The 71,874-nt window shown below is 42.6% G+C and overlaps 4 protein-coding genes and 1 pseudogene across 4 annotated transcripts; 3 read left to right on the top strand and 2 right to left on the bottom strand.

The window, feature by feature from the left end:
- The first annotated feature begins 4,020 nt into the window (after positions 1-4,020).
- On the top strand, positions 4,021-7,080 carry LOC139390692 (large ribosomal subunit protein uL24). Its single transcript, XM_071137995.1, has 4 exons — positions 4,021-4,075; positions 4,965-5,140; positions 5,342-5,482; positions 6,914-7,080. The coding sequence occupies exons 2-4, from the start codon at positions 4,973-4,975 to the stop codon at positions 7,040-7,042; spliced, it is 438 nt and encodes a 145-aa protein (XP_070994096.1). The 5' UTR covers positions 4,021-4,075; positions 4,965-4,972; the 3' UTR covers positions 7,043-7,080.
- Positions 7,081-13,674: 6,594 nt separating this feature from the next.
- LOC139390578 (V-type proton ATPase subunit e 1-like) lies at positions 13,675-17,636 on the top strand. Its single transcript, XM_071137785.1, has 4 exons — positions 13,675-13,901; positions 14,505-14,552; positions 15,631-15,756; positions 16,597-17,636. The coding sequence occupies exons 1-3, from the start codon at positions 13,798-13,800 to the stop codon at positions 15,722-15,724; spliced, it is 246 nt and encodes an 81-aa protein (XP_070993886.1). The 5' UTR covers positions 13,675-13,797; the 3' UTR covers positions 15,725-15,756; positions 16,597-17,636.
- Positions 17,525-26,296, top strand: LOC139390445 (vesicle transport protein SEC20-like; annotated as a pseudogene).
- A 5,388-nt stretch (positions 26,297-31,684) lies between these two features.
- LOC139390577 (homeobox protein Nkx-2.5-like) lies at positions 31,685-33,727 on the bottom strand. Its single transcript, XM_071137784.1, has 2 exons — positions 33,226-33,727; positions 31,685-32,692 (listed from the first exon to the last, which is right to left on the bottom strand). The coding sequence occupies exons 1-2, from the start codon at positions 33,557-33,559 to the stop codon at positions 32,079-32,081; spliced, it is 948 nt and encodes a 315-aa protein (XP_070993885.1). The 5' UTR covers positions 33,560-33,727; the 3' UTR covers positions 31,685-32,078.
- Positions 33,728-45,843: 12,116 nt separating this feature from the next.
- LOC139391047 (stanniocalcin-2-like) lies at positions 45,844-57,896 on the bottom strand. The gene is made up of 4 exons (XM_071138530.1): positions 57,586-57,896; positions 51,609-51,751; positions 46,538-46,749; positions 45,844-46,222 (listed from the first exon to the last, which is right to left on the bottom strand). The coding sequence occupies exons 1-4, from the start codon at positions 57,722-57,724 to the stop codon at positions 45,856-45,858; spliced, it is 861 nt and encodes a 286-aa protein (XP_070994631.1). The 5' UTR covers positions 57,725-57,896; the 3' UTR covers positions 45,844-45,855.
- Positions 57,897-71,874: the final 13,978 nt, after the last annotated feature.

Raw genomic sequence — 71,874 nt, 5'->3', positions numbered from 1 at the left:
TGTGAAATGGCTAGCTAGTTAGCAGTGGTGCGCGCTAGTGGTGTTTCAATCGGTGACGTCACTTGCTCTGAGACCTTGAAGTAGTGGTTCCCCTTGCTCTGCAAGAGCCGTGGCTTTTGTGGAGTGATGGGTAACGATGCTTCGAGGGTGACTGTTGATGTGTGCAGAGCGTCCCTGGTTCGCGCCCAGGTCGGGGCGAGGGGACGGACATAACGTCTATACTGTTACATCAACATAATTAAAGTAACTAGTGTTCCATTATTAAAATGACCACTGATTAAATTACTAAAGTAACCACTGATTCCATTATTAAAATGACTAGTGTTTCATTACTTAAGTAACCACTGATTCCATTATTAAAGTGACTAGTCATTCCATTACTAAAGTAACCACTGATTCCATTATTAAAGTGACCAGTGTTCCATTATTAAAGTGACTAGTGTTCCATTACTAAAGTGACTAGTGTTCCATTATTAAAGTGACTAGTGTTCCATTATTAAAGTGACCAGTGTTCCATTATTAAAGTGACCAGTGTTCCATTATTAAAGTGACTAGTGTTCCATTACTAAAGTGACCACTGATTCCATTATTAAAGTGACCAGTGTTCCATTATTAAAGTGACTAGTGTTCCATTATTAAAGTGACTAGTGTTCCATTATTAAAGTGACTAGTGTTCCATTACTAAAGTAACCACTGATTCCATTATTAAAGTGACTAGTGTTCCATTATTAAAGTGACTAGTGTTCCATTACTAAAGTGACCACTGATTCCATTACTAAAGTGACCACTGATTCCATTACTAAAGTAACCACTGATTCCATTATTAAAGTGACTAGTCATTCCATTACTAAAGTAACCACTGATTCCATTATTAAAGTGACCAGTGTTCCATTATTAAAGTGACTAGTGTTCCATTATTAAAGTGACTAGTCATTCCATTACTTAAGTAACCACTGATTCCATTATTAAAGTGACTAGTGTTCCATTATTAAAGTGACTAGTGTTCCATTATTAAAGTGACTAGTGTTCCATTACTAAAGTAACCACTGATTCCATTATTAAAGTGACTAGTGTTCCATTATTAAAGTGACTAGTGTTCCATTACTAAAGTGACCACTGATTCCATTACTAAAGTGACCACTGATTCCATTACTAAAGTAACCACTGATTCCATTATTAAAGTGACTAGTCATTCCATTACTAAAGTAACCACTGATTCCATTATTAAAGTGACCAGTGTTCCATTATTAAAGTGACTAGTGTTCCATTATTAAAGTGACTAGTCATTCCATTACTTAAGTAACCACTGATTCCATTATTAAAGTGACTAGTGTTCCATTACTAAAGTGACTAGTGTTCTATTATTAAAGTGACTAGTGATTCCATTACTAAAGTAACCACTGATTCCATTATTAAAGTGACCAGTGTTCCATTATTAAAGTGACTAGTGTTCCATTATTAAAGTGACTAGTGTTCCATTATTAAAGTGACTAGTGTTGCATTATTAATTTGACCAGTTATTCCATTACTAAAGTAACCACTGATTCCATTATTAAAGTGACTAGTGATTCCATTATTAAAGTGACTAGTGTTCCATTACTAAAGTGACTAGTGTTCCATTATTAAAGTGACTAGTGTTCCATTACTAAAGTGACTAGTGCTCCATTACTAAAGTAACCACTGATTCCATTATTAAAGTAACCACTGATTCCATTATTAAACTGACTAGTGATTCCATTATTAAAGTGACTAGTGTTCCATTATTAAAGTGACTAGTGTTCCATTACTAAAGTGACTAGTGTTCCATTACTAAAGTAACCACTGATTCCATTATTAAAGTAACCACTGATTCCATTATTAAAGTGACTAGTGATTCCATTATTAAAGTGACTAGTGTTCCATTATTAAAGTGACTAGTGTTCCATTATTAAAGTGACTAGTGTTCCATTACTAAAGTGACTAGTGTTCCATTACTAAAGTAACCACTGATTCCATTACTAAAGTAACCAGTGTTCCATTATTAAAGTGACTAGTGTTCCATTACTAAAGTGACTAGTGTTCCATTACTAAAGTGACTAGTGTTCCATTACTAAAGTAGCCACTGATTCCATTACTAAAGTAACCAGTGTTCCATTATTAAAGTGACTAGTGTTCCATTACTAAAGTAACCACTGATTCCATTATTAAAGTGACTAGTGTTCCATTATTAAAGTGACTAGTGTTCCATTATTAAAGTGACTAGTGTTCCATTACTAAAGTAACCACTGATTCCATTATTAAAGTGACTAGTGTTCCATTATTAAAGTGACTAGTGTTCCATTACTAAAGTGACCACTGATTCCATTACTAAAGTGACCACTGATTCCATTACTGAAGTAACCACTGATTCCATTATTAAAGTGACTAGTCATTCCATTACTAAAGTAACCACTGATTCCATTATTAAAGTGACCAGTGTTCCATTATTAAAGTGACTAGTGTTCCATTATTAAAGTGACTAGTCATTCCATTACTTAAGTAACCACTGATTCCATTATTAAAGTGACCAGTGTTCCATTATTAAAGTGACTAGTGTTCCATTATTAAAGTGACTAGTGTTCCATTATTAAAGTGACCAGTGTTCCATTATTAAAGTGACTAGTGTTCCATTATTAAAGTGACTAGTCATTCCATTACTAAAGTAACCACTGATTCCATTATTAAAGTGACCAGTGTTCCATTATTAAAGTGACTAGTGTTCCATTATTAAAGTGACTTGTCATTCCATTACTTAAGTAACCACTGATTCCATTATTAAAGTGACTAGTGTTCCATTACTAAAGTGACTAGTGTTCCATTATTAAAGTGACCAGTGATTCCATTACTAAAGTAACCACTGATTCCATTATTAAAGTGACCAGTGTTCCATTATTAAAGTGACTAGTGTTCCATTATTAAAGTGACTAGTGTTCCATTATTAAAGTGACTAGTGTTGCATTATTAATTTGACCAGTTATTCCATTACTAAAGTAACCACTGATTCTATTATTAAAGTGACTAGTGATTCCATTATTAAAGTGACCACTGATTCCATTATTAAAGTGGCCAGTGTTCCATTATTAAAGTGACTAGTGTTCCATTATTAAAGTGACTAGTGTTCCATTACTAAAGTAACCACTGATTCCATTATTAAAGTGACCAGTGTTCCATTATTAAAGTGACTAGTGATTCCATTACTAAAGTAACCACTGATTCCATTATTAAAGTGACCAGTGTTCCATTATTAAAGTGACTAGTGTTCCATTATTAAAGTGACTAGTGTTCCATTATTAAAGTGACCAGTGTTCCATTATTAAAGTGACTAGTGTTCCATTATTAAAGTGACCAGTCATTCCATGGCTCTCATGTTGTGTTTATAATTTTGTTCGGTGTAGTTTGTTTGTATTAGGTGTCTTCTCGGGAAATATTGCCTACTAATTGATGGTCAGGGTGTCTGTCAGTCAAGATGGAAAGTCCTAAAAGGTCCAGGAGGTCCGACTAAATTACATCATGCTTTATGGCGACATCTGCTGGTCAATATCCATACTGCGCGTATTCTACTCCAGTATACTTCCATACAGTTCAAAGCCCGCCCTGACGAACTCACACACACACACTGACCACCAACCTATAGCATGCTCTGAGAGGCATTGGAACTGTTCCATCAAACGATGCCTCCCCATTAAACGATATGCTTTTTCTCTTGTTGGCGTCGTCGTCCCTTACTGGATTTAATACTTTCATGAAATTGTAGGCCTAATCCATAAACAGCCAAAATACATTCCATTGACTAATGTGAAACTCCAAAGCACAGTAACAATCTTGTAGGAACAAAGAAACATTTCATATTTGTCAATGTACTACATACACATTTGTACATTTTTATTTTTGATTAAAATTGATTATTTTGATTGATGTAACTTCCAGCTTCGAAGTACAAGCAGCAGTAACTCTCATTCTGTGTGTGCACTTCTCGCGGGACTCATGTGTGAACTAATGCGAGCGGAAGTACAATGAGAGTCTCTTTTCCGCCGGTCATAGAGGAGTAATCGGCAGGGTAAGAATTCCTTGTTGACATTTTCACCAAAGTTATCAACATCCATCCTATGTTATACACTTGTGTTGGTCCCCAAAAGTACTCGTAGAGTCAGGTACCGCTGATATATTTCTATAGTGATCACTATTGGAGCCACATTTTATATTGGTTGCTAAATAGAAACGTATCGTAATCTGCATCCCTCGACCGGTGCTGGCTTGCTAGCTACCCGTTAAACCCCAGAGAATGGCAGACAGGCTACGAATTGAGCTGGGCCTGAACATTCATTTCACGATTTGTTTTCATAGTGTCTCATATTTTAGCGAACCCCATGGCATTGAAATGTGTCGTTTGAATGTCGCTAACACTGAAGTCCACTGCGCTTGACAAGCATCAAACATAGCATTCGCAACCTTGCTAGGTAGCTAGCTATCTGTGTACCCATGCCATGTTGAAAGCATGGATGTGATGACGCGTACATAGCAGCTCATTGATTTTTGTGTGAACTTGTAAGTGGTGGTCTCTGATTGTCTCTGAATTGTTAAACGTTAGTTATGCAGTTGTTGGGTGGATAGCTTGTCTAGCTAGCTAAATGTTGTAGCTATTGACATGAGTTCCCGATAATGACAAGCTATCGTTACCCAGCTAACGTTAGCTATGTAACTAACTAGCTTCACCTTAACAACAGTATATCACTTGAGGTGCTCGCTAATAAGGCTAGCGATCAAACGTTACCTTTTCGGTCGGGAATCTCTTCGCTTTGTTTTGTACATAAACTATGCAGTTGTTTTGGTTTGTTACTGGTAACAAACACATGTTGCCTAGACGACAAATGTAGCAAGTTGTGATTAATCTGTCGGGCCATCCTACCGCTCTAGTCTGAATGTTGTCTACTGTGTTTGCCCTACAGTCATCAACATGAAGCTGAATCCATTTGTGACATCCTCGCGGCGTAAGAACCGCAAGAGGCACTTCAATGCCCCCTCACACATCCGGAGGAAGATTATGTCCTCCCCCCTCTCCAAGGAGCTCCGTCAGAAGTACAATGCGAGGTCCATGCCCATCCGCAAGGACGACGAGGTCCAGGTAAAGACCCCAGAACTACACAGTTTGACCAGACTTGATACTAATTATGAGGTTGTCTTTATTAGTTGTTACTAACACGCCCGAGGAACTACATAAAATTCCAGTCCAGAACTAACACCTGATTTCTGACCAATTCAAATGAACGTTAGGATTTTGGTCACGTGGTCATTAATGATATTTTCCATGTTTTTTGCTGTGCAGGTTGTCCGTGGACACTACAAAGGCCAGCAGATTGGCAAGGTAGTGCAGGTCTACAGGAAGAAGTACGTCATCTACATTGAGCGCGTGCAGAGAGAGAAGGCCAACGGCACCACCGTGCACGTCGGCATCCACCCCAGCAAGGTGAGGCTCTGGCATCTTACCTGTAGTCACACACCTGTACCTTTTTGACACATATGTATAGATGTATTATACATGACGTCTGTACCATTGTTGATAATGATTGTTTTCGTGTCTCAACTAAATGTGAGTGGTCCACAATGGTTTTTCAAAAATTACTATTTTCTGTTGTGGAGTGACGCAAAAAAAAAACTAGCTTTAACACCATCTAAATAACTTCCATTCTCAGCAGCTACCTGTTGGTGTTGCATACCTGTAGGAATTTCTAAATACATGCAGGTTTATCAGTGTGTCCAAGCTCAGTGGTCACCACACCTGGGCCATGGTCGGTTTAAAAAATAAAAAACAAATAAAATAGCGTATTTCTGTTGGACAAGCCATGGTAACACATCAGTTTCTAGATGCTTTTCTTATTGATTTTCTCCAATGCACTTTGACATGGTGTGGAATCAAGGAACGTTTACTTGAGAAAGAGTTAAAATGTTTCCGTAGGGTGCCTGGGTAAACTGAGCCAATGTACAGTTATTTGCCATTCGCCACTTGTTTCATCCCAGATATCATGGCAATGGGTGTTTTCCTGTTATGAAGGAAGATTAGTTGACTGTAGTCCGCCTTACTGTAAGTCTCTGGACATCTTAACTGATTTGAACATGTCGTATGGCAGCAGGCACCTTGTGTATGCTTTGTACTGGGGAAGAAACATTGACTACTACCTAGTACTCCGCTTAGTGCAGTTACCTGACATGTAAGCCGTTGCCTCGGATCAATGTTAAATTGTGAGACTAGCCTAGGTTACTTATTTTTGATGGTCATTGCATTCCTACTTGGCTCCGGTTGGTCTTGGACATCAGTGATATTACTAGTAGTAATACATTTTGATATAGTCCCCCCCCCCCAGTCGTGTGTAGAATTTGAGAGCTCTTCTCATTTGTCTAATAGAAAGTCTCTCCGTGTTATGTCTGGACATGGATTTGTCATTACTGATTGGGATTGCATATAATGTCCATTGTTTTGTAGAAACTCACAATTTAGCTACTCAAGCCTAGCCTACATCTGGTGTAGCTAGACTTGTATTATGGCTGAGATGTTTCTCCATGGTGTAGCTAGACTAGTATTGTGGCTGAGATGTTTCTCCATGGCGTAGCTAGACTAGTATTGTGGCTGAGATGTTTCTCCATGGCGTAGCTAGACTAGTATTGTGGCTGAGATGTTTCTCCATGGCGTAGCTAGACTAGTATTGTGGCTGAGATGTTTTTCCATGGTGTAGCTAGACTAGTATTGTGGCTGAGAAGTGTTTCTTCGTGAAGAGGAATTCAGTTTGGGTTTCAGGAATCTTGTCTTTTCACCACACTTTATATTGAAGTTGACCTAAAACCAATCCTCCTGCTCTAAATGATTGTGCCAATCACATCTCTTTTCCCTCTTCCCTCTCAGGTTGTGATCACCAGGCTAAAGCTGGACAAGGATCGCAAGAAGATCCTGGAGCGTAAGGCCAAGTCTCGCGCTGATGGAAAGGAGAAGGGCAAATACAAGGAGGAAACCATTGAGAAGATGGCAGAGTGAAAATGTATTGTTTACAATAAACTGTTGTAAAAAATCTATTTAATTGTCTGTCGTAAATGGTTTTATCACAGTAAAGTGCTGCACAGTGGGCAAGCCACACGTATGGGGATGTTTTTGTTTTGCCTAATACTCTGGTTTGGTGGAACCGGCCTAATCGCATGATGGTTCACGTCCAAAACGAATTCTATTGGTCACATACACATGGTTAGCAGATGTTATTGCGAGTGTAGTGAAATGCTTGTGCTTCTAGTTCTGACAGTGCAGCACTATCTAACATGTAATCTAACAATTCCACAACAACTACCTAATACACATTCTACATCGACCAAATGTATTTCTCCGGGATGGATTACATCTGAATAGGTATGGTACAAGCATTCTCTCAAGCCTGGCTCTCACTATAGCCTCATACAGGGCATGTGAGAATTGACGCTACATAGCCATGGGGGTTGATACTCGGAACAATTCCTCATCAGACTATACTCACTGCTCCCCCCCATAGCTTTAAATAGCTCTACAGTTGCTGCTAACATGGTTGAAACTTTTGATGGACTTTATGTTATTGTTACACTACTGTCAAGGTACCGTTCCTCGTACAGGCAGAGTGGTATTGTTAGAAGTAATTTCGTCTCCATCCAACTCAGGCCTGTCAGTAGTTACACGAGAAAGCGTCGCTCATCTAATATTACCTTGAATGTACCATCTGTTATGAGCTCTAGGAATTATTCATTTGAATGCTAGAAGCTTGATCCAAAAGCTAGATTTGATTGAAATACTGGTCTCACGATCACATGCTGACATGATTATATCTGAATCCTGGCTGTGTCTCTTCTCCAGACTCTGTTAGCTGGGTATAATGTCTACAGAGCAGACAGTGGGTAGACCTAGATGTCACTGTCCATTTCAATTTGAATGATTGATTATCGGAGATCTCAATCTGGACTGGCTGATGCCAGCATCGTTTAAATTAAAAGACATTTGTAACGAACTAAATCTTACTCAACTAATAACTATACCTACCTGTCCTAATCCAAAAGACCCCCAAAAATCTACATTAATAGACCTTATCTTTACAAATACACCTCACAAATATATAGCTAGTGGGTTATTTGCTAATGACATCAGTGACCAATGCCCTATTGCATGTATCAGAGATACTAGTCTAAAAAAAACTGCCCCTGTACAATTCTAAAGAGAAACTATAAACACTTCTCAGAGCAAGCCTTTATCCATTACCTTTATTATTCAGAGCTTTTATCCGTAAACTGCATAATGGACCCAGTTTCAGAGTTCTCTTTCTTTTCAGCAATGTTTACCTTTATGGCCGATCAACACGCCCGTTAAAGCGATTTAGAGTAAAAAATTGAACTAATCCTTCGTTCTCCTGTGATTTGAAAATCCCCTTTCTGCAAAATAATCAAGCATGGGCCTTGGCGAGGAAAACTGGTGAAACAGCTGATTAGCTGCTTTTTAGGCAATTAAGAAATAAATGGACGGAGGGGATAAAAATTCAAAATCTAGGTATTTTCTTGATGCTATGACAGAGTCTGCTGGTGATCCCGCTAAATTCTGGAAAACTGTTAACTCACTTAAACGAGGAAACTCCTTGACTTCCCTGCCGTAGCAAATTACATCGGAATCTGGGATCATCAGTGACCGAACTGTCATCAATAGGACTGGGATTGGATGCCTGTCGTTGGTTTCATGACTATCTAAAGCAGGGGTGTCAAAGTCAAATGGACGGAGGGCCAAATAAAAAAATCAGCTACAAGACGAGGGCCGGACTGTTCGAATGTTCATTGAAAAAATTTTAAATGACGCATATAGTCTAGTGAACCTAATTGAACCTACTGAAAACCTAACAAATATATTACAATATGATCAGATAAATAAAGCAATATTTTCTTATGGCTCTGTCAGTAATCTTTAATTTTCAACAGACACAAAAGACAAATTTCCTTTATATAAATATCCCCATAACATGAACATTAAATGAAAGAAACCGGTATTCAAGGCACCATCAGTAGACTATATTTTCTATTTTAGCAAAAGTGGGCTAAATTTACTTCAAAGAAAAAACAATAATAGCAATTTTCTATCATCCACTCAACTGAAATATTTTTAAAATATAATTGGATTGAAATACAAAAAAATAAAGTGCAAAAATCTATTAATCAAAAACAACACTTTGTTTAAGGAGAAGTAACATGCAGTGAAAACAAATATTAAATTTTAACTTTTAAACTTGAACTGAGTAAAAACTCTAAATATGTGATTGCACAGTAATGTTCACTTGTTTGAGGTTGAGGGTGATACTTGGTGGTGTCCCATCTTTTCCACAAGTTCATCAATGTTCGGGGTAAGGCTCTGAGCTGAAGAAATCCTCAGAATTGAGTGGAGGTGTTCAGCAGTAAGTCGACTTCTGTGTGATGTTTTGTTCAGGTTCATCAAAGAAAACAGTTGTTCACACAGGTATGTGCTGCCAAACATAGACAACGTTTGAGCAGCCTGGATGCGCAGCTGGGGCATTGTGCCGGGGAGGAAACGGGCGAACTCCGCAGCACCCACTGCCGCATATTTTGCCCTCAGTGCATCATTGCATTGGAGGTCAATCAACTCCATTTGGAGGTTTGGTGGTGAGCTTTCCACGTCAACAGCAAATGGGTTACCGAGCAGTTCCAACCTGCTTTTTTGTGCTTCAAAGTCAGCAAATCGGCGTCGAAAGTCAGCGGCAAGCATACCTATTTTATCAGCCAACTGTGTGCTCGGGAACGCACTGGTAGAGAGCTTCTCTTTCATGGTCTGGCAGCTGGGAAAGTGGCTCAAATTTTCTTTCCGCATCTGCGTCTCCCACAGAGTCAGTTTGGTTTTAAATGCCTTCACTGTACTGTACATATCAGAGATGACACGATCCCGACCCTGCAGCTGCAAGTTTATTGCATTCAGATGACTCGTAATGTCACACAGAAAAGCCATTTCACACAGAAACATTTCGTCTCGGAGTTGTGTTGTGTCTTTCCCTTTGCTGTCCAAGAACAGACAAATCTCCTCACGAAGCTCGAAACATCTTTGAAGCACCTTTCCCTGGCTTAGCCATCGCACCTCTGTGTGATAAGGCAAATCACCATGCTCCGTTTCTAACTCCGTCAGAAATGCCTTGAACTGGCGGTGATTCAAACCTTTGGCTCTGATAAAGTTAACTGTGCGCGTGATGATGCTCATTACATGCTCCATTTTCAAGGCTTTACCGCACAACGCTTCCTGGTGTATGATACAATGATAAGCTGTCAGCTCACCTGTCGCGTTTTCCTCTTGCATCTTTTCCCGTATCTTCGCCACCAGTCCGCTCCTGTGTCCACACATCGCAGGTGCTCCGTCGGTTGTCAAACCCACGAGTTTTTCCCAAGGCAGCTCCATCTCATTTACACATCTTGACACCTCTTCATACAAATCATGCCCCGTAGTTGTGCCATGCATAGGACGTAAAGCCAAAAACTCCTCTGTCACGCTTAGGTTGGAGTCCACTCCGCGGATGAAAATTGACAACTGGGCAATGTCAGAAATGTCGGTGCTCTCATCCACAGCCAAGGAATATGCAATAAAATCTTTTCCCTTTTTCACAAGCTGCTCTTTTAGATTGATGGACAACTGGTCTACTCTCTCGGCAATGGTGTTTCTGCTCAGACTCACATTTAAAAAGAGTTGCCTTTTTTCTGGGCAAACTTCGTCACAAACTTTAATCATGCAGTTTTTGATGAAATCCCCCTCCGTAAATGGCCGGGCTGATTTAGCGATCTCTTCTGCCAAAATAAAACTGGCCTTGACAGCAGCCTGGCCTTGTGATTTGGCTTTTTTGAACAGAGCCTGTCGAGATTTGAGGCCTCGTTTTAATTCCTCTGCCTTTTGTAGCCTTTGTTCCATGTCCATATTCTTGTTTTTGTCCGCGTGTTTCGTTTCATAATGTCGTCTCAGATTATACTCTTTCAGTACCGCCACACTTTCTCCACACAGAAGACACACAGGTTTTCCAGCTACCTTCGTGAACATATACTCCGACTCCCACCTTGTTTGAAACCCCCGGTTCTCAGTATCCACCTTCCGTTTTGCCATTTTTGATGGGTATCTGAAAGTTAATTTTACTGTGATGCTGACGACTGCTGTGCCAATAAATATTGAAATGAAGCAGCCTACTGCTCGGTGCGTCACCTTTGCATTGTGGGAAATGTAGTATTGGTGCGTGTAAAAGATCTGCGGGCTGCCGGCTTGCTGCGGGCCGGTTCTAATAATAAATCAAGATCATCCCAGGGGCCGTAAAAAACCTTCTTGCGGGCCGGATGTGGCCCGCGGGCCTTGACTCTGACATATGTGATCTAAAGGATGGAAATCAGGCTGTTAGAGTCGAGGACATCCAGTAGGAGCCATTGGAGTTGGTTAAAGGGGTCCCACAAGGTTCTATACTTGGTCCATTACTGTTCACTCTCTACATAAACAATATCGGTGATGAGATAAGAAAGTGTCAAATTAATTTATATGCTGATGACACTGTCATGTACTCTATCGCTTCAACGGCTGACCAAGCATTATCACTATTGGATACAGATATGAAGATATTACAAGGGTCTTTATACAGCTAAAACTTGTTTTAAATGCAAAGAAAACACACATTATGATTTTTAATAGGTTCAAAAAGTTGGTTGAAATTACACTTGAGCTTAGATGGTTCTAGATTTAATCAGGTCTCTGCATATAAATACTTAAAGATATGGTTGGATGATAAACTGTCTTTTAAAATACATATGGACAAACTTTATAAATGGCTAAAAATCAAGCTAGGTTTCCTCTTTAGAAACAGGACAGGTTTGTCCTCTACAAATAGAAGACAAATTGTGCAAGCTACTTTTATGTCTGTTATAGATTATGTGGATATTATCTACATGCATGCTACGGCATCCACACTTAAATCGCTGGATGCTACTTATCATTGCACACTTAGGTTAACTACGGGTGCTAGCTACAGAACTCACCTTTGTGTTTTATATCAAAATGTGGGTTGGACTTTGCTGTCCGTGAGACGAGAACAACAAGCTCTCGTGGTGTCTATAAAGCACTTCTGAATAAACTACCTTCTTATTTATCATCACTCATCAATATTATAATTATAATTCCTAAAACCAGGTCTCAAACATGGATTACACTTGAGGCCCATGTGATTTCCACAGAGTTGGGTATGGCTGCCTTTTCCTGTTACACTCCTTGCCTATGGAATAGCCTGCAGACTAAACTTAAACTTAAGACTCTTGTCGCCCATTTTAAACATTTATTGGAGGATTTGTATTTTTGTATTGCTTGTAACTGTTTCGGGTAATGCAAGATATTGTGCTGTTAATAGAATAACCTGTTAGGGGAATAACCTGTTAGGGGAATAACCTGTTAGGGGAATAACCTGTGTGTAAATGTAACAATCTGCTGCTGTATTTTTTGTTGTTGTGTTATCTGTGATCGTTTTCTTTGTCTTGTGTAGTTTCTGAATCATTGTACGCAGGGCCCAGCTGTAAAAGACACCTTGGTCTCAGTCTGTGTTCCTTGTTGAAATATCAAATCAAATCAAATCACAACCCAGACAGGATGACCACATCAGTGAATCAACCCACTCAGGTGACGCACCCCCTCCAGGGACGGCATGAGAGAGCCCCAGTAAGCCAGTGACTCAGCCCCTGTAATAGGGTTAGAGGCAGAGAATCCCAGTGGAAAGAGGGGAACCGGCCAGGCAGAGACAGCAAGGGCGGTTCGTTGCTCCAGAGCCTTATATATATAAAGGTATATATATATATATATATATATATATATATATATATATATATAAACAATACATCTAAGTAAAGGAATGGAATAAGAATATGTACATATGGATGAGCAATGTCATCGGCGTAGGCAAGGGGGCTGAATAATTTTGCACGCCCAATTTTTCAGTTTTTGATTTGTTAAAAAAGTTTGAAATATCCACTAAATGTCGTTCCACTTCATGATTGTGTCCCTCTTGTTGTTGATTCTTCACAAAAAAAATACAGTTCTATATCTTTATGTTTGAAGCCTGAAATGTGCCAAAAGGTCGCAAAGTTCAAGGGGGCCGAATACTTTCGCAAGGCACTGTATATCACTGGATTATGAAGCATCCGTTTGGCGTTTCCACTCACTACCAAATATGGTAGTGAGAGGAAGCACACTGGCGGGGAGTGGGAGAAGCTGGAACGAGATGGATTTTGGGATACGTTTAGCAAATTTTCTCATCGATTAAACATTTGATCTCAATACAGTTTGCTGTTCCCAAAAATAAAATATGTTATGAACAGAGTGGACTAAGTTTTGTAGACTTTCGCCTTTGCTAAAGTTGTAAACAATCGCGTTGTTTAGGAGTGCAAAATCGAGTTATTGCACACGCGCATTTCACAGAGTAGGCGTCCCCAACGGAACTATACAGATGTATGCTAGAACGGGCCAATATGATCTCGCTAGCTCGTGCCCGCATGCTTGTTCTGCCCACTATGACCCATCTGTTCGCATTGGAAACGACAGGCTATGGTCTATCTTGGTTTATTTATAAAAAATCTTTGACTACCAGCCCAGTTTATTGTGGCGACGTCATGTGATCCATACTTCCTAGTCTGGTAGCATTTCGCTACTTCGAGGTCGTGTAGCGTTGTCAAGCGCATAAATTAACTTTTTCTACTTTTAAAACTCTATAACCAAAGACAGACATGGCGGAGCTTAGTTTTGTAATTCCTATGTCGGTGATGACTCTGTTTTGGGGGATTATTGGTGGAGTTGTGCCGTGGTTTGTCCCCAAGGGACCGAACAGAGGGTGAGTAAATTAGCTAACATGATAGAAAAAAGCAATATCTTACTAACTATAAAAGTTTGCAAACAAAGGACGTACTTCATGCTAGACCTCAAATGGCTCTTGTATTCATATTCGTGGGAAATGTGAAACCTATTTTATGTGTATGCGTACAATAACTTTTTATTAGCTTTTTAGTCAGTTGCTAAATTATTATACTTTTTGGCAGCTGGTTCTTTTGTCAAATATATTGCTCATCATGGCCAACAATAGTTGAGTTGACTTTAAAGTACTAATAAGCTTTAATATTTGGCAAATTTCGTTTTGTTGGATAAAAATGGATGGAATATAGACGAATTAAGATGTAATTTTGGAACTTCCCCAGTCCATTTCTAGTTCCCATCTGCTCTGTCACTTGCATGTGACTGAAGTTGGCATAATAAAGCCCTATCTGCATGAAGTAGGCCTAGTAGTACGCCTGGGAGATGGGCACTTGCCATAATAAACCATAGATATAGGACTAACATTTGGTTTGTTGTTGTACAAATCAATAGCCTAATGTCTTGTTACTGCTTTGTAATAATGTCTTGGCCCAGTGCAATAATGCCTCTCTCTCCTCCTCTGCAGAGTGATAGTTACCATGTTGGTGCTAACTGCTGTCTGCTGCTACCTGTTGTAAGTATAGTCCTCCCAGGAATGTAGCTGAATATTTAACAGTATCACTATGAGGGCCCTTCTTGTATTAATTTGGCTCCGTTGGTTGGAACAGGGCGCAGGCGGGCAACATCAAGGGTGTATTCATTACGGAAACCCTTTACCATTTTAAGAATCAAACAGAGCAAATGAAACTGGGAAGGACATACCTGAATTTGACCAATATAAACTCTCTTTTGCGTTTTCTGTTTTGCGTAAATGTTTTTTGTTGCAAAACGTTTTGAAACAGAATCGACGTAATGATTACAGCCCAGTGTTGTGTGTGTTGAATCTTGCATCATGCATAATGTTGCTTTCATGAAAGTGTGAAACGGGACTATTTGGCCTATAATTGGAGCTAGGGAAGTGTTCAGCATCTGTCCCACATAGAGACACAGAGAGGGAACACCATTCTCCCTTAGGTCATTTGCCATTAACATTGATTGGGACGACTGCAGCTCGATTTCAATGTCCCAACATCAGTACATAATGATTACCAGTCATTAACAGATGTTGACACGCTCAAAGTTCATCGCGGTCGTTTTTTCCAATAGAGAAAATAAATCTATCCCTAGAGTACGGTGGGTCAATGATCCGAGAGTATGGCTATTGCTTGTATTGTACGTAATCATTCCATTCAATATAACCTGGTAGTCCTGAGATGCCATTTAATTTCCTAGTTAATTATTTAGCTTCTGAAGCTGAGGCTAGCAGATAAAGCCGTGTCATGTTACTTTACCATATGTCCACCAGGGTGCAGTGCAGGCCACATAATGGGGATGGTGTTCACGGCAGCAGAGGGAAGTATCTAGTGATTTGTTGTCTCCTTCAGTCTGCTGAACTCTTAGTTGGATTCCTCTATTATAGCTTACCCTGCTGTGATGTTCATCCATTACTATAGGGTAGAACAAGGTATCTTTGTTCCTCATTTAGATCCCCATTAGATGCTTTAGTGACCACTATTCTTCCTGGGGTCCACAAAGAACGCCGTTAGACATAACAGAAGCCATGACAGACATATGTCGATGTGTAATCATTAGTATGTGTTGTATGTTTTCAGCTGGCTGATAGCGATCCTGGCCCAGCTCAACCCTCTGTTTGGACCAGCTCTAAAGAACGATACCATCTGGTACATGTACTACCACTGGCCCTAGTCTACCAGTCCTCGGCCCATCCCCTGCTACAGGTAAACCCACTGGCCCTAGTCTACCAGTCCTCGGCCCATCCCCTGCTACAGGTAAACCCACTGGCCCTAGTCTACCAGTCCTCGGCCCATCCCCTGCTACAGGTAAACCCACTGGCCCTAGTATACCAGCCCTTGCTCCTCTCCCGCTACAGGTAAACTCGGTCAGATGCCTCAGTCTCCTCTCCCGCTACAGGTAAACTCGGTCAGATGCCTCGGTCTCCTCTCCCGCTACAGGTAAACTCGGTCAGATGCCTCGTCTCCTCTCCCGCTACAGGTAAACTCGGTCAGATGCCTCGGTCTCCTCTCCTGCTACAGGTAAACTCGGTCAGATGCCTCGGTCTCCTCTCCTGCTACAGGTAAACTCGGTCAGATGCCTCGGTCTCCTCTCCCGCTACAGGTAAACTCGGTCAGATGCCTCAGTCTCCTCTCCCGCTACAGGTAAACTCGGTCAGATGCCTCGGTCTCCTCTCCCGCTACAGGTAAACTCGGTCAGATGCCTCGGTCTCCTCTCCCGCTACAGGTAAACTCGGTCAGATGCCTCGGTCTCCTCTCCTGCTACAGGTAAACTCAGTCAGATGCCTCGGCTCCTTGTGTCGTCTGTAAGTCTAAGGCAATTCAGCCTTTTTAGCTACAAATGTGTAGGCCACAAGATTAAATGAATCGATTAACAAATAAACCTCTCTCTGTCAATACTAGTCTGTAGTTGTGGCTTCCACTCCTTATCTATTTTAATCTGTACTTTTTATGAAATCGTCTCATCTCCATCATCTGCACTGATCTGAAAGCAATGCCCAGATGGAAAAAGCAATACATAATTAACTTTAAACATTTTCTCTGTAGGAGAGGACCTGACTCACTGCTGTACACCAATGAAGCACTCGATCGCCTCATCACTAAGGGAACTGTTCTTGTAAATCTAGAGCCTTACCCAGCCTTTGACACCTGACCTTAGAGAGTGTGGAGAGATGCCTGCAAAGGTGCTTCGTACAAACTGATCCCCAAAGGACTTTTCTGAAAATATCCTCTTTACTACTTTAAGAATGGAAGTATCAACCTTTTCTTTGATTTGTATGGCTTGTTCTGTATATTGTGCTGTGACTTTTTGATTCTCTAATACTGATATATGATCTTGCAAGGCATGGTACTAGTTACCCTAGCCCATTCGGTGTTGGGTTAAATGCGGAAGACACATTTCAGTTGAATGCATTCAGTTGTACAACTGACTAGGTATCCCCCTTTGCCATTCATAGACGCTAACTAACCTTAGCGCCTATTGACTATACCAACTTCTCGCCAGAGGAGCCCCGATGCTTCCTCTAAACATAAACAAGCATAGCTTGCGGTAAGGTTTTGGAAACATAGGAACGTATCTTTCATATCAGCTATGGAAAAATATGTTAAATTACTACACTTATTTTTAATAGGGTTAGGGTTCCCAAACGGTCAAATTTCCGTTTTTACAGCGTTTGTTTACGGTAGACAGAAGCGACTACCTGCTAATTCGCTTTCTGCGACTAGGAACACCTGCGTGTACATGGAAGATGGGCGCCACAAACGTGTAAAATAACTGGTTAAAACTGCATTAAGTGTATATTTAGAATTTGTGAAATTATTTTTGATGTGATATGAAAGTAAAGGGCTTTATGTTTCTAGAACCGTACCGCAATGAATAATCGATTCATACTGGTTCGCCTGCCGGAGCCAATTGGCCTCTAAACGGTAACTTTAGGCTCCTTTTAATTGGACTATAGCTACCTCATATGTTAATATGTATGTTGCACGTAATGTGGCCTTTCTTTGATTCCATGTGTCCCTCATTGGGTGTTTGTGATGGCTTTCATTCATTGTCCTTAGAAATTATAGATATTAAACCATCAATCCACCTATTGATTTACAAGTTTTTGCATTTTGTTAAACTGGTTCTTGTTGCTCAACACCAAAATACCCTCTTTTTAACCAAGTGATATTCCTTGCGGTTTGTTGTCGAGCATGGTGTCCTCTTGTCCACGTCTGAATATGCCAGCAAGAAATCATCAAACATGACTTGGAAATAAAAGCTCTCGTGCAGGTATGACTTTCGATTCAGTAAGCGCTTGTTCTTGACTATATAATACGTATGTTGCTGTTCTCATTGTGGAGAATAACCTTGTTTTCTGTCGCAGCTGTTTGGGCTCTTTATTCAGCAATGGCCACCTACCCATTTTGGTACAATGGCTGGGAGTTAGAATAGATTTTGACTGATTTATTGTTTTGGATATCACACAAAATACATTTGCCAGATTTGATCTTTATCTCTCATTAACCCAACGCCACTTTTTAGCTTCTGCTACTCTCTGTTCATCATATGCATATAGTTGCTTTAACAATACCTACATGTACATACTACCTCAATAAGCCTGACTAACAGGTGTCTGTATATATCGTTGCTACTCTTTTCAAATGTCTTTTTAACTGTTTTATTTCTTTACTTACCCACACACACACTTTTTTTGGCACCATTGGTTAGAGCCTGTAAGTAAGCATTTCACTGTAAGGTCTACCTGTTGTGTTCGGCGCACGTGACAAATACATTTTGATTTGAACTCATTGAAATTAGGAAATCAGTGAGTGTACAGGACCACGCGTCAAACTGACAGAGTTGATTGCCGAAGTGAAAACAAAACCTTACTTTTTCCACCGCTGTCCGTAACGTAACGTTACCCAATTGTCATAATTGAGTACAAGTAAAGATACTTTATTAATTTTCTATAAAGTTAAAAGGCACACAGTAAAATTCTACTTGAGTAAAAGTCTAAAAGTATGTGGTTTAAAATATACTTAAGTATCAAAAGGGAAATTATAAATAATTTCAAAGTCCTTATATTAAGCAAACCAGATGGCACCTTTTTTTAAAATTTTATTTACGGAAGGTCACGGGCACACTCCAACATTCAGACAATTTACCAGCGAAGCATATGTGTGAGTATGCCAGATCAGAGGCAGTATCGAAGTCCAGGGATGTTCGCTTGATAAATGCGTGAATCGGGACTATTTCCCTGTCCTGCTAAGCATTCAAAATGTATGGAGTAAAAAGTACAATATTTTCTTAAGGAATGTAGTGAAGTAAATGTAGTCAAAAATATAATATATTTTAATAATATTACAGATACCCCAAAAACCACTTTAGTACTTTACACCACTGGCTACGGATTCACATAAGATACATAGTTAATCCTCCTGTCTCCAATACGTCTCAATGTAAAAAAAAAATATATATATATATATATATATAAAATATATATGCTCCATTCCTAATTTCCTGTCCTTCAACTGCCTGGTGCAGATTTTACCTGTCCATATCTATCAGACATGGCGAAAAGGAGACTGAGCAAGCCTATTTAGACTTGATATTCAACCCTTTTGTACATCAGGTATATTGAGCTGTAGCCATCGGTGTTTGTAGGAAACTACTGCGTGTTTGACAGCTGTGCAAATATTGGCAGCTATTTTAGTCTTAGTCACATTTTAGTCATTTCGGTCGCTTTATTCGGATAGTATGACCATCTGTAGAATTTATCAACCGTCTGGATTTGCAACTGCTTGCAGGGGTTAGGTGAAATAGTCTGTAGAGCCTCACTAATATCTATAGATGGCCTATCTGTAATATGCATATATAAACTATAGTTTGTGCAAAACAAGACACTATCCAAATAAATCCAACTTTAAATGCTCAGGCAAACCGGTAGGATTGGCAAACATTTGCCTGCCGACAGTACTTAAATCAAATCAAATTGTATTTGTCACATGCGCCAAATTCAACAGGTTCAACCTTACCATGAAATGCTTACCTAAAAGCCCTTAACCAACAATGCCGTTCAATAAATATTTACTAAATAAAGTAACACAAAATAACGAGGCTATATACAGGCGGTACCGGTACCCAGTCAATGTGTGGGGGTACAGGTTAGTCAAGGTCATTTGTACAGGTAGGGGTAAAGTGATTAATAAACAGCGAGTAGCAGCAGTGTAAAAACAAAGGGGGTTACCTACCACCTCTTGACTGCCGACACTGTTCGATCTCTTTAGAGTTCACACAGCAAAGACCTTGGAAGTCAGCCACTCAGCCTTGTTGAAACACTCCACCACGAGGTGGCAGTAGTGTTGTTCGGGTATGCCGTGTTGTTTGGGTATGCTAATGGACTACATTCCGAGCTATCTGCGCTAACACAGATGGAGTAATACAAGTCTTTGGTGCTGATGTTGCTATTTAGTAGAAAACCCTTAAGAGCTAGATAACTACCTAGCTAGATAACAAAGAAACTATTTAATTCACTCTTCATGTCGTCTTACTGCCAGTGCCAGCCCATAGACAAATGTTTAGCTAGTTAGTTAATGTTAACATATCCCAGACGGCCACAACTAGATAGTGCCTTCAGAAAGTATTCACATCCCTTGACTTTTTCCACATTTTGGTTTTACTGCCTGATTTTAAAGTGGATTACATTTATATTTAGTCACTGATCTGCACACAATACCACAGAGTGTCAATATGGAATTACGTTTTTAGAAATGTTTACAAGTTAATAAAAAATTCTAATCAGAAGTGTCTTTGTTATGGCAAGCCTAAAGTTCAGGAGTAAAAATGTGCTTAACAAGTCAGATTAGTTGCATGGACTCACTCTTTGTGCAATAATGGTGTTTGCCATGAATTTGAATCACTACCCCGTCTTCGTAGCCCATACATACAATTATCTGTAAGGTCCCTCAGTCGAGCAGTGAATTTCAAGCACAGATTCAACGACAAAGACCAGGGAGGTTTTCAGTGCCTGGCAAAGAAGGGCTCCTATTGGTAGATGGGGGTAGAATAAAAAAACGTGTATTGAGAATCGCTTTGAGTATGAAGTTACATTTTGGATTATGTATCAAAACTATTAATACACCCTGTCCCTCCAAGATACAGGTGTCCTTCCAAGCTCATTTGATGGAGAGGAAGGAAACCACTGAGGGATTTCACCATGAGGCCACTGGTGACTTTAAAACAGGTTTTTAATGGCTGTGATTGGAGAACTGAGGATGGGTCAACAACATTGTAGTTACTCCACAATACTAACCTAAATGACAGCGTGAAAAGGAAGCGTGTACAGAATGAGGCACTAAACTAAAACTGCAAAAAATGTACTTTTGGTCCTGAATACAAAGCATTATGTTTGGGGAAAAATCCAACACATCACTGGATACCACTCCTCATATTTTCAAGCACGGGGATAGCTGCATCATGTTATGGGTATGCTTGTCTAGAGTTTAGTTTTTGGTCAAAAGAAAAGGAGTAAAGCTAAGCACAGGCTAAGTCCTAGAGGACTTTTTTGCTTTCCAACAGACACTGGGAGACAAATCCACCTTTTAGCAGGACAGTAACCTAAAACACAAGGCCAAATATTAGTGCTGAGCGAATAACCAACATTTGTTTATTTGCCTGTTTTTGAACAACAAATGTAATATTTTATTAAAGTCATGTGAATAAATGATGGTTAAGTGATAAGCAGTAACGAGGAGTCACTACCATCATGAATGGGATTTTAATTAATTGTATTATTCAGTTACAGCTTTCAACCCACAATGCATAGGGAATTTAATGTCTAAAAAAAATTATCAAAAACCATTCTTTTTTAATAACCTAACCAAATATTATTTTTTACGAATAAGGGGCAAATATTGTACAATCCAGGTTTGCAAAGATCTTAGAGACAGATTTACCCAGAAATAAACGCTTCCAAAGGTGATTCTAACATGTCGTCACTCAAGGGGTTGAATACTTATCTAATCAAAACACTACATAAGTGTTTTATTTTCTATTAAAACATTTAAAAATGAATTTTTTTCTTCCACTTTGACAGAGTATTTTGTGTAGATTGTTTACAAAAAAATTACAATAAAATACATTTGTAACAACAAAATGTGGAAAAAGTCAAGGGGTGTGAATACTTTCTGAAGGCACTGTCTATAATCCCATACTGCCAGTGCCAGCCAGCCCATAGCCGAATGTTTAGCTTGCTAGCTAACGTTAGCATATTAGCTAGCACAACATGGCTAAGGACACTGCACTAATTCGGCAGCTAACACAAGCAGCTGTTTCATAGAAACTAGCTAATCTATTGTGATATATTGTCAATACTAGCTACAGTGGTTAACTAGTTTGGAGGAAGTATTTAGTGTTGTGGGCATTGCTGCGTCTGTCACTTCGGTAGCTACCATCCCATAGCCTTCACTGCATATGAAGTGTGACTGGCTCATCGTGGATGTACAGAGAAAATGCCCTTCTTTATGCTCCCCTTCGTGGAGGTTTGTGCTCTCTGATTGGCTCAAAGTCAAGATGTTGGCTACTGACAACCATTGCTGTAGGTTCGTTGCTACCAGTTCAGCACGCAGCAGGTACCGCGTTTGTTCTAGCGAGACAAGAAACGGCCTCCTACTGTAATAAATACATATTGGCAGTCTATCAGCAGCAAGATTATCATGTTTCATGCTTTAGGGTTAGTATATAGTTAGCTTAAATGTTACTGATAGTCTAAAGAGCATCTACAGATGGACTATCCAAATAAACTTCTAGTCATTTCATTTATTTTTATTTAACCCTTATTTTACCATGTAAATTGACTGAGAAAACATTCTCATTTACAGTAATGACATGGATAATAGTTACAGGGGAGAGGATGGGGGATGAATGAGCCAATTGGAAGCTGGGGATGATTCATCCTTAGTTAATTTTAGTTATCAGTCGACTGACAATCTGGACAATTTTAGTCTAGTTTTAGTCACTTAGTCAGTGCGTTTTGTCTATTAAATAACGAATATTTAGGCTACCTCTAATTTCCACCACGTGCCTTGTCTAACTAGGCCTCGTATACCTTAGCTGGCAACATTTGATATTGTGGCAGATTATAACCAATGCCTGCCGTAATTAACCATGTAGTCTATAAAGGCTTGGCTACAGGTTAAACAATTTACAGCTCTAATTTTCTTTCCATCATAACTGTCAAGGGGTTAAATTCTAGTGGTTTCATTGAAAGGGGTATTTGAGTTTTACAAAAATGCCAGAAGCATTACTGTACGTTTAATAGTCAACAAATAGCATTCATTTTTCCCATATGAAAAAATGAACCACGTGTCGCATTTCCTGACTGCGGCATGAGAGCCGCAACACAGATGAATGAATAACAGCGCACATGGGGAAATAGAGCTATTGATGTGACTGAAGTGACTGTGTGGCAGAGCCGGGCAGATCAGCTCAATCAGACCGCGCAACTGAAATGTGTAAATTCTGTCAATGAGAGGATTGCATTAAATATTTTGCTTGCATGTTTCTGATTGTACAAAATGTATGAAAAAATGCTTAATGACAAAATAAATGTCCATTATGCTGTTGTGGAATTCTCGTTTCGTCAGATTTTTGTTGACTAAAATGAAAAGGTAATGTTTTTTTTCACAGGGCGTTACGTTTCATAGTTTTAATCAGGAAAAATAGGTACTTGAGGAGTATTTTTAGTCATAGTTATTGTTGACGAATTGAACAGTATTTGACTGGACCTAGATCAGATGGGGAGGGAGCATGACAAGGAGTCAGACAAACTGGCTCTACTCAGTGAGGTGGACAGACACCGCAGGCAGATGCTCAGGTATAATAGCATGGTAGGAGTGTGGATTAGCACGGTAGGAGTGTGGATTAGCACGGTAGGAGTGTGGATTAGCACGGTAGGAGTGTGGATTACTGCTGTTGCTTCAGTACTGAATCCAGTCTGTACTGCATAAACTGTACGCAAGCATCCTAATGAAACGGTGTGTTTTCTATCCCTACATTAACCAGACAGTATGGAAGAAAGCCAACCTGGCCAGTAAACTGTCGCTGGACAACCTGGAGAAGGAATCTCTTCTCTATGGAGGAGATAGTGAATTTAGACAAAGGTAAACGATATTGCCTGTTTCTAGATACTCTTCTGGAGTGTTTCATTGTCTTTCCCTTATTTCACCCACTGTGTGTTTATACTTTGTCTTATTGTTGTCTGTTACTATGAAGATTTAGAATGTTTGTTTTTTTTTCCTCTAATCAGAAAGGTGACCAAAGAGGGCCTGGCCCAGACGTCCAGTGACATCACAGAGAGCCTGATGAGCATCAGCCAGATGATGTCACAGCAGGTGACGCAGAGTGAGGAATCCATAACCATGCTGGGTGAGTGGCTCCCCCTAGAGTACAGAGATTGAATGATATCGGAGTCTTGTTTCTGAGAGGACAGTAGTGTTTATAATTTCGGCCCCTGACCCCATCCCCCAGCTCCCTTTTCCTTCAGTGTTTACACATCTGTAAGAACTAGATGAATGAGAAGCAGTGATGTAGTGGTAAAAAGTGGGTAAACACTGATCGCCTTTCACAGTGAATAAAGTAATGCTCCCTATATTTACAATGCATTTGTTTGCAATAGGTGGGTAAACGTTTGAGCAACTTTAAAAAGGTGTGTAAGTGCCATTTGCTGTGTTTACCTTCCATTACACCACTGGTGAGAACAATATGGAGATGGTTCCACCAAAAGACTTCAAAATGGAGGACCCAAGGACTGTTTCTTTCTCAGGTGCCTTATTTAAATACAAGCAAACAGCTGGCAGTAACAGCTGGCAGTATTTGATACAGTTGAAGTCGGAAGTTTACATACACTTAGGTTGGAGCCATTAAAACTCGTTTTTCAACCACTCCACAAAAACTATAGTTTGGGCAAGTCAGTTAGGACATCTACTTTGTGCATGACACAAGTCATTTTTCCAACAATTGTTTACAGACAGATTATTTCACTTATAATTCACTGTATCACAATTCCAGTGGGTCAGAAGTTTACATACACTAAGTTGACTGTGCCTTTAATCAGCTTGGAAAATTCCAGAAAATTATGTCATGGCTTTAGAAGCTTCTGATAGGCTAATTGACATAATTTGAGTCAATTGGAGGTGTACCTGTGGATGTATTTCAAGGCCTACCTTCAAACTCAGTGCCTATTTGCTTGACATCATGGGAAAATCAAAATAAATCGGCCAAGACCTCTGAAAAAAAGTTGTAGACCTCCACAAGTCTGGTTCATCCTTGGGAGCAATTTCCAAATGCCTGAAGGTACCATGTTCATCTGTACAAACAATAGTATGCAAGTATAAACACCATGGGACCACGCAGCCGTCATACCGCTCAGGAAGGAGACGCGTTCTGTCTCCTAGAGATGAATGTACTTTGGTTCGAAAAGAGCAAATCAATCCTAAAACAACAGCAAAGGACCTTGTGAAGATGCTAGAGGAAACCGCTACAAAAGTATCTATATCCACAGTAAAATGAGTCCTATATTGACATAACCTGAAAGGCCGCTTAGCAAGGAAGAAGCCACTGCACAAAAACCGCCATAAAAAAGCCAGACTACAGTTTGCAACTGCACATGGGGACAAAGATCGTACATTTTGGAGAAATTCATCTGGTCTGATGAAACAAAAATAGAACTGTTTTGCCATAATGACCATCGTTATGTTTTGGAGGAAAAAGGGGGATGCTTGCAAGCCAAAGAACACCATCCCAACCATGAAGCACGGGGTTGCAGCATCATGTTGTAGGAGTGCTTTGCTGCAGGAGGGACTGGTGCACTTCACAAAATAGATGGCATCATGAGGTAGGAAAATGATGTGGATATATTGAAGCAACATCTCAAGACATCAGTCAGGTAGTTAAAGTTTGGTCACAAATGGATCTTCCAATTGGACAATGACCCCAAGCATACTTCAATAGTTGTGGCAAAATGGCTTATGGACAACAAAGTCAAGGTATTGGAGTGGCCATCACAAAGCCCTGACCTCAATCCTATAGAACATTTGTGGGCAGAACTGAAAAAGCATGTAGCATGCAAGGAGGACTACAAACCTGACTCAGTTACACCAGCTCTGTCAGGAGGAATGGGCCAAAATTCACCCAGATTATTGTGGGAAGCATGTGGAAGGCTACCCGAAACGTTTGACCCAAGTTAAACAATTTAAAGGCAATTCTACCAAATACTAATTGAGTGTATGTAAACTTCTGACCCACTGGGAATGTGATGAAAGAAATTAAAGCTGAAATAAATAATTCTCTCTACTATTTTTCTGACATTTCACATTCTTAAAATAAAGTGGTGATCCGAACTGACCTTAGACAGGGAATTTTTACTAGGATTAAATGTCAGGAATTGTGAAAAACTGAGTTTAAATGTATTTGGTTAAGGTGTATGTAAACTTCAGCCTTCAACTGTATGTCCAAACTCAAAGTCTTTGCCCAGTGTGGACTCTCTCCTCTATAGCAACCTTGTCTTAGGCAGTCCTGGAGATGAATGATGAGTTTAAGGCCATGACCGGAACCATCCAGCTGGGGAGAAAGCTCATCACTATGTACAACCTCAGGGAGCTCACTGACAAACTGCTAATCTTCCTCGCTCTCGTACTCTTTCTCACAGCGATCTTCTACATCCTCAAGAAGAGATTATTTTTCCTCCAGACCAGACACAACTAACTTTAACTAAGTTACTTTTAGAGCAACTTTGATTCGAGTAACTATGATCATATAAGATAATTTATGACATAAGTGAGTCGTGTGAGAGAAGTATTGTAACATTAACATACTGCTTATTAATGTAAATCCAAATCAACATTTTAAAGACTTGTGCACACACACAGTAGAAATGGCTTTGGGGATAAGCCTATTTTAAACATTTGTTATGTCATGGAAGGAATATCAGCTGTTTGCAATACTTAGAGGAAAGTTTGATGGTTAATGTAACCAATTGTTATGATTATCATGTTACTGTATTATTCCATCTCAGGAAGTTAAAGCTGTTGCCCAGTTATTTATATCCTGCTCTGAAAGAGAAATAAATGTATTGTAGTACTTGCCTTATTTAATGCAGATTACATTTTCGCCTGACCATTATTTAAAGTATAGGGATTCATGTCTATGTGTAACACATTCTCTGTAATGTAATCAGTTTTTGAACAAAACGTTGACATTATTAAATAGTGTAAAAATAAACAAAAATGAATCTCCAAGCAGCAGCGTGGACATGTAGGATGTACATATCACCCACACAAGTTTCAGTGACTCTTGTCCAGCATCTGGTCGTCAGTATTTCCTTACGGAGCTAGCTGGCTTGGCTCAGCAGTGGTGAGGCCTGCTCTCAGTACCTGGCAGCAGGGTGAACTGTACTGGGTACAGTGCTGACCAACCAGGGCAGAAAAGCTAGCAGCAGGGTGAACAGAACTGGGTACAGTGCTGACCAACCAGGGCAGAAAAGCTAGCAGCAGGGTGAACAGAACTGGGTACAGTGCTGACCAACCAGGGCAGAAAAGCTAGCAGCAGGGTGAACTGTACTGGGTACAGTGCTGACCAACCAGGGCAGAAAAGCTAGCAGCAGGGTGAACAGAACTGGGTACAGTGCTGACCAACCAGGGCAGAAAAGCTAGCAGCAGGGTGAACAGAACTGGGTACAGTGCTGACCAACCAGGGCAGAAAAGCTAGCAGCAGGGTGAACTGTACTGGGTACAGTGCTGACCAACCAGGGCAGAAAAGCTAGCAGCAGGGTGAACAGTACTGGGTACAGTGCTGACCAACCAGGGCAGAAAAGCTAGCAGCAGGGGGAACTGAGCAGCCCAGGCACCAGGGCAGAAAAGCTAGCAGCAGGGGGAACTGAGCAGCCCAGGCACCAGGGCAGAAAAGCTAGCAGCAGGGGGAACTGAGCAGCCTAGGCACCAGGGCAGAAAAGCTAGCAGCAAGGGGAACTGAGCAGCCCAGGCACCAGGGCAGAAACAAATCTGAAAAGCTGTGGCAGTAATCACATAGTCACCGATAAGGAACCATGCATCTCTGCCTTTCTTCAGATAAGACCCAGAAAAGCAGATTACTCTGACCCGTTTTCCTCTCCTGCTCCCTTTCTTTCCACCGGGGGTGGAGGGTGGGGGGGTATTTTTAGGTTGGCGTGGACCTGTTATCTGACGTTGCCTTTTCAACACTTTGTAAGGGATGTGTGTAGAGGGGGGCTGGTAGCTGCATGACCTCTCCACCCCTCTTTGTGGTGATGGTCTCACATGTAATTTGGGAAATATAAATCTATTTTTGTGTTGACGTTTCTGTTCAGTGTACCAATAAAGGCCTCTGACTTAGTCTCCCTGAGTTGTCTCAGTTGCGTGTGTTATATGTCATATCTGACTCCGAATCAGTGGGGACAGACTGTGCAGATAGCCTAGTGGTTACAGCGTTGGGCCAGTAACCGGTAGATTGCTTGTTCAAATACCCAAAGGTGAAAAATCTGATATGCCCTTGAGCAAGGCACTTAACCATCATTTGCTCCAGGTACGCTGTACTACTACGGTTGACCATATAAAACCACAGATTTTACTGCACCTATGTGACAATACAACATTTAAAAAACAATTTTTGACAGTGACACGCATTAGTGAGTACATGTGGAGAGAGTCAATAGACCTAAGAGATGGCTAAGCGGTTCTTACTCGTTTTAAAGTGGCAGCCATTGTGTTCGGCCAATTCCTCATCCCGTCCCTTTAGCTGCACACTTATAGCAGCTCTATGTCAAGCAAAAGGAGCTATTCTTACAGAGCACCGTGATAGTGTCAATCAAGAGGAGAGGTGTGCATGATCTTGAGATGTGAATAGGTCCTGTTTAGTGGCAGGCCCTGAACTGTGTTCTACACTGAGTACCACAGAGTGAGGGGAAGTGGGCTCCCCCACACAATGCTGCCTAAAGGGCTTTTAATGTGCTACAGTGCCTTCAGAAAGTATTCACACCCCTTAACCTTTTCCACATTTTGTTGTTACAGACTGAATTTAAAATGGATTAAATTGGGATGTGTCACTCACTGATCTACACACTCTTCTCCATAATATCAAAGTGTGTCTTTAGAAATGTTATTAATTACAAATGAAAAGCAGGAATTTCAGTTTTCAACCCCTTTGTTATGGCAAGCCTAAATACATTCAGGAGTGAAATAGTACTCAAGTCACATAACAAATTGCATTGTCTTTTTGATCAACTACCTCATCTCTGTACCCCACACATACAATTATCTGTAAGTCTCAGTCGAGCAGTGCATTTTTCCAAGGCCTCGCAAAAGAAGGGCACCTAAAGTATTGGTAGATGAGTAGGAAAAAAAAATGCAGACATTGAATATCCATTTGAGCATGGTAAAGTTATTAATTACCTTTTGGATGGTGCATCAATACACCCAGTCACTACAAAGATGCAGGCTTCCTTCCTAACTCAGTTGCTGGAGAGCAAGGAAACCGCTTAGGGATTTCACCATGAGGCCAATGGTGACTGTAAAACAGTTGCAGAGCTTAATGGCTGTGATGGGAGAACTGAGGATGGATCAACAACATTGTAGTTACTCCACAAAACAAATCTTATTGACTGAGTGAAAATAATGAAGCCTGTACGGAATAAAAGTATTCCAACACATGCATCCTGCAACAACTGTGGCAAAGAAATTCACTTTTTGTCCTGAATAGAAAGTACAATTCAACACATTAAGTACCACTCTCCATATTTTCAAGCATAGTGGTGGCTGCATCATGCTGTATGATTGTAATCATTAAGGACTGGGGAGTTTTTCAGGATACATTTTTTTACGGAATGGAGCTAAGCACAGGCAAAATAATAGAGGGAAAACCATGTTCAGGCGTGTGAATAATTAAGTCAATGTTATATTTCTGTATTTCATTGTAAATAAATTTGCTAACATTTCTAAAAAAAAAACATGTTTTCACTTTATCATTATGGGATATTGTGTGTAGATGGGTGAGAATATATTTAATCCATTTTGAATTCAGGCTGAAAGGCAACATGTGGAATAGGTCAAGGGGTATGGATACTTTCTGAAGGCACTGTATATAAATCCGTTTCATCAGCATCTTTTGTAAGACACTGGGATAAGTGTCTGTTAAATTACTAACATGTAATTATCATATAGGCATATTAATGACAGGTATCAATAAATATTCTGGCTATTACTTGTCCACTCTACAGGCACATTAAACAATGCTGTTTTAATTTAGGGCCTGCATGTGCAGTGATGGTTTTGTAGGTTATTCGGTGCCGTTTCAAAATACATTTGTCAGTGTATTTCTGGGGGCCTGTGGGCGATTTCAGAATTTGACTGTGGATCAGCGGTAACTGTCTGATTAAGAATGAGGATGATGAACGCATTTCCCCAAACCCTGAACTGTTTCTACTGACGACACGTCTGATGGACTTTAAACACAACCCTTCTGAACGGTCACAGACCTTTCTGTAAATATTTAAATGATGTCAGTGATGCTATCTCACGACCTCGCCTAATGGGGACTGACATGCACCTGTAGAAGAAAGTCTAACTGGGCGTGACCTTGTAGGCCGGACCTATAGACTTAGCCTATATACAAGTAACGTCTAAAGCCCTCCACTTATTTGTCTTATTTAGTCAAAATTGCGTGACATGCTCCAAACATATTTTATGGAGAGGCCGGTAAGTCGTTGTGTTAAAAAAAACAACTTTAGTTTCCGGTTATAGTAGATTGAAGGTCTCTAATAGCCACTTGAATGGTTATTAAACATACGTGAACCGCTTTACGGGTAGCGGGTGAGATTGTTTGACATGGATTACTGGTAATGTGTGCTGGCTATAGACAATGGCAATTACTATAGGCTACCGTGATGGACGATTTTCCTGATATTAAAACACACTGACATATGGTATCTTTATGTGCTAGGATTGGCCTGGTGTTTATTCAATTTGTAGGCTAGTGAGTCGTGAAACTGAAGAAAAAACCCTGGAGATTTAATGGCTGTAAAGTTAAAAATGATTTAAATGCTTTAGATTGTGTGATCTTGAACATTATTTCCTTATCGATTTGACAATTGTTGTCGTTTAGGCCTATTGTAACGATTTGAAGGCTATTATTATATAGGATTAATAATACAATACAATTAGGCGAATCCATGTTTTATTAAGCATAATAGTAATGAATAGTATAGATAAAATACTACATTTAGCCTTTTAAATAATTAATGGTTGATAGAATTCGTAGTGATAGGCTATAGTTCTATGAAAGCACTAGGCCTAAAATTATAATTGGTCGATAAGTTACATTTCATATTTAGAAATAATTTCTAAATAATTGAAGATGATTAGAAATAATCAGGTGATATAATTGTAACCCGTTCTAGTTGTTTGTTCATATTTATTCATTTAAAAAATGTCCTTCGGGACAATGGTTTAATATACTTAAGTAAAAATACTTTTGAAGTAATACTTAAGTAGTTTTTTGAGGTATCTTTACTTTACTATTTATATTTTTAACAACTTTTACTTCACTACATTCCTAAAGAAAATTATGTACTTTTTACTCCATACATTTTTCCAAAAGTACTCGTTACATTTTGAATTCTTAGCAGGACAGGAAAATGGTCTAATTCATCACACACTTATCAAGAGAATATCCCTGGTCATCACTGCTGTCTCTGCTCTGGTGGACTCACTAAACATATGCTTTGTTTGTAAATGATGTCCGAGTGTTGGAGTGTGCCCCCTGGCTATCTGTAAATAAAATAAAACAACTAGAAAACGTGTCCGTCTGCTTTGCTTAATATAAGGAATTTGAAATGATTTATACTTAAGTATCAAAAGTAAAAAGTACCTTTTAGTAATTACATTTACTTTTGATTACTTAAGCATATTTAAACCCTTTAGAATTTTACTCAAATAGTATTTAACTGGGTCCCTTTTTCTATTAAGGTATCTTTACTTTTACTACAGTATGACATTTGGGTACTTTTCCCACCACTGCCTCAGAATATGTCCTGTAGTCCGCCCCCGTGAAATAGCCTATCAAGTTCATGCAGAAAAAATATAATTTACATAAAAGAAAAGCTTTATTTACATATAATACGTGTATTAAGTACCTACAAACATAATTGCCTTACAGTACATTTGTGACCTCAAAGAAAACGGTGATAGTGAGGGTAAGATGTCACTGACAAATTGTATACATATTTCCCTTCCCACTGAAGTAGATACCTACATCTCATATACAACTTCACAATTAACTCCCTATTCCATCTCAGAAACTAGTGACCTAATGAAAATCAAATGTATTTAGTTTAAGCATCCATCAAGAGTTTGCCAGCCGAAGTACAGTACATGGAATATATCGACATAACACTCAAGTAAGCCCATGCATCCATTGCAAAAGCGCATGCAATTTAAAACAATTTGTCTGACGATAATGTTATATTTCGATCATTCGTTCACCACGCTCTGATTCCATGTAAAGAAGACACTCCATTGCCGGACGGAAACGTGTTTTGAACGTTATTTAACTCCCCAATGCCGAAGTTGATGTAATTCCCGTTGTTTTGTGAGGGCTGGATAGACTGCACCGCAGTGGTGGGATAGTCACAAACATGGTTCATATTACAGCCAGGACTGGGATAATTACTGAACGCTGGGTAACTGTTATAAGTGAAATGGTTAAGGCCCACATTATATGAACTATTATAGGTTGTCGAGTCTCCAAGGCAGGGCTTCCCATCTCGGACCAGTACTGGGACTGAGATGCGTCTCGGCGGCGGGATACCGACCATCTCCAGGCTCTGGTCCTGTCGCTGTCTCTTGCACTTGTAGCGGCGGTTCTGGAACCAGATCTTGACCTGTGTGGGGGTCAGTTTGAGCACTCCGGCCAGGTGATCTCTCTCCGGAGCCGACAGGTATTTCTGCTGCTTAAAGCGACGCTCCAGCTCATACACTTGCGCCTGTGAGAACAGCACGCGCGGCTTCCTGCGCTTCCGGGGTTTGGTGGGCAGATCCGGGTCCTCTGACTTCAGGTCCACCACCGGCTCGCTCTGAGAGATGTAGGACATGTCTAGTGGAATAGAAATAAACGAATAAATTAAGACGTATTTAATTTAATTCCAGTATGTTAAATTGTATAAAGGACCCAACAATAGAAATTCAGCTCGGAGACTTTTAGCAAGGCATAGTTTAGACAAGCGTTCTAGGTCTGCCCTACATCCTAGAGTCCAAAAAGTAAAATGGGTTCAGTCGATTATGATTGCTATATTTTCTAAATTGTAATCAAACTTCCATGGAACTGTTTGGTATCCCGACGAGAGAATCCAATCTAAACTTCAATCACAACTTTCCTTTATTTTCTCCTTAAATTGTAAAATAGATTAGGCCTCTTTGACTGTTCTTATTCCAGAATAAGGGTGTACACTAGGAGTAGCATTACTATTACATCCCTTGTGAAATGTCTTATCCTTAGCCTACACGTTTTAGATTGTGTCCGACGCAAATCTGTTTAGTTACTTACATAATTATTCAGATTTTCACATAGGCATAATTATTCAGACGTTCACTTAGGGCTATTTCGATACTAATATCATAAACTGTTACCTTTTCTGTATTTCCCCTCAAATCTGTCCGTCTTGCCATCCTTGATGTCCATTTCTAAGAAAGATTTCCCATAGAAGGCAGCAGCGAAGTTGAGGGCAGTATTTCTGTTGTCTTTAGCCTCATGGAGCTCCTCTCCGAACAGCGAGCCTCCAGACAACATCTCCCGAAGCGGCTCCTGTTTCAGGCGGCCCAGCATGCAGGAGGAGGTCGGTAAGGCACAGTCCATCCGTGGAGAGATGTCCAGTGAGACCAGATCTTCAGCACTAGTGTGGTGCTCCAGGTTTAATATATCCTTAACCGAGAAGGGTGTGGACGTACTGGGGCTGGAAAACATTGCCAAAGAACAGTTGATCTGACATATAAATGGCAACAAACCGATGATTCCAAAATCTCCTCTTCTTAGTAATATTTACTGAGCTCAAGTACTCGTTCGTTTGTTTAACCGAGGGGGATCTTGACTATCAACTCGAGTCCCTAACTTTTCTTGGCCTCTTTCTGCTATGCATGGGGAAAGAGAGAGGGGGGATGAGGGGGAGGTTAAGTCTCTCATTGGACGTTGTTAGGGGGCATCCTATTGGTGTAACCCTACATGTCCGTGGTGCATCTGAATCCAGAATGCAACTTCAGCCCCATTACGCACCGTCACAAACACGCCTTTTGTCCATAATAGATGGTTGGAATTTATTATTAATTTTTATAAATTTTTCCCCGTAAAATGTATATGGTTGAAGGCAAAAGAGAATAGAATAAATACTGGAACCTTTTTCTGTGTGCACGAGCCTGTCTGTCTGTGTTAGGTTCTGTTTAATAGTTTAATGATGATACATTTTATTTGGCGGACATTCAACGTATGCAAGGAGATGCTTAGCCAGTTACACAACTGAATGCATTCACCCGAAATGTGTATTCCGCATTTAACCCAACTCCTCTGAATCAGAGAAGTGCAGGGAGCTGCCTTAATCGACATCCACGTCATCGGCGCCCGTTGAACAGTTGTTGTTTGTCAACTGTCTTGCTCAAGGACAGAACTGCAGATGTTTCCACCTTGGGGATTCGAACCAGTGACCTTTCGGTTACACGCTTAACCGCTAGGCTACCTGCTTCCCTACATAAAAACAAGTGCAGTGCATAAGATCATAAAATCGATTACATGAATGAAATCAACATTTAAACCAAAGGACCAGACGAAACAGGATGATTGTGTAGAGGATATGAACCTGGTTTAAGGTCAAGATTTAGGTTTAGGGGGTACGGTTGGTGATAGGGTACGAACCCGGTTTAGGGTAAGTGTGTTGGTTGGGGGACACATAGGGATGGATAGGTACACTGATAATGCACAAAGGGGTGGGAATAAGAGCAGACAGGCAGCAAAGCGTCTAGGTGGAGGGAACTTCCCTGGCAGCAAGACCATAGGGACCAACCAACATGTCTCTTCCTCCGCTGGCCTGACTTTCAGGAAGTGATAACAGACAACAAACCAGCATCCTCCCACCCACCCACGCAGCGCACCCGGGCTAGGAGTGTCACACATACCATAACATTTTTGTAGTCATGCCTTTTAAGACACATTCGTCTAGAGCTACATTATGTACAGGCTATGTACAGGCTATGTACACCACACATGTACACTAGGCCCTACTTTTGTACACTACAAAAGTAGGGCCTATCATATGCCTAGTTATTCGATAAGTCACGTTATTCTCTAAAAATGCATCCAATAAAATATCAGTAGGACAAGGTTTTTGGGGAGAATTGGTGTGCGTAAAGATTCCAAGACGCACTGAGGGGACCTCGCACAGGGCTGGCATCACACCCATTATTAATGCTGGTGGAGACAGCGGTGCCGAGACAGACAGTATTATCGTTTGTTTTATCTACAGCAGCGTTTAACACAGACCCCGGGAACTAAATGGGTCCCTCTGTCTCCGACCCGGCTCGCGGTGTTTATAGTTTTTAAGACTATTTGCGCGCCTCGAAAGCTGATGAATGGTCGCGAGGAGTAGAGCGTCAACACTGCCGTGTCTCGCGCAGCAATAATTGGTGAAATAAAGTAAACGAACCGAACTCAGACGAGCCTCAGTGTAGCGCATGGAAACCGTTTCATTCTTCATGTCAGATTCTTTCCTCTTAACGTTCGCAAACAATTAACATTGAGTTGGCTGCAGTCTGTTGTGACGAATCTCAATAAAAGTTTGAAGGTTATTCCCAGTTGATGACAGACAGGCCTGTCCTCGGGCCTTCAGGCCTATCTGACAGAGTTTGAGTTAATTCCATTTCAAGCTTAATTCATTTCATAACATGGAATTTCAGTTGCATTGACCTCAATTCTGCAAGACTGACTGCAAAGCACTCTCTGTGTCAACTGCCCAAATTAAACATGACAGGCCTATTAGACGCATGGTTCATATCCCTAATGCATTCTCTCTCTCTCTCTCTCTCTCTCTCTCTCTCTCTCTCTCTCTCTCTCTCTCTCCCTCTCCCTCTCTCTCTCTCTCGTTTTCTCTCTCTCTCTCTGTATCTCTCTCTCGTTTTCTCTCTCTGTCTCTCTCTCGTTCTCTCTCTCACTCTCTCTCTCTCTCTCGTTTTCTCTCTCTGTCTCTCTCTCTCGTTCTCTCTCTCACTCTCTCTCTCTCTGTATCTCTCTCTCGTTTTCTCTCTCTGTCTCTCTCTCACACTCTCTCTATCGCTCTCTCTCTCTCTCCCTCCCTATCTCGCTCTCTCTCCCTCCCTCTCTCTCTCTCGGACACTCTCTCTCTCCCTCTCTCTCTCGATGAAAAAGTACGAACATGAATGCACTCACTAGTGTAAATCGCTCTGGATAAGAGCGTCTGTTAAATGACTAAAATGTTGTTTTTTTAAGTACAATGTATTTCTCTCTCTCCCCCGACCCGTCTTTCTTTAGCACCAGTCAGATAAAGCGATAGATAAGGCTGCTTAAAAACTTCCGCTGGACGGGATAATTGAGGATATTCTGGGGCGCTGTGTGTGTGTTTTATCTAATGAGTCTGCGACTGTTCCCGTGTGTGGACTGTGGGGAAAGCACCACGAGCAGACGCCACGCGCATTAGAGCCAGGGTCTGGCGTCTTTCCCCGGTCCTCGTGACCTGTCAATCATATTGGTGATCTCGACACCTTTCTAATGGCGCTGACTAATTACCTCGGAAAGATAAACAGGTTTAATCGTTGATCTGATAAACAATCAGATTAAATATCGTCGATCATTGATTTTTAGCCAAATGGAAGTCGATATTGTTATGCAGTGTTCAGTTGTAGCCCATCTTTAGGTCTACTCTACTGTGGATGTTAGTTTCAATTAACTTGCCCTTCGAGATAAAGAAAAAAAAAATGTATTAGTGCGTGATTTAGACAAACAACTGTTATTAGTGTTTTTTGTCACTGATTATGTGACAAACGTAGATTTTTTTTGTTTTGGGATTAAATTAAGATAAATCAAATTAGGCCTACAGAATGATTGAAATTGTCATTTGTAAATGTAGAATGCTGTTTGATCAGACAATATTGTTAGGTGTGATGCAGTTAAATGTTCGTTCTAAAAGAAAAATAATAATTCATTATTTGATCATTATGAATTAGCATTTAGGCCTACCACATTTCCATAATGTAATTTACTCAATGCAAAAAAATAATTTAGCTAGATTCAATACATTTGTTCATCAGTCATCTGAGAATCTCGCCAATATGCCTTTATGGCCTACTAAAATACAAATGTATCACATTTTAATTGTTAATACTTAATATTAAATCATCCATATGAAGTTGACCTATTTAGTTTGTTTGCAAACACTTATGGATTTGTTATGTCAATTACAAACACAAGTTATTGTTTGGTAGGCTGAGAGCCAACAGAAGTTATGTGTAGGCCAGACCTAAATAAAGTTTGGTAAGCTGAGAGCCAACGGAAGTTATGTGTAGGCTAGACCTAAATAAAGTTTGGTAGGCTGAGAGCCAACAGAAGTTATGTGTAGGCTAGACCTAAATAAAGTTTGGTAGGCTGAGAGCCAACAGAAGTTATGTGTAGGCTAGACCTAAATAAAGTTTGGTAGGCTGAGAGCCAACGGAAGTTATGTGTAGGCTAGACCTAAATAAAGTTTGGTAGGCTGAGAGCCAACGGAAGTTATGTGTAGGCTAGACCTAAATAAAGTTTGGTAGGCTGAGAGCCAACGGAAGTTATGTGTAGGCTAGACCTAAATAAAGTTTGGTAGGCTGAGAGCCAACGGAAGTTATGTGTAGGCTAGACCTAAATAAAGTTTGGTAGGCTGAGAGCCAACGGAAGTTATGTGTAGGCTAGACCTAAATAAAGTTTGGTAGGCTGAGAGCCAACGGAAGTTATGTGTAGGCTAGACCTAAATAAAGTTTGGTAGGCTGAGAGCCAACGGAAGTTATGTGTAGGCTAGACCTAAATAAAGTTTGGTAGGCTGAGAGCCAACGGAAGTTATGTGTAGGCTAGACCTAAATAAAGTTTGGTAGGCTGAGAGCCAACGGAAGTTATGTGTAGGCTAGACCTAAATAAAGTTTGGTAGGCTGAGAGCCAACGGAAGTTATGTGTAGGCTAGACCTAAATAATGTTTGGTAGGCTGAGAGCCAACAGAAGTTATGTGTAGGCTAGACCTAAATAAAGTGGGAAAACATAATAATTAACAACTAACACATTACCTTATCATGAATATACATTTTGTAATTGTAACATAAAAAAAATCATACATCTGATTCAAATATTCAAATATGAACACAATTTAAAAATCATAGACCTAAATGGTTTAATCTTGTATTGTCCCAACACAGTCGAAACAAAGTCCCCTGAAGTATTTTTTCACTCCCAACACCTGTTTGAGGTTGAAGAGTTCATCTGTTCCCCTTCATATAACTCTATTCCCCCCTGTATCAATTAATCCTCAGACACAATACGGTACAACTCTCTCTTTCTTCTCTCATTTTCTTTCTTCCCTCTCTCTCTTTCGTGCTCTCTCTCTCTCTCTCTGTCTCCTCTCTCTCGCTGTCTCTTCTCTCTCGCTCTCCTCGCTCTCCCTCTCTGTTTCTCTGTTTCCTCTCTCTCTCTCTCTCTCTCTCTCTCTCTCTCTCTCTCTCTCTCTCTCTCTCTATCACTGTCTCTGTCTCTGTCTCCTCTCTCTCTCTGTGTCTCTCTCTGTGTCTCTCTGTGTCTCTCTCTCTCTCTCACTCACTGTCTCTGCATTCTCTCTCTGTCTCCTCTCTCTCGCTCTCCATTCCAAGGCCGGACAACATGTGGTGACGGATCTGTCACCCAGGTGTCTCTCCATCTCTCTAACACCCTGATTAATTCCATATAATATTAGCAACAGCTGGATCCATATAAGATTGGATCATCTTTAGTTTTCCTGACATAGCTGTGGCCAAGACAGAGGCTGTTCCTTGCTGTGTCACTGGCAGCCCTCTGGACAGTTAGGTCAGGTTAGGACACAGACAGGCCCATTCTCTCTCAGAATACTTGAATATGCTTTATTTATACATATATATGTATATATATATCCCTTTATTTAATGTATCTGTGGATTTTGTCACCCAGAATTGTGTTTTGTTTTTGGTGGCTGTCACATGACATCTTTGTCAGTAGTCCTAGTACACCACCATGTGGTCATTACTGTAGTTGAAGCAGTGTGTATTGTGATGTGTGAGCAGCCATGTGAAGTGTCTTCTGTCTGTGCACCATTTGACTTCAATTCTCCTCTCCTCTCCTCTCCTCTCCTCTCCTCTCCTCTCCTCTCCTCTCCTCTCCTCTCCATAGACCTCTCCTCTCCTCTCCTCTCCTCTCCTCTCCTCTCCTCTCCTCTCCATAGACCTCTCCTCTCCTCTCCTCTCCTCTCCTCTCCTCTCCTCTCCTCTCCTATCCTCTCCATAGACCTCTCCTCTCCTCTCCTCTCCTCTCCTCTCCTCTCCTCTCCATAGACCTCTCCCCCCTCTCAGCTCATGTTCTGAGGCTTGGCTGGGGATCAGTGAATGTGTTACTGAGTTCAAGGTAGCGTGATGGTCCCTATGGGGATGATATGTGTTCTGGCCTGTATTACGTGCTGTGATAGTTTGGTCTACAGCTTTTCCCAGCTGATGTTGGGCCTCTTAGGTCTCAGATCTCCTCTCAATTAAAACGTAGAAGATAATCAATCATTGTCAAGATGGTGTAGTACAGGGCTATGTAAATCTTACCATATGACACGTGCCAAACTCATTCCACGGAGGGTCAAGTGTCTGCAGGTTTTCTCTCCAACCTTGTACTTGATTGATGGATTAAGGTCACTAATTAGTAAGGAACTCCCCACACCTGGTTGTCTAGGTCTTAATTGAAAGGATAAACCAAGGGGCCTCCCGAGGGGCGCAGTGGTCTGAGGCACTGCATCGCAGTGCTTGAGGCGTCATTACACACCCGGGTTCGATCCCAGGCTATGTCACAACCGGCTGTGACCGGGAGTCCCATAGGGTGGCGCACAATTGGCCCTGTGTCTTCCGGGTTAGGGGAGGGTTTGGTCGGGGGGGTCTCTGCAGGCGACTCCTTCTGGCGGGCCCGGCCGCCTGCAGGCTGACTCCGGTCGCCAGTTGAACGGTGTTTCCTCCGACACATTGGTGCGGCTGGCTTCCGGGTTAGGGGAGGGTTTGGTCGGGGGGGTCTCTGCAGGCGACTCCTTCTGGCGGGCCGGCCGCCTGCAGGCTGACTCCGGTCGTCAGTTGAACGGTGTTTCCTCCAACACGTTGGTGCGGCTGGCTTCCGGGTTAAGCGGGCGGGAGTTAAGATGCACAGTTTGGCGGGTCATGTGTTTCGGAGGACGTGTGACTCGACCTTCGCCTCTCCCGAGCCTGTAGGAGAGTTGCAGCGACGAGACAAGATCGTAATTGGATCTCAATGGGATATCAGGGAAAAAGAAGAAAAGAAAGGAAAAAGCATAAACGTGCAGACACTCGGCCCTCCGTGAGTTTGACACCCCTGCCCTGCGATGTCCGGAGATGCTGCTTTTCTCTTTACCTGGTCACCTGGTGTCCCAGGTCTAAATCAGACCCTGGTTAGAGGGGAATCACCCACCTGGTGTCCCAGGTCTAAATCAGACCCTGGTTAGAGGGGAATCACCCACCTGGTGTCCCAGGTCTAAATCAGCCCCTGGTTAGAGGGGAATCACCCACCTGGTGTCCAAGGTCTAAATCAGCCCCTGGTTAGAGGGGAATCACCCACCTGGTGTCCCATGTCTAAATCAGCCCCTGGTTAGAGGGGAATCACCCACCTGGTGTCCCAGGTTTAAATCAGCCCCTGGTTAGAGGGGAATCACCCACCTGGTGTCCCAGGTCTAAATCAGCCCCTGGTTAGAGGGGAATCACCCACCTGGTGTCCCAGGTCTAAATCAGACCCTGGTTAGAGGGGAATCACCCACCTGGTGTCCCAGGTCTAAATCAGCCCCTGGTTAGAGGGGAATCACCCACCTGGTGTCCCAGGTCTAAATCAGCCCCTGGTTAGAGGGGAATCACCCACCTGGTGTCCCAGGTCTAAATCAGCCCCTGGTTAGAGGGGAATCACCCACCTGGTGTCCCAGGTCTAAATCAGCCCCTGTTTAGAGGGGAATCACCCACCTGGTGTCCCAGGTCTAAATCAGCCCCTGGTTAGAGGGGAATCACCCACCTGGTGTCCCAGGTCTAAATCAGCCCCTGGTTAGAGGGGAATCACCCACCTGGTGTCCCAGGTCTAAATCAGTGCCTGATTAGAGGGGAATCACCCACCTGGTGTCCCAGGTCTAAATCAGCCCCTGGTTAGAGGGGAATCACCCACCTGGTGTCCCAGGTCTAAATCAGCCCTGGTTAGATGGGAATCACCCACCTGGTGTCCCAGGTCTAAATCAGCCCCTGGTTAGAGGGGACCAATGTAATAAAGCAGTGGGACCGGCTTTGAGTTCCACATTAGAATTTGAGGGTGAAGTGCGGTGTAGGCTGATAGTTAGGTGGTTTGTATTGCCCATGACAAAGATATGTTCACAGGTTTACATTTTCAGTGTTTTTGTGATAAATATTAGAAAGTGGAATTTAAGTTCATTTTCTTGTGTACATGAATATATTTTGAATTGTGAGACAGCTAGTTTGTTTGTTTCTGTAGTTCTGATACTGTAAGATCTGCCATGACAGCCTGTTGTTGTTATATAGTGATCATTGTAACTTCACAATAACATTTTAAAGGTGTAAGGGGGTATTTAAAGGTGTAATCAAATCACAGACGGTCGCATTTCTGTGTGATATGCCTCTTTTCACAACAATGGGTCCAACTGATTCTGAAAAGTATGATTGTGCAGTATGTGGTTTGCCCTGAAGGAGGCGCTATCACACAATATTACACTATAATGATCGGGCACGTTCAGCACGACACAAGTTTTAAAACGTTCAGATAGAAATATGTTACGTAGAACAAACATGCTCCTCCGACCTGTAGAACAAGGAATCATGTCTGCTCTATTCATGGCGTTACTATCTGCAATGTTTGACAACATTTGGCAACTGAACGTTGACCTGGTGTTGAAGAAGACATTCATTGTAGCTGAGAAAGTCCACCCTCAGTCTCTTGTGCATTCAAATAATTCCTTGTCTTATCTATGTGGTATGCATATTTTTCAATGTATCTTTCTGGATAGTCGTGTCAATATTATCTAAGTGGAAATAATTCCTCTGAATTGTTGTCATGCCACGCAGTTGATGATCAGAGCTACCTACTGAACACACAAAACCTTGATGACTAAAACACAGTGTACAAAAATATCCACAAAAAAAGTCACTTTTAATGATAACAAGATACATTTCTGTTGATTTTGATTTCAGAGTTTCATAGTACTGTTTGTATACACATTATCAGACACGTGAAGTAAAACCATACCAGACTACATTCTGCAAGGTCATTCTGATGCCCAACTGGGGGTGTAGAGGAAGTGATGTGCTGTATGGAACACTGAGAAACAAGGAGTAGGAAGCCCTGTCAGTCTATTTCTCCTGGAACACAAAATGGAGAACATAGTGACAGAGTATGGAACAGATGGTCACTTACAGTCATTTACATTCTTAATAGAGTTACACACCTGGTGCCCAAAGATAAGTCAATAAACTGCAATAGGTTGTCACATCATCTGAATAGGAATAGGGGGTCAGGATAGCATGACTGGCCAACAGACACCTCAGAACTACAAGAAGAGGTGGAAGAAGGAACAGGGAGGACGTGGAGGAGAGAAATCTAGAAATTGTGTCTCCTCAGGAACCGTTGAGTGTAGTTCTCATCCTCCTTTCCCCCTTCATCTCTCTCTCTCCCCGTGCGGCCGGCCAGCTCTTGGCTGTAGCTCAGAGGAATTCTCTGGTGGCCTTGGTAAATATACAATTTAGAATAACAGCGGACTGAGCCCCAAAGTGTGGACCCAATGGCACCCTATTCCCTATATGGTGCACTACTTTTGACCAGTGCTCATAGCACTACTATTGACCAGGGACCATAGTAGTGCACTATGTAGGGAATAGGGTGCCATTTTAGCATTTTAGCATAGGACTCTGGAAAGGAAGAGAGAGAGGGGGCAAGAACAGAACGCGTTCATACCACCTCCTCTACCACCTCCTCCTCCTCTACCTCCCCTGGTCTGACCTGGTGATTATACAGGAAGACACTGTTGATTGGCTGCTTCCGGTTACTTGATTGCATACAACGCTTTGATGGCAGAAAGCACAATATTTGTGTTATCTCCCTGGGGTAATGCCTAAGCGTTTAGCTCAGTGGGCTTTCATAGTCTTGTGGTGTCACGTTAGTGTACAGACTGTCTTCAGTTAGAGTGGTGAGTCTGGAGATGGCTTCAGCTGTACAGCAATCAGTGGTATCATCAGAACCACACATGTCAATCAATCAATCAATCATACTAATCAATCATACTAATCAATCAATCAATCACACTAGTGATGCTTGCTGAGATGCAGTTACTGGGGTGCTACTGTCTGTAGGACTGTCTGTAGCGTGTCTGTAGCACTGTCTGTAGCATGTCTGTAGCGTGTCTGTAGGACTGCCTGTAGGACTGTCTGTAGCACTGTCTGTAGCGTGTCTGTAGGACTATCTGTAACACTGTCTGTAGCATGTCTGTAGCACTGTCTGTAGGACTGTCTGTAGCGTGTCTGTAGCACTGTCTGTAGCGTGTCTGTAGGACTGTCTGTAGCACTGTCTGTAGGACTGCCTGTAGCATGTCTGTAGGACTGTCTGTAGGACTGCCTGTAGTGTGTCTGTAGGACTGCCTGTAGCATGTCTGTAGCCTGTCTGTAGGACTGTCTGTAGGACTGCCTGTAGCATGTCTGTAGCACTGTCTGTAGCATGTCTGTAGCATGTCTGTAGGACTGCCTGTAGCGTGTCTGTAGCATGTCTGTAGCATGTCTGTAGCATGTCTGTAGTGTGTCTGTAGGACTGTCTGTAGCACTGTCTGTAGCCTGTCTGTAGGACTGTCTGTAGAGTGTCTGTAGGACTGCCTGTAGCATGTCTGTAGGACTGTCTGCAGCATGTCTGTGGGACTGCCTGTAGCATGTCTGTAGCATGTCTGTAGCACTGTCTGTAGGACTGTCTGCAGCATGTCTGTGGGACTGTCTGTAGCGTGTCTGTAGCGTGTCTGTGGGACTGTCTGTAGCGTGTCTGTGGGACTGTCTGTAGCGTGTCTGTAGGACCGTCTACTGCGTTCCTATAGGACTGTCTGTAGCGTGTCTGTAGCGTGTCTGTAGGACTGTCTGTAGCATGTCTGTAGGACTGTCTGTTTGAATGTCTGTGAGTCTGTTCCCACAACAACAGAAATGTTTGTAGAAGAATAGAAGTTTCAATAATTCATCTTTAAACCGAATCAATTGAAAATCACCTTTGAATTGTTCTAGTGCTACTTACTGTACGACATTGTCACCCCAGTCGAGTGAACTCTAGTAAACCTCAGCATCACAGAGAGGAGTCACTACAGATGGAACCAGCATGTTGAGGCACCTGGATGCATTAGCACATTAGCTGAGATCAGAGGAGGGTTTTCTGAGAGAACTAAACCTACGCTATGTCTGCAACCCAATTGGCCCAATTGGCCCAATTGGCCCTGGTCAAAAGCAGTGCACTCTGTAGGGAATAGGGTGCTATTTGAGACACAGTATGCATATGCTGCTACAGACAGACACTGTGTCCTGGGTGCCCTAATAGTAGGAATCCTAACGATGGAAGCTGGCCATCGGAAAATGTACCAGTTTGTTTACTTTGCCATGGTAACCCAACCTCACGCACTACAAGCCATATGTGCCAGAACTGGGCTTCAAAACCTGTACAGTTTGTATTTAATCATCAAGTATCTAGTATTATAATACTAACAACACATTCCCACTTTGAAACAACAATGCTGAATGTTGCATATCTACAGATGGGTGGTGATGAAGTCTGGTGTGGTATACAACAGAACACACCATGTACTATAATCTTATATGGTGACTATATTTATACATGTTCATACTGTATAAATATAGATATGTATATTTCTATGTACATGTGGATATTTAAACATTGCATAAAGAATAAAATAAATAATACAAATATAATCAGAAGTTACAGTGAGTATGATTTGAGAAACGCTATATTAGAGCCCAAGAAGTCCTAACACTTCAAATAAAATCAGGATCATAATACTAAACAGAAACAACATCGTGGACTACAATCTGGAGTAACTGAACGAGCTACACCAAGTTACCCTGCAGATGTACCATTTGGGACTTCTGGAATGACTGGAGAGGAGAGGGGGAGAGAGGGATAGAGGACGGAGAGAGGGATAGAGGACGGAGAGAGGGATAGAGGACGGAGAGAGGGATAGAGGACGGAGAGAGGGATAGAGGACGGAGAGAGGGATAGAGGACGGAGAGAGGGATAGAGGATGGAGAGAGGGATAGAGGATGGAGAGAGGGAGAGAGGACGGAGAGAGGGATAGAGGACGGAGAGAGGGATAGAGGACGGAGAGAGGGATAGAGGATGGAGAGAGGGATAGAGGACGGAGAGAGGGATAGAGGACGGAGAGAGGGATAGAGGACGGAGAGAGGGATAGAGGATGGAGAGAGGGAGAGAGGACGGAGAGAGGGAGAGAGGACGGAGAGAGGGAGAGAGGACGGAGAGAGGGATAGAGGACGGAGAGAGGGATAAAGGACGGAGAGAGGGAGAGAGGACGGAGAGAGGGATAGAGGACGGAGAGAGGTAAAGAGGACGGAGAGAGGTAAAGAGGACGGAGAGAGGGATAGAGGACGGAGAGAGGGATAGAGGACGGAGAGAGGGATAGAGGACGGAGAGAGGGAGCGAGGACGGAGAGAGGGATAGAGGACGGAGAGAGGGAGAGAGGACGGAGAGAGGGAGAGAGGACGGAGAGAGGGAGAGAGGACGGAGAGAGGGATAGAGGACGGAGAGAGCGAGAGAAAGGGAGAGTGAGTCTGTGTATGTGTGTAGATGTGTGTGTTCTTGCATGTACAACAGTATCTGTCTATGTGTATGTCTGTGTGTGTGTATGTGTGTATGTGTGTGTGTGTGTGTGGGGGGGGGGCTATGATGGTGACACGGTCAGGGAGGGCTCTGGATAGTTAGGGTTCAATGTCTCTTCACCTCCGGATGTCTGTGGCCTCAGAGCCTTCCTGCTCCGCCGCCACCCCAGCCTCGGGGCTCTGTCGACGGGGACCCTGGCTGCGGCTGCGGGGGTGGGCGTTGAAGCCGCCTTTACTGGGCTTGTCCTTGTCCCCCTGTCGGGGGGGTCTGGGGTGGTCTGGCTCGGAGTGGGGGGACCTGTGGCGGCGGTGGTCGGGGGAGGCGGGGGCCTGACCAGGAGGGGGGGTGAGGGAAGAGCAGACACTCAGGCTGTCACAGAGAGCCCCCCAGTTCTGCTCACACTGCAGCCGGACGCTCCTGGTTAAGGCCTCCTTCACCTCCTCCCCACAGCTCAGTAGGATGTTGACCAGCTCCACATACGGCCTGCAGTAGGAGAGAGACAGAGAGAGAGAGAGAGAGATCATGGGATTATTATACTATTATATGAATATAGGGCTGCACATCCACAGCTTGGTATGGGTGGTTTACCTTCTAGGTAAGTCAAAATGGGAAGAGGCAGAGAGAAGAGTAGAAAGACGTAGAGAAAGGCAGAGAGAGTGATGGAGAGGGAGGAAGAGACAGACAAAGGGTCAGAGAGAAAGAGAGACATAGTACTTCTCACCCTTTAGGGAAGAGAAGAAGGGATGATACGGAGAGAGGGAGAGAAAAAAACACACTGATGAATGCCTACATCCTCACCCTTTAGGGAAGAGGTCCTGGAAGTGGATCATCTCCACCATGACAGCAACGTTCTGCTTGGCTGCAGAACACAGGTTGTGTCTGAGGTAACACTCTCTCTGCAGCTGGAACACCATCTCTTTAATGGCCAGGCACTTCCTGCTGATGCAGCTGAACTTGTGTCTCAAGCCGTAGGCCATGCACTTCAGAGCATCCTTGATGAACGACTTACCCTAAACACACACAGTAGATATAGAACACTCAACCCTGACCCTAAACACACACAGTAGATATAGAACACTCAACCCTAACCCTTACCCTAAACACACAGACATGTAGAACACTAAATCCTAACCCTAACAGAACTATAGAACACTTAACCCTAACCCTAACAGACATATAGAACACTCAACCCTAACAGAACTATACAACACTCAATCCTAACCCTAACAGAACTATAGAACACTCAATGCTAACCCTAACAGACATATAGAACACTCAACCCTAACACTAACAGACATATAGAACACCTAACCTTTACAGAACTATAGAACACTCAAACCTAACCCTAACAGAACTATAGAACACTCAACGCTAACCCTAACAGAACTATAGAACACTCAATGCTAACCCTAACAGAACTATAGAACACTCAAACCTAACCCTAACAGAACTATAGAACACTCAACCCTAACACTAACAGACATATAGAACACTCAACCCTAACACTAACAGACATATAGAACACCTAACCTTTACAGAACTATACAACACTCAAACCTAACCCTAGCATACATATAGAACACTCAAACTAACCATAACAGAACTATAGAACACTCAACCCTAACCATAACAGACATATAGAACACTCAACCCTAACCCTAACAGAAATATAGAACACTCAACCCTAACCCTAACAGAACTATAGAACACTCAATCCTAACCCTAACAGAACTATAGAACACTCAACCCTAAACCTAACAGATATATAGAACACTCAACCCTAACCCTTACAGACATATAGAACACTCAACCCTAACCCTAATAGACATATAGAACACTCAATCCTAACCCTAACAGAACTATAGAACACTCAATGCTAACCCTAACAGAACTATAGAACACTCAACCCTAACAGAACTATAGAACACTCAATCCTAACCCCAACAGATATATAGAACACTCCACCCTAACCCTTACAGACATAAAGAACACTCAACCCTAACAGAACTATAGAACACTCAAACCTGACCCTAACAGAACTATAGAACACTCAACGCTAACCCTAACAGAACTATAGAACATTCAACCCTAACAGAACTATAGAACACTCAAACCTAACCCTAACAGAACTATAGAACACTCAACGCTAACCCTAACAGAACTATAGAACACTCAATGCTAACCCTAACAGAACTATAGAACACTCAAACCTAACCCTAACAGAACTATAGAACACTCAACCCTAACCCTTACAGACATATAGAACACTCAACCCTAACACTAACAGACATATAGAACACTCAACCCTAACACTAACAGACATATAGAACACCTAACCTTTACAGAACTATACAACACTCAAACCTAACCCTAGCATACATATAGAACACTCAAACCTAACCATAACAGAACTATAGAACACTCAACCCTAACCATAACAGACATATAGAACACTCCACCCTAACCCTTACAGACATATAGAACACTCAACCCTAACCCTAACAGAAATATAGAACATTCAACCCTAACCCTAACAGAACTATAGAACACTCAACCCTAAACCTAACAGATATATAGAACACTCAACCCTAACCCTTACAGACATATGGAACACTCAATCCTAACCCTAACAGAACTATAGAACACTCAACGCTAACCCTAACAGAACTATAGAACACTCAACCCTAACAGAACTATAGAACACTCAATTCTAACCCCAACAGATATATAGAACACTCCACCCTAACCCTTACAGACATATAGAAACCTCAACCCTAACACTAACAGACATATAGAACACCTAACCTTTACAGAACTATACAACACTCAAACCTAACCCTAGCATACATATAGAACACTCAAACCTAACTATAACAGAACTATAGAACACTCCACCCTAACCCTTACAGACATATAGAACACTCCACCCTAACCCTTACAGACATATAGAACACTCAACCCTAACCCTAACAGAAATATAGAACATTCAACCCTAACCCTAACAGAACTATAGAACACTCAATCCTAACCCTAACAGAACTATAGAACACTCAACCCTAAACCTAACAGATATATAGAACACTCAACCCTAACCCTTACAGACATATAGAACACTCAATCCTAACCCTAACAGAACTATAGAACACTCAACGCTAACCCTAACAGAACTATAGAACACTCAACCCTAACAGAACTATAGAACACTCAATTCTAACCCCAACAGATATATAGAACACTCCACCCTAACCCTTACAGACATATAGAAACCTCAACCCTAACACTAACAGACATATAGAACACCTAACCTTTACAGAACTATACAACACTCAAACCTAACCCTAGCATACATATAGAACACTCAAACCTAACCATAACAGAACTATAGAACACTCCACCCTAACCCTTACAGACATATAGAACACTCAACCCTAACCCTAACAGAAATATAGAACACTCAACCCTAACCCTAACAGAACTATAGAACACTCAATCCTAACCCTAACAGAACTATAGAACACTCAACCCTAAACCTAACAGATATATAGAACACTCAACCCTAACCCTTACAGACATATAGAACACTCAACCCTAACCCTAATAGACATATAGAACACTCAAACCTAACCCTAACAGAACTATAGAACACTCAACGCTAACCCTAACAGAACTATAGAACACTCAACCCTAACAGAACTATAGAACACTCAATCCTAACCCCAACAGATATATAGAACACTCCACCCTAACCCTTACAGACATATAGAACACTCAACCCTAACTCTAACAGAAATATAGAACACTCAACCCTAACCCTAACAGAACTATAGAACACTCAACCCTAAACCTAACAGATATATAGAGCACTCAACCCTAACCCTTACAGACATATAGAACACTCAACCCTAACCCTAATAGACATATAGAACACTCAATCTTACAGAACTATAGAACACTCAACGCTAACCCTAACAGAACTATAGAACACTCAACCCTAACAGAACTATAGAACACTCAAACCTAACCCCAACAGATATATAGAACACCCCACCCTAACCCTTTCAGACATATAGAACACTCAACCCTAACAGAACTATAGAACACTCAAACCTGACCCTAACAGAAATATAGAACACTCAACCATTAATGATTGTACTTAACATGTATTTTACAGCAACGACCTTGGGAATAGATGCAAGGGAGAGGAGAGTGGTTGAATTGACCAATTGGAAGCTGGGGATTATTGGATTGGTTGATTGTGCTGTACCAATAAAAACCTGCTAACCCCTGAACATACAGTGCATTCGAAAAGTATTCAGACCCCTTGACTTTTTCCACATTTTGTTACGTTACAGACCTATTCTAAAATTGATTAAAAAAAAAATCCTCATCAATATACACACAATACCTTATAATGACAAAAAAAAAACGTTTTTTTTAAATATTTTTGCAAATGTATTAAAAATAAAAAACTGAAATATCACATTTACATACAGTACCAGTCAAAGTTTGGACACATCTACTCATTCAAGGGTTTTTCTTTATTTTTTACTATTTTCTACATTGTAGAATAATCGTGAAGACATCAAAATGTTGAAATAACACATATGGAATCACATAATAACCAAAAAAGTGTTAAACAAATCAAAATATATTTGATATTCTTCAAAGTAGCCACCCTTTGCCTTGATGACAGCTTTGCAGACTCTTGGGATGTGTGCTTAGGGTTGTTGTCCTGTTGGAAGGTGAACCTTCGCCCCAGTCTGAGGCCTGATTGGTAGAGTGCTGTAGATATGGTTGTCCTTCTGGAAGGTTCTCTCATCTCCACAGAGGAGTTCTGGAGCTCTGTCAGAGTGACCATTGGGTTCATGGTCGGCACCCTGACCAAGGCCCTTCTCCCCCAATTGTTCAGTTTGGCTGGGCTAGCAGCTCTAGGAAGAGTCTTGGTGGTTCCAAACTTCCTCCGTTTAAGAATGATGGAGACCACTCTGTGCTTGGGGACCTTCAATGCTGCATATATTTTTTTGTACCCTTCCCCAGATCTGTGCCTCAACTCAATCCTGTCTCTCAGCACTATGGACAATTCCTTCAACCTCATGGCTTGGTTTTTGCTCTGACATGCATTGTCAACTGTGGGGACTTATATAGAAAGGAGTGTGCCTTTCCAAACCATGTCCAATCAATTGCATTTTTTTTCACCTTTATTTAACCAGGTAGGCTAGTTGAGAACGAGTTCTCATTTACAACTGCGACCTTACCACAGGTGTTCTCCAATCAAGTTGTTGAAACATCTCAAGGATGATCAATGGAAACAGGATGCACCTGAGCTCAATTTCGAATAGCATAGCAAAGGGTCTGAATACTTATGTAAATAAGAGTTTTTATACATTTGATACATAAAAACCTGTTTTGACTTTGTCACTATAGGGTATGGTGTGTAGATTGATGAGGATGTTTTATTTATTTAATCTATTTTAGAATAAAGCTGTAACGTAAGAAAATGTGGTAAAAGTGAAGGGGTTTGAATACTTTCTGAATGCACTGTAGATGTTCTAGTTGTAGGATGGTTAGAACTCCTTCTGATGGCCCAGTGAGAGGCCGGGACAGAGGCTGTTCTACCCGTCTGACAGGGGATCTGGCTCGGCATGGTGCCAGCTGGCTACCCCTGGCCCTGGAGCCCTCTGCCCTGACACACAGAGACCTGACCTCCGTGGGAGAGGGAAGAGAATTGGGGCACACAAACACATACGAACGCACATGTTGGCAAACACACTCAATAAATCCATGTGTGCACTAACATACACGCATGTACACACACACACATGTAGACTTAAACAAACACACACACACACACACACGCAGAGTGCCTTACCTGGGAATCAAACTTTCCGGCGTTGTGTAGGAAGGTCAGACAGATCTCCTGCAGGCCTCTGATCTCACAGGAGTTGTTCTCAAAACACTCAAACACACCGCAGCCCACATCTCCTGCACTCACCAGACAGTGCTGGATCTCAGCTGGAGCGAGAGAGATATGGAGAGAGAGTTGTCACTGACACTTACAGTCTACTATCAAGCATCAACCTCTATCCCCATTACATGTAATGATACAGGCCATGGTCTTAAGCATGGTCTCAGAGCTGGTATTTCCTTTTTATCCCTACACTGTTATTTCCTTGTTGTCTCAGAGCTGTTATTTCCTTGTTGTCTCAGAGCTGTTATTTCCTTGTTGTCTCAGAGCTGTTATTTCCTTGTTGTCTCAGAGCTGTTATTTCCTTGTTGTCTCAGAGCTGTTATTTCCTTGTTGTCTCAGAGCTGTTATTTCCTTGTTGTCTCAGAGCTGTTGTTTTCTTGTTGTCTCAGAGCTGTTATTTCCTTGTTGTCTCATAGCTGTTATTTCCTTGTAATCTTCTTTGTAACTTTCTAACCTATGGTTCTGTTAGTAGAGTAAGAGTTCTAGGCCCCTTTTCTCAAATACAGACCCCCCCCTCCTTTGTCCATGCGTAACAAACAAAATATGTATTTCATGTTTTCATCATTTCCCACCAGGTGACTCTCTGGCCAATCAGTAACATTAATCATTCAGTTAGGGAGAGGAAAAGAAGGAACAGTACTTAGGTCTGGACATCCAGGCTGAGATTTGAATTCCCATGGCAGAGAGACTGGCTCCTATGTGGACCCTGGTCCAAAGTAGTGCACCATATAGGAAACAGGGTGTCATTTGGGATGCTCCCTCTTTCTACTGTCAGTGTAGTAGATACATACTAAACCAGCCTCCAGGCTTCAGCGTCAGAGATAAGAAAACAACATCTCTCCTCTTCTCTCCACAGAGAGACAGACCAGAGGGGTGTGCAAATGAATGCAGGGTGACAGAGAGATTATTACTGTGTCATTCTGCGTCAAAATACATCTGCATTGCCTGGCGTGAGGATAGGAGGGGATGCTGCACTGCAGATACCGATACAGCGTTGGGTATTACAGGAGAACATACCAACGCAGAAGTCATTGTGCCTTTAGTCAACCGGTGTCAGTTTTCCTGGTATTAAACAAGCATGTAGATGAGTGACTGTGTATTAGTTTATATATAATTAGTATTTCCTGTCTGTGCTGCCAGGTACACATATTTGACACCCTTCAACTTTTCACAGGATCTTTCTAAGTGACTAACTGGCCGGGCTGCTGTGGAGAGATGGACTAGACTGGTGACTGGACTGGAGCGGACAGGTGATTGGACTGAAGTAGACAGGTGACTGGGCTAGACTGGTGACTGGACTGGAGTGGACAGGTGATTGGACTGAAGTAGACAGGTGACTGGACTAGACTGGTGACTGGACTGGAGTGGACAGGTGATTGGACTGAAGTAGACAGGTGATTGGACTGAAGTAGACAGGTGATTGGACTGAAGTAGACAGGTGATTGGACTGAAGTAGACAGGTGACTGGACTGAAGTAGACAGGTGACTGGACTGAAGTAGACAGGTGATTGGACTGAAGTAGACTGGTGACTGGACTGAAGTAGACAGGTGACTGGACTAGACTGGTGATTGGACTGAAGTAGACAGGTGATTGGACTGAAGTAGACAGGTGATTGAACTGGTGACTGAACAGGTGACTGACCTGGACTAGACAGTGTTCCTGTCCCTATACTGCACTATAGAAGATAGAGTGGGACACATACAATGTTTCATAATGCAGCCCAATGTGACATGACTCTAGTAAGACCAGTGGTTGATGTTTACATTGAAACCGGAGTATCCAAATATACAGCGGAGAAGATGTGTAACAGTGCAGTCCAGGGCTGTAGTAGGTTGGCAGTTGGCATCACCCTTGGGCCTCTCGCTGTCCATGTAACTCAGTTGGTAGAGCATGACACTTGCAACGCCAGGGCTGTAGTAGGTTGGCAGTTGGCATCACCCTTGGGCCTCTCGCTGTCCATGTAACTCAGTTGGTAGAGCATGACGCTTGCCACGCCAGGGCTGTGGGCTCAATTCCCACGGGGGATCAGCATGACAAATGTATGTACTCACTCCAGTAAGTGGCTCTGGATAAGAGCATCTGCTAAATGACTAAAATGTAGATGTTATACAATCTTATACAACGCCTGGCCAGTGGCAGCCAAGGAGGACAGGAATAAAACAAATGATAGTGGACCGAAATGAAATGACCAGGAGAGTGGGAAACGTCTGCCTGTTAACCCCAAATGGTGGGTTATTTAGAGAGGCCTTCCCTTTGGCTCCAGTCTAAGGCGCAGCGGTCTAAGGCACTGCATCTCAGTGCTAGAGGCGTCACTACAGACCCTGGTTCGATTCCAGGCTGTGATTGGGAGTCCCATAGGGCGGTGCACAATTGGACCAGTGTCGTCCGGGTTAGGGTTTGGCAGGGGTAAGCCGTCATTGTAAACAAGAATTTGTTCTTAACTGACTTGCCTAGTTAAATAATGTATAGTGTACATGGTACATGGTGTTAGGCTACACATGGCACGCGGTGTTAGGCTACACATGGTACACAGTGTTAGGCTACACATGGTACACGGTGTTAGGCTACACATGGCACACGGTGTTAGGCTACACATGGCACACAAACTTCTGTAATCAGAAGACCCACAGAGAGAGTGAGTCCCCATCATCTCCCTCTCCTCTCCTCCAGTCATGAAGACCCACAGAGAGAGTGAGTCCCCATCATCTCCCTCTCCTCTCCTCCACACATCTCCCTCTCCTCTCCTCCAGTCATCTCCCTCTCCTCTCCTCCACTCATCTCCCTCTCCTCTCCTCCAGTCATCTCCCTCTCCTCTCCTCCAGTCATCTCCCTCTCCTCTCCTCCAGTCATCTCCCTCTCCTCTCCTCCAGTCATCTCCCTCTCCTCCAGTCATCCCCTCTCCTCTCCTCCAGTCATCTCCCTCTCCTCTTCTCCAGTCACCCCCCTCTCCTCCAGTCATCTCCCTCTCCTCTCCTCCAGTCATCTCCCTCTCCTCTCCTCCAGTCATCTCCCTCTCCTCTCCTCCAGCCATCTCCCTCTCCTCTCCTCCAGTCATCTCCCTCTCCTCCAGTCATCCCCCTCTCCTCTCCTCCAGTCATCTCCCTCTCCTCCAGTCATCTCCCTCTCCTCTTCTCCAGTCATCCCCCTCTCCTCCAGTCATCTCCCTCTCCTCTCCTCCAGTCATCTCCCTCTCCTCTCCTCCAGTCATCTCCCTCTCCTCTCCTCCAGTCACTGCCACTGAGGCATTCGGTACACATGGGATAGAACCAATTACTATACTGCTATGGTATTCCATATAGGCCAATCTTGAAAGGGTTAGTATGTTTTAGACATCATAGGATATATGAGTCTTGGACATACATGTGTCTTAGTTGGAGATATGCATTAATATACCTAGAGCAAATCACTGGAAGTGTCATATTTGATAGCCTAGGCAGATTAATCTCAGGAGCCCTCCGGTCAGAGTAAATAAAGAATTAAAGCAACAAATTTACTTGAGAAATGATGCTTGTCAACAAGGACTGCTCTGTTGGGGGGAGGTGTGTGCGCGTGCGTGCGCGCGTGCGCGTGTGGTGTGTGTGAGTGAGTGAGAGAGAGAGAGAGAGAGAGAGAGAGAGAGAAAAAAGGGGTATGTAGTCACTGGGTTTAACTTTGGTGCGCTGCAGGAAAATGAGCTGCTCTCTCGGCAGCGAGTGCTTGTGTTGGCGTTTACACGGGAATGTGCCTGGCTCGTCCGAGCTGGCCGCAACGTGCATTGAATTACACAGTGGTGTGGGACTCTCTGACTGACTGAGGGACTCTACTGTGCAGAGCTGCATCAGGGCTGTCCCTGCAACTACAAGGATTAGAAACCCTTCCATTCTCGTGATTTTTATATTGAATAAGAGATATAAGTATTTCTTTCATAACATTGGTTATTTTGCATAGACCGTAGGCCTTTCTTAAGGGACTAGGATTCCTGTTATGAATACGGAACATCAGCCCTGCATGAGGCGATTGCATCATTCCCTATCAGCATGCTTTGTAGGAGCCTAACAATCAACAGTTAACGCCTGGAGTCTACTGTAAGGGCTCAGACACCAAAAGCGTTTGCTGGACAAGAGTACTTAACATCTTTGAACGTAATTTGCGAACCGATTTTACATGTAGACTCGTGTGAAAAATCTCGGTAGTCAGACGTTTGTAGCGGGTGTCCCTAAAACACAGCGCGCTGAATGATCGGCAGTTGAACGCTAGATCCAGATTAGGTGCGATGTGTGCGACCCTTGAAGCGGTTACCGTGAATTTCACAGTATTTTACAGGCAGCTAGGTGGCGAGTAAAATGCTGTATCTCATATTACATTACTGTAACACTATTGACTGCGTTATACTTAAGCAATAAGGCCCGATGGGATGTGGTATATGGTCAATATACCACAGCTAAGGGCTGTTCTTAGGCACAACACAAAGTGGTCATATACCACAAACCCCTGAAGTGCCTTATTGCTATTAAAAACTGGTTACCAACGTCATTAGAGCAGTAAAAGTACATGTTTTGTAATACCCTTGGTATAGTCTGATATACCACGACTGTCAGCCTATCAGCATTCAGAGTATGCTACTTTAATCCGAATGAATGAATGACTAAATTAATTAATTAATGGATGAATGAAATTCATTGAGGGGAGGGGTTTGTATTTCACAGTATTTACTGTAATTACAAGGGATTTGTGCAAGCAGGTTGGCCACTTGATAAAATGTCTAAACATTATATTAATGAATATTTTGTGTTTTATATCAATTTCACTTCTGGAAGCCTTAATAAAGGCTTTCAAACTGGCAACAACTACAGGGCAAAACAGACCAAACGGACTTGGTGAAATGCTCAACCATTTCATTTAAGACGTACTGCCACTCTAATATGGCCCCTATACATTTTAAATTGATTTGCCACTATAACCCAATAGGAGTTGGGTACAGCATTCTCACTCACAGGTGCAACAAATATAGCATGTTACAAGGCACGCCTCAAAATATGTTAATAAGCCAGACACAACAATACCATTCCCCCACTAGTGGTCAAATGTGTTTGATGCTCCAGAGATACAGTAAAGCACCGTATTATATGGGGTGAAATTACAGTACCATTCAAAAATACAGCAATTTTTCACATAATGCACCATCATTTGCATTATTCTGCAATTAAACATTTCAGAGTTGTATTTTATTTTACTGTTTAGAATACCTCAAATTACCTTATAAATTACAGTTTTCCATTACAGTGTAGCCTAGGCTCTATTGTAGCCACATGATAGTCACTCAACTGTGGTAGCTTGCTCATAGGCTAAGTAATTTTGCCAAGTTTGTTTCATTTAAATGCAAAACGCATACTGGTTGCCAATGGATCGGCTGGATGTTGGCTAACTTTGAACCAAGCACATTGTAACGAGCATACGCGGGAAAAAAACAACAACTCAAACGCGCACACGCACAAACACACACACCTAGAGGCCCTGACATATACGTTATCTATCATGACCTACCTTGTGCCTGTCTATTAATAGTTTACTAACATATTGCATTTCTGTCACCCTGTATTTACAATATATCCCCTTTCTGGATCATCTGAAAAGGTAATCTCATCCATGATAAAGCCAGTATTTCGGTCAAGAAACAGATGAATGCAGAGGGAGAGAGAGAGAAATAACGTGTTCCTCGCTCCAAAATACACCGCGCTGAGGGCACGTGCACACAAGCATGCGGTCCCGCTCGCGCAAATGTATCCCACTGATCTGTATTCTGATAACATCATTTCAACATCGACCCACTTCCCATACCAAATCAGTCAGCATTCTCTCTCTCTCTCTCTCTGCGCGTGCGTGCGTGCTCTTTCTTACCTGTGTTCTGCAGAGACATCCGTCCTTTCTGGCTTGCCAGTTTCTCTGACGGGTTGTCATGAACATCGATATTATCCAATCCCACCACTTGCTCCAAAAGTGACAAAACCAGCAGCACTATTGCAAATTTAAACAACATTTCTGCCTCTATCTGTGAAGACCAGTATGTACCTGTGCTAAAGTCTGCCTTCCCTCTGCTCTGAGACAATGATGCAGTGTTGTATCGGAAACGCGCCGGTCCAACCAGCCAGTCTGCTCTCTGTCTGTCTGTCTGTAACTCAGTAGCACTCACGGCTGTAGACTGTATTCAGGCGGGCAGCGCAGAGAGTGAGACAGAAAGAGAGAGTGAGCGCTGGGACAGCAGGGATGCTGCCTATATTTCCCAGAGCCCGGGCGGGTCGTCAATTTAGATGGAGTCAAGCAGGTGTTGTCAGCCAAGCTCAGCGACCAATCAGAGACGCAGACATCCACGTCCAAGGTTGAGATGGGAGTGTCCAGTGAAAGTCCCGTCTTGCCATAAAAGCTCCTCTTGTTAAAAAAAAAAAGTTTTAAAAAAGCGTGTATGAGTAGGTGGTTATTTACTAGTGTTTGGCTAAGAAACCTGTCTCTTGTTGTTGCTTGCATCTGAGGAAAGAAAACATTTTTAAACAGACTTGTCAGAATCATGTTGGCATGCCAACAGCTATTAGCCTACAATGTAATAACATATAATGATATTAACAGGTGGTTCGATTTATGTAATACTTTGAATAACATATTGGTGGATATAAGGTAAAACATTATTGGCAAATATATTTTCCCACAACGTATGAGGAAACAGTGTATTGAGTGGTATTATATTGTTCCCATTGCTAGCCTTACTCTATTTTGGCTATAATATATTTGCTACTTTATTACATGTTTCTATTTATGAATTTGTTGTTAATTGCAGTTGCACCATCCACTATGCCGATATGATGCACATTTCCTAATGGATCAGTCAGGTATTAACTCCCACTATGCCGATATGATGCACATTTCCTAATGGATCAGTCAGGTTTTAACTCATGCATGTGCCCACTGTCTGTGCTTCCTCTCCAAGAGATCCTGTAGCTTAGTAAGAGTCAGGCTGAAGGATTCTGAACAGATTGTCATTGTCCATGCATACAGTACAGGGCATACTCTTCTTGCCCCACTTTCACTCAATTCACTCCTTTTAAATACAGTCAATCAGTGGACTCCTGGTCACTGCAGGTGTTGGTGTTGTCCTGGAGACATGCATGAACTGGAGAGGTATGATGGGATTCTCATCAAACACACACTGAGAGACCCATATCGGAGACTGTCTGGTATGGTGCACCATCATGCCAGAGCCAAGACAATAAGGGAAGTGAAGAGAGGAGGAAATGAGGAGGAGGAGAAGAAGATGGGACAAGAGCAGGAGAAGAGAGAGGTGATGAGAAGAAAGGAGAGGAGAACAGAAGAAGATATAAGAAAGGGAATGGGAGGAGACGATAAGAGGAACGGGAGGAGGGGATAAGAGGATAAGAGGAACGGGAGGAGAGGATAAGAGGAATGGGAGCAGACGATAAGAGGAACGGGAGGAGACGATAAGAGGAATGGGAGGAGGGGATAAGAGGATAAGAGGAACGGGAGGAGAGGATAAGAGGAACGGGAGGAGAGGATAAGAGGAACGGGAGGATAGGATAAGAGGAACGGGAGGAGTGGATAAGAGGAACGGGAGGAGAGGATAAGAGGAACGGGAGGATAGGATAAGAGGAACGGGAGGAGAGGATAAGAGGCACGGGAGGATAGGATAAGAGGAACGGGAGGAGAGGATAAGAGGAACGGGAGGAGAGGATAAGAGGAACGGGAGGATAGGATAAGAGGAACGGGAGGAGAGGATAAGAGGAACGGGAGGAGAGGATTAAAGGAACGGGAGGAGAGGATAAGAGGAACGGGAGGAGAGGATAAGAGGAACGGGAGGAGAGGAGAGGATAAGAGGAATGGAGAGGATAAGAGGAATGGGAGGAGAGTAGGTGTGTGTGTGTGTGGATGTGTTTAAGACTAGAAGTCCCCAAAAGAATAGTTAACAAACAAAAATTTGACCAACTGGGGGCATTTTGCAACTTCCCACATTCCCGCTACTTCCCACCTATTTCTAGGTTATAATTAGTGTTAGGGTTAGAATTCGGGTTAGTAGTTTATGGTCATGGTTACGAGTTAGGGTTAGGGAAAATATGATTTGAATGGGAATCAATTGTGTTAGAGCTAGGGGCTTTTTGACAGCTCCCCTTTTGATTTGAACACAACCTTCCATACATATTTGCCCGTTGTAGAAGTGGTCAGAATGTGACTTTTTGGACCTGAATGCCAAAACATTCAAGAGATAAAGGTGTTCAAAGTTGACCCATTTTGCATAGCCCACCTTACCATGAGACATCCGTGTCTTCATCACTGGAAAATACATATCATTTAAAAGCTTATGAACAGGATTTTCAAACTATTTTATGATAAAAAAAACAATAATACTGTTTTTTAATAAAACAAATATTTAAAAAAAACAACTTCTAACGTCAATTAAATGTGTAACTCAGATTTTTTTCTTCTTATTAGCATATGTTGTAGCTTAGACCCTGTTTTAAATCATTTAAGGTTTCTATGTTGTGCCCACCATCAGTTGAGACACAGCATGCTCTTGAATACAGGGTGGGTGTCATGTTTTAGCTGATAAATGTACTAAAATGGGAATACAATTGAAGTATACATTTTCAAATGGCACCACACATATGGTGTTGGAGGTCCACACATCAGAGAATGTTGACTTGAATGGCAATATCTGTTGTTTTAAATGACACTGTCAATCCTCCATAGGAAACCTATTGAAATCATTGAAATATACATAACAGAATAGACATGACCATTCCACCCACGTGGGTGGACTGGCGGTCATCTTTGTGGTAGTAATTAGAAGTTAAACATTCAACTAAAGTCAATTTCAATGGTGTACCAGCTACATTTCAGTGGTCTGAATGGATAGGTCCATTCTGTGAATTATATTTCTATGATTGAAATGATGCCCACCCTGAAGGTGAATTCCATTCTGTGAATTATATTTCTATGATTGAAATGGCACCCACCCTGAAGGGATAGGTTCATTCTGTGAATTATATTTCTATGGTTGAAATTACACCCACCCTGAAGGATAGGTTCATTCTATGAATTATATTTCTATGATTGAAATTATGCCCACCCTGAAGGGATAGGTCCATTCTATGAATTATATTTCTATGATTGAAATGATGCCCACCCTGAAGGTGAATTCCATTCTGTGAATTATATTTCTATGATTGAAATGTATTCAAGAGCATGTTCTGTCTCAACCAATGATGGGCACAACACAAAAAAACTCAGATTAGGTGAAATAGGGTCTAAAATACAACATAGGAGTTTATGCATTTTTAGATAATTTACATGAATGGTGATGATTATTGTAAAAAAATAAAAATAAAAAATAGTTTGACAAGCTTTTAAATGATATCAAACTCAACCGTTCATCTCTCCAGTAATGAAGACATGGATGTTTCATGGTAGGGTATGCAAAATGGGTCAACTTCGAGCAGCTTAATCTTCTGAATGTTTTGCTGTTCAGGTCCAAAACATCACTTTCTGACCACTTCTTCCATGGACAAACATGTATGGAAAGTTTTGTTTAAACCAAAAGGGATGTTGTCAAAAAAGTGATTGAATTCAAATGGATTTAACCATGAGGAATGTTGGTCCAAAGTTGCTACCAGCTATATGCCAATATGCTCCAGACCACTTGGCAGAGGCAGTGATGTGATCTTATGTAAGCTGCAGTGATAGCCTACTGACACTAGCCTATAGGCTACTCGGCCCACCACTTTGACTAGCCCCAAATATAATAAACATGTAATTGAGATTTATATTGCACTGCGTGCTATCTGTTGTTTTTGCCAAATGTGTCAAGCAACGTTTTATGCGTGGTTTTGGCACGGGTTCGGATTTGCCTAATAAGCTCCTATTTTTAGCCTGGCCATTCAATCACATGCACATTTAGATTCTACCGCATAGTCTTCTAATTGTTTACCAAAGTTATGGTGGTCATGCCACGACTCGGAAATATTCCCGTCTGGTTTGATTATTTATCGTTTTAAATTGGCCTGCAGTGCTGCGAGCGGGATGAATCGTGCTAAATTGACCACATCTGTGGAAAAAACGGAATGAGATGCAGCCTGGCCATCTCGAGGAATTCAGAGCCTCTGAGAAATAGTCGTTTTGGCGAAGTTCCTGCTAAAGCTGAAAATAGCCCGGAGAGACTCACAGACAGTGAGAGCAGTGGTAAGGTTTTACTCGGCAGCCACACGAATCGGAACGGAATGAGATGAGCAACGGGAATCCGATAGTGTTATCATGATAAATAGATGAACGGAAGAATCTACATCTCCGCTTTAAACGACAGTGTGCTTATTCTTTCTCTCTGAAAACAAAACATTGCCTACTGTAGCCTATGTAACGTTACGTAGGATATCACTTAACATTATTAAACACCATAACAGTGACATAAAACGATCCACCTCTCAAGGAACCCTGGGTGCATGAAGGATCACTTTTGGAAGCAGTGTAGGTGTTGTGTATGTAGTGTTTGTTGCCCTACTCCGCTGGTCCGCTGCCTGTAGGTTGGCTGTACCTACCACGGTTTGGAATCTCCTTCTGAATCCACGTCTGTCCAAACCCTACCCATGCTGCGAACACACCCTCGATCTAGGCCAATCAGCGCAGAGCAGGGCACCGCAGGCTGGTAATGGCGCGGAGGCAGACTGGCCCGCAAGCAGACTAGCCCGCGGATGATAGGCTACAACCAACCATGTATTTAGCTCTTCTTAGATCCCAAAATATGTCTCAGGAAAGACAGACTGCAGGTACTCTACCGTTCAAAAGTTTGGGGTCACTTAGACATGTCCTTGTTTTCTTAAAGAATATCATTTTTGGGGGCTTTTAATAACCCTGACTATATTTCCTATTCATTTTACAACTAATTTCATGTATGTTTTCATGGAAAACAAGGACATTACTAAGTGATCCGAAACTTTTGAACGGTAGTGTATGTCCAGATTGTTTCATTCATTAGGGCTATTCACAATGACTACATATAGGTAGCCTACGATGTCTGTATTCTCTTTTACAGTGATATAACACTTTTAGTTTTAAACCCAATGCATGGGAATGAGTCAGACCCATATACCCACTGAGCACAGACACCAATTCAAAGTATATTCCACGTTGGTTGAAATGACGTGGAAACAACGATTCAACCAGTATGTGCCCAGTGGGTAGCTGAGGAAGATACATGTATACAGAATAAAAATATAAAGGCAACGTTCAACAATTTCAAAGATTTTCCCGAGTTACAGTTCATATAAGGAAATCAATCAACTGAAATCAATTCAATTGTCCCTAATCTATGGATTTCACATGACTGAGAATACATATACAGTGGGGCAAAAAATAATTTAGTCAGCCACCAATTGTGCAAGTTCTCCCACTTAAAAAGATGAGAGAGGCCTGTAATTTTCATCATAGGTACACTTCAACCATGACAGACAAAATTATAAAAAAAATCCAGAAAATCACATTGTAGGATTTTTAATGAATTTATTTGCAAATTATGGTGGAAAATAAGTATTTGGTCACCTACAAACAAGCAATATTTCTGGCTCTCACAGACCTGTAACTTCTTCTTTAAGAGGCTCCTCTGTCCTCCACTCGTTGCCTGTATTAATGGCACCTGTTTGAACTTGTTATCAGTATAAAATACACCTGTCCACAACCTCAAACAGTCACACTCCAAACTCCACTATGGCCAAGACCAAAGAGCTGTCAAAGGACACCAGAAACAAAATTGTAGACCTGCACCAGGCTGGGAAGACTGAATCTGCAATAGGTAAGCAGCTTGGTTTGAAGAATTATTAGGAAATGGAAGACATACAAGACCACTAATAATCTCCCTCGATCTGGGGCTCCACGCAAGATCTCACCCCGTGGGGTCATACTTATTTTCCACCATAATTTGCAAATAAATTCATAAAAAATCCTACAATGTGATTTTCTGGATTTCTTTTCTCATTTTGTCTGTCATAGTTGAAGTGTACCTATGATGAAAAATACAGGACTCTCTCATCTTTTTAAGTGGGAGAACTTGCACAATTGGTGGCTGACTAAATATTTTTTTGCCCCACTGTATGTATCTGTTGGATAGAGATACCTTAAAAAAAAGGTATAGGCGTGGATCAGAAAACCAGTCAGTATCTGGTGTGACCACCATTTTCATCATGCAGCGCGACACATCTTCACATGGAATTGATCAGGTTGTTGATTGTGGCATGTGAAAAATTGTCCCACTCCTCTTCAATAGCTGTGTGAATTTACTGGATATTGGCGGGAACTTGAACATGCTGTCGTGCACGTCGATCCAGAGCATCCCAAACATGCTCCATGGGTGACATGTCTGGTGAGTATGCAGGCCATGGAAGAACTGGGACTTTTCAGCTTCCAGGAATTGTGTACAGATCCTTGTGACATGGGGCCGTGCATTATCATGCTGAAACATGAGGTGATGGCGGCGGATGAATGGCACGACAATAGGCCTCAGCATCTCATCACTGTGTCTCTGTGCATTCACAGAGCAATTATGTCATGTGCGAAACGAGCAATTATGTCTTGGTGCCAGTTAGCATAGGCCAATCCAACAGAGTCACTACCTCAGTGGTGAAAGAAGCCAAACTGATTTCTCAGAGACCTTGACCCCCTTCAGCCCACTTCTAGACCCATCAAGATGTCAAGTGGTCTCTGTGTCAATAGGAGAATGATTATATTTCAACATTAATTGTTGAGATGAGGAGATTGGCGGTTGTGAAGTGGTCGCTGTATGGTCAGTATTCATTGTGGAGATGAGGAGATTGGCGGTTGTGAAGTGGTCGCTGTATGGTCAGTATTCATTGTGGAGATGAGGAGATTGGCGGTTGTCAACTGGTCGCTGTATGAATAGGATAATATTATATTCTCAGGTCATCTCTCTTTCATTGCTCCATGTTATTGGATGTCGGTCACATGCTGGTTCCCTGTTTAGAATTTCACCCATGACTTTATGGGTCCTTCTCTTGCCCATGCAGTCAGCATTCTGTTTTTCTGATAATCCATAGTGGTAGGGTTAGGACTGTTTTATACATACACTTTAATGCCTATATTGACAGATTCTTTCAGGAGTCTGTCTCTAACAAAACTTTCCAATCAATGCATCTTCATTTAATTACTTCCAACTCTGAATGACCATCCCTGACAATTCCTCATTTCCAGAGTATAGGATGAACGGTCCATAATTAATGAGCTCAGAGGTAGGAAACATACTATGTGACTGATGTTGTCACTAATAGCAAAAATAATAAAGGTAGGGAGGAAAATACATAATAAGCACAGGTGATGAATTAATGATATATCCAATCCCTAACATTAGGATAAACTACAATACAATATGATGGAGAGGATGGATCCTAAGTCTTAGGATAAACTACAATACATCACAATTTACAATTAAAATAACTTTCAGTGATGCCTCTCAAAGTAACTCTTGAAGAAGGAAAGGAACTTCCTGAGAGACAGGAAATGCAGGCTATTGTCACAAGCCATGAACAAAGTGCTTTTGATTTCCGTCAGACATTATGAGTACCCTACATTTCATAGAATGGACCTATCCCTTCAGGGTGGGTGCCATTTCAATCATAGAAATATCAATTTAACAGTTGAATCACATAGAGGATATATGCTTTAACTAAACTAAACCATGTCAAGATGCACACTTAAGTCAAGAAAACCTCAATGCTGGTGGATCAGTGTGGTCACTCAAGATCCAAGGCGATATTCGACGTTCATCCAGGTCCCCAGGACGTCAGGAGATGCACTCAAAACCGGCCACTAGGGGCAACGGTGAGTGCTATAGAGCTTGCCAGCTTGTAGTCCTAAAACCCGGAATGAGTTATCTCTGGTTCGTTCAGCCATTTCTATGGGGAAAACGAATGGGGAAATAATAGGGGTTTGGAATAAACACCGGAAATAAGGTCTGAGGTTAACACAGGCTTAGGAGATCTTATACGTTTTGTTCTATGAGATAAAATCAGTCAGTTAACATGACCTTGATGAATTATGAAGCCTTTTGTGTTCTTTATTTGCTTTTTTATTCCATAACTGCTTCAAAATTCACAAAAAGTGAAGTTAGCCGATGAAGATTATTTCATAGAACAAAACGTATAAGATCTCCATATTTTCAGCGTTTATCCAAAAACCTTACAAAAACTCCATTCATTTTCCCATAGGCTCCCAGTGCCAGGTACTCTTTTATTTATTTATATTTTATAACCTGTCTCAAACCTTACTTTAACCATTCGGAATGAATGCCCAAACTTAACCGTCAAAATTTGACGTTTATCCGTAAGATCTTGTTGAGTGGCTAGCCATGCCGGCAGCCAGCAGATGCATCGTGCACTAGGTTCAGATCTGTGACAGCTACTTAAAGATCTTAAGACCGCTATCGTCGCCTTTAATTCCAAACACATTTGAATTACCGTTAAATGTTCTCACATGCAGAGCAGAAGCCTCTCACGGTTTAGCGGTTGGTTTCGTGTCACTGAGAGTGGTCTGTCTGTCTCTGTACTATTTCAATAACACACAAATCTCATTTATCGTGTGTATGTCGCTCATTTTGACGTGGCCCCTTTGCAGTGACACAGTCCAGAAAGTGGGGAAGAATGCTTTGAGTACAGTAACATTGATGAGCTGTGACTTATGGTGTGTGTTTGTGTGGGTGTGTGGTGTGTTGTATAAGGGTCTGGAGACAGATAAAATCATGCAGTATGGGTCAAACCCCTTCATGAAACCACACCATGAGGATCAGTGTGTGTGTGTGTGTGTTTCAAGTTTTAATGTCACATGCACAAGTCCAGTGAAATGCCTTTTCTTGCAGCTCGGAACCCAACAACGAAGTAATCAATATCAATGTAGTACTAACAATAACACGGTAGAACAAAAAGTATTCACACCCCTTGACGTTTTCCACATTTTGTTACGTTACAGCCTTATTCTAAAATTGATTAAATAGTTTTTTCCCTTCATCAATCTACACACAATACCCCATAATGACAATGCAAAGGTGTTAAGAAATTGAAATTACATTTACATAAGTATTCAGACCCTTTACTCAGTACTTTGTTGAAGCACCTTTGGCAATGATTACAGCCCCAAGTCTTCTTGGGTATGACGCTACAAACTTGGTACACCTGTATTTAGGTAGTTCCTCCCATTCCTATCTGCAGATTCTCTCAAGCTCTGTCAGGTTGTATGTGGAGCATCTCTGCACAGCTATTTTCAGGTCTCTCTAGAGATGTTCGATAAGGTTCAGACTTTGGCTGGGCCCTTCAAGTACATTCAGATACTTGTCCCAAAGCCACTGCTGCGTTGTCTTGGCTGTGTGCTTAGGGTCGTTGTCCTGTTGGAAGGTGAACCTTCGCCCCAGTCTTAGGTTATGAGCGCTCTGGAGCAGGTTTTCATCAAGGATGTCAATGTACTTTTCTCCGTTCATCTTTCCCTCGATCCTGAATTGTCTCCCAGTCCCTGCCGCTGAAAAACATCCCCACAGCATGATGTTGCTACCACCATGCTTCACTGTAGGGATCACGCCAGGTTTCCTCCAGTCATGACACTTGGTATTCAGGCCAAAGAGTTCAATCTTGGTTTCATCAGACCAGAGAATCTTGTTTCTCATGGTCTGAGTCCTTTAGGTGCCTTTTGTCAACTCTATGCGGGTTTTTAATGTGCCTTTTACCGAGGAGTGGCTTCCATCCGGCCACTCTACCATAAAGCCCTGATTGGTGGAGTGCTGCAGAGATGGTTCTCCCATCTCCACAGTGGAACTCTGGAGCTCTTTCAGAGTGACCATCGGGTTCTTGGTCACCTCCCTGACCAAGGACCTTCTCCCCCGATTGCTCCGTTTGGCCGGGCGGCCAGCTCTAGGAAGAGTCTTTGTGGTTCCAAACTTCTTCCATTTAAGAATGATGGAGGCCACTGTGTTCTTGGGGACCTTCAATGGTGCACAAATGTTTTTGTACACTTCTGTGCTTCGACAGACAATTCCTTCGACCTCATAGCTTAGTTTTTGCTCTGACATGCACTGTCAACTTTGGAACATTATATAGACAGGTGTGTCCCTTTCCAAATCATGTCCAATCAATGGAATTCAATCAAGTTGTAGAAACATATAAAGGATGATCAATGGAAGCAGGATGCACCTGAGCTCAATTTTGAGTCTCATAGTAAAGGGTCTGAATACTTATATAAATAAGGTGTTTATTTATTTACTTTCTTCAGAATTGTGCTAAAATTGATAAAAACCTGTTTTCACTTTGTCATTATGGGGTATTGTGTGTGGATTGATGGGGATTTTTATTTTATTTAATCCATTTTAGAATACGGCTGTAACATAACAAAATGTGGAAAAAGTAAAGGGCTCTGAGTTCTTTCCAAGGGCACTGCATGTGAGTGTGTTTGCATGTGTGTAGAGTCAGTGTAAATGTGTGTGCATGTTATGTGTGTGTGAGCAAATGAAGTGAGTTTGTGTGTGTGTGTGTGTGTGTTTGTGTGTTGGAATGTCAGTGTGCATGAGTGTGTAGAATCCTGTGTGTCACAACTCCCACCGAAGGTGGCTCCTCTGCCGCTCGGCGGTCGTCGTCGCCGGTCTACTAGCCGCCACGATCCCTTTTCCTTTTCTGTTCGTTTGGTCTTATTGGTTGCGCCTGTCTCTTATTTTGTTTCTTGATATGTGTCTATTTAAGCCTGTTAGGCCCGCCTATTGTTGTGCGGGATTGTTTTCTGTTAGTCAGGGTGTGCGTGTTTGTGTTCCTTTCAGTTTGTGCCCTGTGTTGGGTCTGACTATTTTTCTGTCAATTTATTCGCCTATTGTTTTGGGAGTTCGTTTGGGAATCCAAATAAAGACGGTTTCCCCAGTTCCTTTGCTCTCTGTAATTGACTCTGCACCCACCACTCCAGGTGATTGTGACAGAATCCCACATCACAAATGGAGTCAGCAGGAGCAGCTGCACCTCCTCTCCCATCTATGGAGGAGCGAGTCCTCCATCATACAGACATTCTCCACCGTATCGGGTCGGCAATGGACCAGATGATGGAGAGGATGGACCGATGGAAGAGGAGTGGCCTCTCTACCTCACCCCCCCGTTCCCCTTCCGCCAGCACCACCTACCCCTCCTCCGGCGTCCGGATCCGGTGCTCTGCGTCTGGCGCTCCCAAGGGAGTACGATGGAACGGCGGCTGGGTGCCAGGGGTTCTTACTACAGCTGGAGCTGTACCTGGCTACCGTTCGTCCGACTCCCTCGGGGGAGGAGAGCGTGAGCGTCCTCATCTCCTGTCTGACGGGTCTAGCCCTGGAGTGGGCCAACGCAGTGTGGAATGGCCCAGACTCGGCGAGGGATCACAACCCCGAGTTCACCCACCGGTTCCGGGCCGTGTTTGACCACCCACCGGAAGGCCGAGCGGCGAGTAAACGGCTGTTTCACCTGCAACAAGAGACGAGGAGCGTGCAGGACTTTGCGCTGGAGTTCCGGACCTTGGCCACAGGGGCGGGGTGGAACGACAGGGCCCTGATGGACCACTATCGCTGTAGCCTCCGGGAGTACGGCCGCTGGGGCGGGGTGGAACGACAGGGCCCTGATGGACCACTATCGCTGTAGCCTCCAGGAGGACGTCCGCAGGGAGCTAGCTTGTCGGGACGCCACGCTCTCCCTCGACAAACTTATTGACATGTCCATCCGACTAGACAACCTGCTGGCTGCCCGTGGGTGTCCAGAACGGGCCCTGTTGGTTCCACCTCCAGGCCCTCCCGCTCCAATCCTCATGGAGTTAGGGGGGGCCGGATCGAGGGGGACTGGAGGAGGAGGCTCCTCCTGCACCAGGTGTGGTCGGAGAGGACACACTGCCGATCGGTGCTGGAGGAGCTCTTCTGGGAGCCGGGATGGTAGGCAGAGCACTCCTTGTTCACCCCAGGTGAGTCTGGGGGGTGAGGTAGGGAGGCCACTCCTCTCCCTCTCCCATCGGTTCATCCTCTCCATCATCTGGTCCATCAGCTCCTGACTCACCCAGAGTTCGTCATACGTTCCTACTAATTTCTTTCTCTGAGTTTTCTCCCTCTCTACAGCATAAGGTGCTAGTCGATTCAGGCGCAGCTGGGAACTTTATGGATCGTGGGCTCGCGTTAAAGCTAGGGATTCCCCTGGTGTCGTTAGACCAACCTTTCCCGTGCACTCCTTAGATAGCTGACCATTAGGGTCAGGGCTGGTCGGGGAGGTCACGGTACCACTGGACACGGTAACGCAGGGGGATCATAAGGAGAGGATTAGTCTCTTCCTTATTGATTCACCTGCATTTCCAGTGGTGCTGGGGATTCCCTGGCTGACTAAACACAACCCTAAGATTTCATGTAGACAGGGGGCTCTCCGAGGGTGGTCAGTGGAGTGTTCAGGTAGGTGCATAGGAGTTTCCATCGGTGCGACAACGGTGGAGAGTCCAGACCAGGTTTCCACTGTGCGCATTCCCTCTGAATATGCCGATTTGGCTATCGCCTTCTGTAAGAAGAGGGCGACCCAATTACCACCTCATCGACGAGGGGATTGCGCAATAAACCTCCTGGTAAACGCTGCACTTCCCAGGAGTCATGTGTACCCGTTGTCCCAGGAGGAGACAGTGGCTATGGAGACATATGTCACTGAATCTCTGGGACAGGGGTACATTCGGCCCTCCACGTCACCCGTCTCCTCGAGCTTCTTTTTTTGTGAAGAAAAAGGAGGGAGGTCTGCATCCGTGCATTGATTATAGAGGTCTAAATTCCATCACAGTGGGGTTTGGTTACCCGATACCTCTCATCGCCACAGCGGTGGAATCATTTCACGAGGCGCGATTCTTCACAAAACTGGACCTTAGGAGTGCGTATAATTTGGTGCGTATCCGGAAGGGAGATGAGTGGAAGACCGCGCTTAGTACCACATCTGGCCATTATGAGTACCTCGTCATGCCGTATGGGTTGAAGAATGCTCCAGCCGTTTTTCAATCTTTCGTAGACGAGATTCTCAGAGACATGCACGGGCAGGGTGTGGTAGTGTATATCAATGATATACTGATCTATTCTGCCACACGCGCCGCGCACGTGTCTCTGGTGCGTAGGGTACTTGGGCGAATGCTGGAGCATGACCTGTACGTCAAGGATGAGAAATGTGTGTTCTCCAAACAAGCCGTTTCCTTCCTGGGTTATCACATTTCCACCTCTGGGCTGGTGATGGAGTGTGACCGCGTTACAGCCGAGCGTAATTGGCTGACTCCGACCACGGTAAAGGAGGTGCAGCGGTTTTTAGGGTTTGCCAATTACTACCTGAGGTTTATCCGGGGTTTTGGTCAGGTGGCTGCTCCCATTACCTCACTGCTGAAGGGGGGTGCCGGCGCACCTGCGCTGGTCAGCATAGGCGGGCAGAAGCTTCAATCGCCTGAAGGACCTGTTCTCTGACGCTCCCGTTCTGACTCATCCGGACCCTGCTTTGGAATTCATAGTGGAGGTGGACGCGTCCGAGGCTGGGGTGGGAGCTGTGCTATCACAGTACTCAGGCACGCCACTGAAGCTCCACCCCTGCGCTTTCTTCTCGAGGAAGCTCGGTCCGGCGGAGCGGAACTATGACGTGGGGGACCGGGAGTTAGCTGTAGTCAAGGCTCTGAAGGTGTGGAGACATTGGCTTGAGGGGGCCAGGCACCCTTTCCTCATCTGGACAGACCATCGTAATCTCGAGTAAATCCGGGCAGCGAGGAGATTGAATCCGCGTCAGGCCAGGTGGGCCATGTTTTTTTAAATCCGATTTCGTTTTACGATCTCCTATAGGCCAGACTCCCTTAATACGAAGGCCGACGCGCTGTCCCGCCTATATGATACCGAGGAGCGGCCCATCGATCCGACTCCCATCCTTCCAGCTTCATGTCTGGTAGCACCGGTGGTATGGGAAGTGGACGCGGAGATCGAGCGGGCGTTACGGTTGGAACCTGCACCCCCTCAGTGTCCAGCAGGTGTTCAGTACATGCCGCTTGGTCTGTCCGTGATCGGTTAATTTGATGGGCCCATACACTACCCTCTTCAGGTCATTCTGGTATCGAGAGGACAGTGCGGAGTCTTACGGGGAGGTACTGCTGGCC

This window comes from Oncorhynchus clarkii, chromosome 31 (assembly GCF_045791955.1).
Source record: "Oncorhynchus clarkii lewisi isolate Uvic-CL-2024 chromosome 31, UVic_Ocla_1.0, whole genome shotgun sequence".
In the NCBI taxonomy this organism is placed as follows: Eukaryota; Metazoa; Chordata; class Actinopteri; order Salmoniformes; family Salmonidae; genus Oncorhynchus; species Oncorhynchus clarkii.
This window is presented reverse-complemented; position numbering and strand designations above follow the sequence as displayed.

What these genes read in the sequence shown, in the direction of transcription:
- LOC139390692 (XM_071137995.1), top strand. Translation starts at nt 4,973, where the DNA reads ATGAAGCTGAATCCATTTGTGACATCCTCGCGGCGTAAGAACCGCAAG. An exon ending in GCAAGGACGACGAGGTCCAG is followed by an intron (nt 5,141 to 5,341) that starts GTAAAGACCCCA and finishes TTTGCTGTGCAG; the next exon opens with GTTGTCCGTGGACACTACAA. An exon ending in TCGGCATCCACCCCAGCAAG is followed by an intron (nt 5,483 to 6,913) that starts GTGAGGCTCTGG and finishes CTTCCCTCTCAG; the next exon opens with GTTGTGATCACCAGGCTAAA.
- LOC139390578 (XM_071137785.1), top strand. Translation starts at nt 13,798, where the DNA reads ATGGCGGAGCTTAGTTTTGTAATTCCTATGTCGGTGATGACTCTGTTT. An exon ending in CCCAAGGGACCGAACAGAGG is followed by an intron (nt 13,902 to 14,504) that starts GTGAGTAAATTA and finishes CCTCCTCTGCAG; the next exon opens with AGTGATAGTTACCATGTTGG. An exon ending in GCTGTCTGCTGCTACCTGTT is followed by an intron (nt 14,553 to 15,630) that starts GTAAGTATAGTC and finishes GTATGTTTTCAG; the next exon opens with CTGGCTGATAGCGATCCTGG.
- LOC139390577 (XM_071137784.1), bottom strand. Translation starts at nt 33,559, where the DNA reads ATGTTTTCCAGCCCCAGTACGTCCACACCCTTCTCGGTTAAGGATATA. An exon ending in TGAGGGGAAATACAGAAAAG is followed by an intron (nt 32,693 to 33,225) that starts GTAACAGTTTAT and finishes CTATTCCACTAG; the next exon opens with ACATGTCCTACATCTCTCAG.
- LOC139391047 (XM_071138530.1), bottom strand. Translation starts at nt 57,724, where the DNA reads ATGTTGTTTAAATTTGCAATAGTGCTGCTGGTTTTGTCACTTTTGGAG. An exon ending in GATGTCTCTGCAGAACACAG is followed by an intron (nt 51,752 to 57,585) that starts GTAAGAAAGAGC and finishes CTCTCGCTCCAG; the next exon opens with CTGAGATCCAGCACTGTCTG. An exon ending in CAGGACCTCTTCCCTAAAGG is followed by an intron (nt 46,223 to 46,537) that starts GTGAGGATGTAG and finishes CTCCTACTGCAG; the next exon opens with GCCGTATGTGGAGCTGGTCA.